Source organism: Canis lupus, chromosome 10 (assembly GCF_011100685.1).
Source record: "Canis lupus familiaris isolate Mischka breed German Shepherd chromosome 10, alternate assembly UU_Cfam_GSD_1.0, whole genome shotgun sequence".
NCBI lineage: Eukaryota > Metazoa > Chordata > Mammalia > Carnivora > Canidae > Canis > Canis lupus.
Window position 1 is genome coordinate 48,370,500 of NC_049231.1, and position 69,530 is coordinate 48,440,029.

Genomic DNA, 69,530 nt, shown 5'->3' on the forward strand with positions numbered 1-69,530 from the left:
TCGGCAAACAGCAAAATTAAAACCACAAAGATATCAGATGTTTAAATGATCAAATATAAATATAAAGTATTATGTTTAATACATTTAAATAAATAAAGGATTAACAGTATGACTAGAAATAAGAGGTTATAAAAACACCCAAACATATTGGAAAAGAATTCCAACAGAGTTTTCATCCATCAATCAATAAAATTATTGAAATTAAAAACTCAATTGATGGCTTTAACAGAAGATTAGACACATTTTGTTACTAGACAACTAGAATATAGATCAAAGAGACAACTAGAATATAGGTTTGGAAAAAATGATCCAGAATGCTGCTCAGAAAGACAAAACTAATGTCAAAGAAAATGTAGAGTCATGTAGAATTGAATGAATATGTTTTACACATGGCTCAAGAAAATTATAGAGGGTAGGAACGCCTGGGTGGCTCAGGCCTGCCTTTGGCCCAGGGCGTGATCCTGGAGTCCTGGAATCGAGTCCCACATCAGGCTCCCTGAGGTGAGCCTGCTTCTCAGTCTGCTATGTCTCTGCCTCTCTCTCTCTGTGTCTTTCATAAATAAATAAATAAAATCTTAAAAAAAAAAAAAAGAAAATTATAGAGGGGAGGAGAAGAATAGGGCAGAGATAATATCAAAGAGATAAGAATTTTCCATAGATTCTGAACCCCCAAAATGCCAGGGAAGATGAACAATAAAACTATATGGCAATGAGGGCCCAATATCTAGTATGATTTGCAGAAGGTCCCTGATTTTTCTAGTTTCATGTCACAGGTTTAAGACCAAGCTGGGAGGGATTAGTAAGATTTACATTCATATACCAGTGTACTGTATTATACTGTACTGAACTTTGTGATCATACTCTATATTATATAACACCAAGATTGCAAGTGAGACTGAGCTTGGAAAGGAAAATATTTTTGCAGAGAGTCTGATGCAATGCTCACTCACTTAGAAATTGCCATTATAATAAGGTAATCTTATGAAAACTGGGGTCCAGAAGTTAATCTATCTCTCTCTGCTCTGTATTCTCACTTTACTGACTTCTACCTGTATTTTTTTTAGATAAGCAGACATCATCTGAATTATCCCAGTCTGTGTCTGATTAATTTTTTCAATCTCAACCTACTACTGATATTTATCAGTGCAGACCAATTCAGTGGTCATGCATGTCCTATCATACTACACCCATGCATATTATACTGCAATTACAGAACACAAAAGACAAAGAGAAAATCTTAGCAGCAGCCAGAGAGAAAAAACATTATTTTCAAATGAATGATCATTGGAGTAGCAACTGGCTTCCCAATATCAGCAGTGGAAGCCAAGAAGATAGTGGGGGGATACATCTTCATTGTATTGAAAGAAAATACTTAGCAACCTAAAAGTCTATACTTAGAAAAAAAACACATTTCAAAGCATTTGCAGACAAATGAATTTTTCTTCTGACAGACCCTTACTAGGAAAATTAGCAAATACTGTAGGATCAAATAGTACCTTTCAAAATATGTGAAAATCAGCTAAAGTTGTTCTTAGAAAGAAATGTTTAACTTTCAATGATGAGGTTAGAGATGAGGAAATAAAGACTAAGAATTAATGTGCTGAACATCTGACTTAGGAAGGTAGGCAGAGCCAGGGATCTAACCTCAACCTGCTGCCTTTCCACAATCTGAATTGTGAAAGTCAGTTGTATCTAAGAGAAATCCAAACCTAAGTCTTGATGAAATTATTGAATGCCACACAGTCAGACATGATAGTATCTTTTCATAGTCTCTGAGGTTTTCGTTTTGGGAACTGGCGTGGCAAGGACAGAGCCTGGAGTTGGAAAATAGGACAGGAGCAGAACGATCCCTTCCTGCCCATTCCTTCAGGGTAAGGATTTCCTAGATTTCCTTTGTGTTCCAGCCTCTTTGAGCCCAAGTGTCCCACTCTGCTGGAGGCATCAGAGGCCCAGGAGCACAGAAGCAGGATTCAGAAAAGCACTTATCAAATACAGGAGACAAAAATAAATGAGGCACAGCCCGTGAAGGGTTATATTCTCTTTTGGAGGGAACTAAACATCTCTCTCTCCACTCACTCAAGAGAGCTTATATCTTGGCACCTGGGTGGCTCAGTGTTTGAGCATCTGCCTTTGGCTCAGGTCGTGATGCCGGGTCCCGGGATGGAGTCCCTCATCGGGCTCCCTGCATGGAGCCTGCTTCTCCCTCTGCCCATGTCTCTGCTTCTCTCTCTGGGTCTCTCATGAGTAAATAAATAAAATCTTAAAAAAAAAAAAAGAAAGAAAGAAAGAAAGAAAGAAAGAAAGCTTATATCTCTGCTCCTCTCTAAATAAGTATGTAACTTCGCTGTCTGCCTTTGGATGGAATCCAATAATGAATGAAAATCATGTGACATGATTCACAAAGTCTGGTGGCCAGAGTTGCAGGGACCCTATTTGTCTAACACCCAACCCTAGGCATCTCGGTCTTGCGTCTGTCACTGATTAGCTGTCTAAGTTCCCTGGGACTTCGGTCTTAATCTGGCTGATGATGTGACCAAAACTGAGCAGGAAATGTGCTCTGGTGAGAAAGTGTTATAAAATACAAGATGTTGGTTGTCACCAAAGTCTATCTTCCTTTAGGAGTCTGGTAGAAAGCCCCAATTGTCTATAGGCATCCTGCAAACAATCCTTCCCATCGGAGCCAATGATCTGATGCAACAATTTGCATAAGAAGTAAACCTAGGAAAACTTAATTCTGTGTGATTTTAGATAATCCACACCTCTCAGTTGTTACTGTTTTATTTGTGTGGTTTTTAAAATTTTTTTATTGCATGTCTGATGGTCTCTGTTTTTCTCCACCGAATAAAGGATTTGGACTCGAGGAATGATTCTTAAACTTGACTTCATTTAGAATCACCGGGGGAGGCATTAAAATACACGGATGCTTTGGTCCATCCCAGGCTGGTTGAATTAGAATCTCTGTGAGTCGGGCTTTGACTCCAGCACTTTTATAAACTCCCCAAAAGATTCTGAGGCACAGGGAGGGTTTTGAACCCCCATACTGGACTTTGTCTGCAGTCCTTTCCAGTTCTCTGATTCTGTGATCCCGGCATGTAGAAGGCTGCAGGCTGTGGCCCTTTGGGACGCAGCACAGATAAGTTGTCTGAGTCACACCACAATACTCTGAATACAATCCTTGACCTTGGTCCATACTGAGGGTCATTACCTCATCCAATATCTACAAAACTGCCCACTAGTGCCCCACATCTGACTCCAAAGGCTGGCTTGTAGGGCCATTCTGGTATGTGAAGCCAGAAGAAAGCCAGACCTACACTTACTAATAACAGAACCACTAAGGGCCAGGCGCATACATACATAATTGCCAATTCTCACAACTACTTTTTCAGTAACAGGCTACATTACTTCCATTTGATTTTTTTTTTTTTTAAGATTTCATTTATTCATGAGAGACACAGAGAGAGAGGCAGAGACATAGGTGGAGAGAGAAGCAGGCTCCCTGCTAGGAGCCTGATGTGGGACTCGATTCCAGGACCCCAGGATCACGACCTGAGCCAAAGGCAGATACTCAACCGCTGAGCCACCCAGGCGTCCCTGCATTACTTCCATTTTAAACAGGAAACAAGAGACTCTGAGAAGTTAAGCAGCTTGTCTAAAGCAATAGCTGGTTGAGAGATTCAAGCTCGGGTTCATCTAGATTCAAATCCCCCATCCTTTCCATTATACCGATTTGGTCAAAGATGAGGCCATGCATTGGGCCAGGAGAGGATGTTGTTACTTAAGTCAGAACCACCAGGGTTCGGCTGGGTCACAGTCTATTGGGGTCCTAAGAGAAGACCCTCAATCAGCTGGGAGCCGAGTCCAATGGTCTGCTTAGCACCAGGCCTCCCTGGGAGGGAGGACAGTGTTCTTGACTAACACACATCAGGCTGCCAGCCTCAGTTTGTATTTTTACAGTCTACTAATTAGGCCATTTTAACTAATTTGTTTGCATTTTGTATGAGCAAGTTGGGCTTTTGGATTGACTAATGTAATTGCAGCTGGTTTCTGCCAAATACAAATTACTCAGTCTAGTGTGGGCTAGAGAGAAAAGCAAATATTTAATAGACATCAATACCCTTGTAGCTTTTTAGTGGAGCCTTTTTTTCCCCTATGGAAAGTTGAAATAATTTCTTCAGCATCTGATTGAACTTTCATGTAAGGGAATTACTTTTTAATCATTTTTTAAAAAAATAATGAGGCTAAGGCTTTAGTGGCTCTGTTAAGGTTTATCTCTGATCCATTTACCCCTAAGCTCAGGAAACTTATGGGACTTTGCCATTTCCAGGCTAGCTTTCCACAATCCCTTTCTGCTTGGGCTATTCCAGTGACCACCAACCAATCCACATCACAGACTGTCACAGCTAGAAGGGGACTGAGAGCTCATCTAATCCAGTGGTTCTCCAAGTGTGTCCCTGGACCAGCAGTGTCGGTATCATATGGGAATGTGCTAGAAAGACAAATTCTCAAGCCTGCGGAATTAGGAATTCTGGCGTATGGCCAAGCAAACTGTGTTTTAACAAGCCCTCCAGGTGATTTGGATGTAGGCTGAACTTTGAGAACAGTTGAAGAAACTGAGGCCTGGGATGAGCCCATGTTTCTGGTCATGGAACGAACTGTGTCTGCTTCCCTCACTGCACATTCTCTGAGTTTAGCCCAGTGTGATAAGCACTTAGTGAATATTTGCTGAATGAATGAATGAATGAATGAATGAATGATGGAATGAATGATGGAACAAATGATCTAGAACAAGAAACAAAGACTCTTGATTCTATTACTCCACCTGTGCTTCTCTTGCTCTGAGGAAGGATGGGAACCAGGGCAGGAACTCCTTCCTGCTTCTTCCTTTATGAGAAGGGCAATAAATGGAGCTTGAAACATTATATCCTGTGGCCTGGCCCTTAGAGGGATGGCAACCTTGCTCCTAAGCCAGGGACAACCTGGCTCACCTGTCCCTGGCCCAGTAGATAACAGAGCCAAAACCCCATGAGGAATTGTTTCTCTCCCTTCCAAAGACCCTAATGTTGTCTGAGGCAGAACCAGATCTCCTGTCTGAGTGTTTGATTCTCTGACCAATAATCTCAGCTCAGCTAGCAAGTGGGGAAAATAAAGTTGAGACTGGATTTATGAAAAAGGATATTTCTGGGGCAGCCCTGGTGGCTCAGCGGTTTAGCGCCACCTTTGGCCCGGGGTGTGATCCTGGAGACCCGGGATCGAGTCCCACGTCGGGCTCCCTGCATGGAGCCTGCTTCTCCCTCTGCCTGTATCTCTGCCTCTCTCTCAATCTCTCTCTCTCTCTCTCTCTGTCTCATGAATAAATAAATAAAATCTTAAAAAGAAAAAGAAAAAGGATATTTCTAAGAAGAGGATGTTACAAAGGGGAGTACTTCAGATTAAATTACTGGCTCCTGTGAAGCCAAAAAAAAAAAAGTCCTCGTCCTCAAAACTTCTGATTGTGGACCTGTCTCCACAGGTCTGTTTCCTAGACCTGAATAAAGTACACTCCACTCTGTTGATTCCCCAGGCCTGGCCTGCTGACCCTCTAGGAAATGAGAAGAAGAGAAAGGCAAATAGTGCCCATAAGTTTTCAAACAGACAAACAAGGGAATCTCCCAGGGCCATGAGGAGTGGGCTTCTAGAGAGGATGCCTGTGTCCTTAATCCTGTTAAATTCTTCTATGAACTATATAAGCAACTAAAAGTACCAAGCCATGTGGATTTAGTCACTCAAGGAGCTTATGTTCTTCTAACCTCAAGTTCAAATGGCTCTCGTGACACAGCTTCCCAAATCCCTTGCCTCTGCTTGTCTACATGCCTCACAGAGCCCTTGGAAGGATAGTGCAATCTTTTCAACAACTCACAAGGTCCTCCCTACCATCCCTTCAGTGCTTGATGTCTTCTTAATTATTTCCAAGTTTCCCTGAGACCTCAGGAAAGAACATGATAAATTCACTCACTTACAGGTGATAGCAACTAATAAGAGTTAACACCTCCACCCCACAGAAGATTTAAGCTAAAGATCCCATACCCCAGTGTGAGCTCTTAGATCTTAATTTATTATAGACAATCTAATCCACGACATTCTCTTCTGAGAACAAGTCCCCACCCACATAAGGACTCAGTCCTCTCAATGGTCTTCCAACCCAACAGACGACACAAACTCTCTCTCTAGGGAGTCTGGCGTTGGCCAATGGAAAACTGAGTTGGGGGATCTCCTGATTACCTTAAGTGAAAATATATAAGTTCTAGAAAGGAAGAGGCCCTGGTCCTCCATACACACAAAGAAGCAGAGAATGGCTATCAGTAGAGAGGCATGAACTAAGCAGAGGCAAGAGTGAGTGAGGCTGAGAGTGGCCACTTCTCTTCTGATGCCTTCTTTACTTCTGGTCCCAGACCTTTCTGAAACAAGTACTCCTGCTGCTATTTACCTCTGAGTGTCCGGCCTTGTGAGAAACTCAAAGAGTGTCCTTAACTGAAAATCCTTCATCATTTTAGTGATGCTACTTTGACACTAAAATGTCAAAGTAGCATCTCTCTTACTTCTCTTACCTACCAGGACATTCTTTGAGTTTCTCACAAGGCTGGACACTGCAGGGGTGCTCTGTGATTCTTTGTGCAACAAATGAGTGATATCAATTCACACAAATGTAGAAATGGAGACATTTACAGATTTTAGATTGTTAGGTAATTAGATTGTTGAGCCTCCATGTGGGCCAAGACCTATACTTGTTGGAAGGGTCCCTGAGGTCTAGGAGACAGTTATGATAGCTACTCAACCCAGGAGACAGGAGGCCAAGTTTAAGGAGAAGAAAAGCCAAGGATGATGTTAGGGGGGAAAAAAAAAACCAGGAGAGCCTTGGAGATGCCCAATTTGGGTAATCTAGAAGCAGATATCAAGGTTAGAGCTTGGGTGGGGCTTTAAAGAATAGGAGTAAATCCCAAACATCCCAGTCTTTAGCATCTGGCCAAAGATGACCTTGGCGGGCACAGTGTTGGGTGGTAGCATTCCTTCTCTTTGGCTTCAGTCACCCCTTTCTCAATTCCTTTGACCTTCAAACATGGATTGTAAAATCAGTGTGAACTGATGACAATGTTCTCATTGGAACACATTTCAAACAGGCAAATCAACAAACTCTCCCCTGACTACAGTGGGCAAGGGCTGATTCCTCCTTGGAGCATGCTCCAGGGACTAGGAAAAGGTGGAACCCGAGTGAGCAAGCCATATTCAAGGATGAGTGATTGCCTATAGACTGCTCCCCTGAGAGTGGCATGGTGGTGGTAGTGGACAGGGATGCACACAGGGGACAATGAGAGGCTTTTTAGATGGTAATCTGAAGGATGACCATACACTCTGAAGAGGAATGGCTAGGGAGACAGGAGAAAGGACTCTTCCAGCCAGATATCTCAGACACCTCTGAACCACCCCATTGTAGCCAATATTTAGAAGCCAGGATTTATGATTCAGAATCAGGTAGGGGTTTTGTTTTATTTTGGGGGTGAATTGGTTGGGGAGGTGGGGAGAAGCCCTAGTGATTTTAAGTGTTGGAGAAGAGTAAAAGCTATTATGGAGAAGGCTGAGTGTACAACTGGATTATAAACCTGCATGGGGTGGGGTTGGGGGACGGATTAGGGGGACTGTCCCCCACTTAATTAGAGTAACAAATTGCTCAAACCTGGCATATTCTCTGAGTAGGAAAGGAAGTAGCAAAAATGGAAGAAGAATAAGAATAAAAAAGAATTAGCTGATATCAGATGTTTTCTCCTCGGTTTCTGCTTGCCCAGGTCTGACTGGGGTAGCTTATAATTAGTCTCCGCTTGCAGATGTGTGGTTCCAAAGACTTGTGGATTAAGGAGAAACTCTAGAATTTCTCAGTACCTGACAAGTTGTAACGTGAAGAGCTACACTTAGTCCATTAAAGATTTTTCACAGTGACATTTGAGTGCAGCTTGAGAAATATGCCACCTTGCCATTTATCATTTTCAGGGCACGGGTGTCGGAAAGGAGGTTGCTATGAAGAACAAAACAAAATGGATTGCATGTGTAGAGGTGAGCTGGCGAATACTGATAAATGTACTTCACTGAATGTCAGCAAATGTCACTTGAGAAGCCATTTGCAGCTACCATAACAGCCTCCCAAACCCAACAAAGAGTAGCAAAAACAGGCAAAATGAACTGGGCGTCTTGCTTCCGCATGAATAAGCAATCATCCCTCTCAGAAGTTACACCAGAAAGTTGTTAAACTTGATAGAAGACGCTTTTCCACCCACACTGACGCATGCTGGAGATTGCTACCGAGGGTTGGAGACCTGGTAAGGACATTGGCACGGTGGCCCTCAGGGGAGGACCCAGTAACCCCTTCTGTCCCAGGTGGGTGCCTTCCTTTGGTGTGTGGAGACACTGGCTTGTCTCCTAGGCCCACTGGGTGGGTTTTTCCTGTCCCTTCCTCTCGCTGCTTCTGCCGATTCCATGGATCCCTCCCCTGCTCCTGGTCTACCCTCCCTTGACTACGACCTGGGAGTTGTTGAAGATGTGATCAGTGGACCAGGACTTGAGGGTGCAGCCCGCACATGCCGTGTCATGAGAAGACCCAACGTCCTGCCCTTGAGCCAGATCTTCCATCTCTTACTCAAGAAAAAGGCTTTTCAGTGTGTTCTCTGGTTAGTCTGAAAATGTGAGTAACAGATTCAGCTTCTGTTTCATTCTTGGTGACAGGGCCAAGACTTTGCCTGTGTGTAATTTAGAATTTCTGGGAGCTAAGGCCAAGTGTTCTTCAGAATTCAGCTGGGATGGAGATGGTTTCCTCCTCCTCCTCAGCTTGGTGAGTCTCCATAGTTGACTGCAGGGAGGCAAATGGGAAAGAAGATCATATTCTCAGAAAAGCTCTCCAGGGAAATGTGAGACTAATTAAAATAAAATTCCAGCCCCTGTTCAGTTTTTAATCTCTGGGGGTTCCTCCCCCTCAACACATACACACAGGGTCATCCAATACTTTTTTCCTCCTTTTTTTTTTTTTTCTTTTTTTTTTTTTTTACCAGGAGTCCTACAGAGTAGCTGGAATTTGGCCTTGTAAATACACAACACACGCGCACAAGCACATTGCCACACCAACTGAGGTCAGTTCAGCTTTTCCTGGAGCGATCCTGTGGTATAGGGCCCCATACAAGAAGCCTTTTATTGAACGTGCATGCCAGTCTGTGCCCCTCAATGTGCCAAAGGACACACTTCCCTCTTCACACTGTTCGGCCATATGTTTAGCCTGTGTATGGTGGAGCTGAATACATTTTACAACCCAGACAAAAATGAGCTCTTGGGAAAGCAAGCTTCCCTCTGATGAGTTTGGAGAGATGGCACATGGAGGAGAGGTGGAAGGCTGACTCCTCTTCAGCCACACGCATTGCAGAATGCTCCATAATCCTTAGTGCTTCCTCCTTTTGAATTGGGTGCCTCCTGTGGAATGGCCTTTACTTAGGTCTTGGGAACTCAAAAAAACATCTGTTTATTAAGACTGAATTGCCCTCAACTCGTTGACTTTCATGCTTAATTTAGGAAGAAACAGTGGCTTGTTTAGAAAAAAAGGAAAAGAAGCTGCAGAAGAAAGCCAGATTTCTGGAGAAGTGGAGGTGAGAAGAAAGTAGAGGGGAATGGAGATGTGGTATGTCTTGCTCGCTGGGGGTGGGAGCCTGACACTGCTTTACTCAGCTAAGGCATTTTCTGAAGAAACTCTCTGCTATGCCCTAACGTGAATCGCATTTCCAGACCCAAAGACCTAATAAAGCTTAAAAACACATTCTGAAGAAAAGATAGTATGGATGGAGATTTCCTCCCTTGCCAGGATTGGTTTTGTTTTGCTTTGTTTTTCCGGTCGTGGTAGTTTAAAATTGGTATCTTCAAGCTCCAACTAGTAAGCATCTGTTTCCAGAAGAGGGGGTGGAAAACTGTTCATAATTGATTAATATCACCCAAATCCTGCTGGAGGTCAGAGCTATATAAAGATACAACAACAGGAAGGTGGGTTTCCAAAGAACAAAACCAAAAGTCATATAGATGAGGGTAGCCAGTATTGTCTCCTTCTCTCAGATGAGAAAAAGTGAAGCTAGGTTGGGTGAGCCACTTTACCCACGCACTAATTAGTGGCACTACCAGGCTTCCTTGTTTCTAATCCATAGGCCATTTTCAGTGGACTCTGCTCCGCTCTGTGTATAAAAACCTAACGAGCCCCCTTTCACCATTTTGCTTTCCAAGATGTTTGGAACAAAACATTAGATTGGAACCATCAGAGAAGGGTTTGTTAAAAATAGGAAACCTCTTAGAATTTCAGTAATCCCCTCATTCTTGCAAAGACCACGAAGGAGACTTTAGTAGAGGGAACATTTGCTGTAGAGAAGTGTCCTCTGAGTAAGCACCCTCCCTCCCTGGAATCAACAGGAGTCATTTTGTCAGCCCTAGACACCATCATAGCTTCAGAATGAACTCCCTCAACCTAACTGAAGAAAAGATATACCATTAATGATGGAGAGAAATAAGAGAGGTCCAGGTTAAAGTAGTAGGCAGACGATTCTAAAAAGAAATGTTTAGAAGAATTTATTATCAGGCTTCTAAATAATTTCATTGATTTAAGTAAGCACTTTTAAATGCCTACGTTATGGGAGACCTGTCACTGTATCTTAACTGCATACCAGTTTTGCTTATGTGTCATTCTCCTCACCATCTCGAATCATCCTCAACTTTCAAGGCTCAGCTCAAGCCCCACCACTTCCAGGAAGCCTTCTGAGACTTCTCCCATGCTTCCTTCCAATGTGCTCCCAGCCAGGACACCCACAGGACAGCATTGTTCTGTGCTATTGACCTAGGTATGTTCCACACCCCCGTATAAGTATCAGCTCCCTGAGAGAAGGGCCTCTATGTTACTTATCTCTGAGATGGTCTTCCCTAATATGCTCCTGAGAAGGGGATTTAAGGCAACTGAAAGCAGGTTTATCTTTCACCCACTTGAGATTAAGCCACCTTGGTTTAAATATATGAGAAACAGCCTTCTCCTCCTTGGCTATTAGTCGTAGTCAGCATTCAATGACAGAAAAGATGTAGATGAGGGAGAGGCAAGAGGGTGTCCCATCTAGATAATATGGGCCCTCTCACCCGTGGAGGAGGCAAAAATCAGACTGGTTAATTTACAGTCAAAGATGATAATTGTGTGAATCTGGTCTTTGCTGGCAGGTGTCATCGTTTTTGACACACTTAGGTATTTAAAACAGTTTTCCCCACTTCTGTGTCAAATATGTTTTAGAAACTTGGGGGTTGACTCCTTATCCAGATATTGCAGGCTAGAAATGAGGAGAGTTCACATTTTCTTTTCTAGAACTATCAACATTGGGGCACCCAAGCTTCTTAGTACATTGATTTTCGTTATTTCCCCGAAGGAAAAGTTTGCCACATAGGAGTCCTCACACTATCCTTCCTTTATCTGCGCTCAAGTAATCACCAGGGAGAGAATACCCACTGCTTCCCTCAACACAGCACAGAGAATTTTCCTGTTGAAAACGAAGATTTTGTGTGAGGGTTGCAAATGTTAATAACTCTTGATGGAGAGATTTTCTTTTTTGAATCAGGAATTCAGAGATGCCCTTCCTGCCTTTTAACACCTGTTGTTTTCATCCAGGCCTTTCAGGGAAGCACCTTTCTTAAAATTTTTCAGTCTTGTTAATGCAAAAAAAGTCCCCCAAAGCGAGCAGAATGTATCATGTCGGAGTCGAAAGTCAGGACAGGAAAAGCTGGGCTGCCAGTCCCTTGGTAAGCGCGCAGAGTCTAACAATCTGGTGTAGGTATTATTTTTTTCCTGTTGGGCCCTAAAGAAAAAAAAAAAAACCACACACACACACACACAAACACACAAAAAAAAACCTCACCTAGCATAATTTGAAATAACCTTTCTTATCACGCCAAATGTTTCATTTCAGTTCCTGTAATATTTACTTTGTTTCCCTATTCAGATGGGGGGGGGGGCGGGAAATCTGCCTCGATTTTAAGAAGAAAAGGATCTTTAAAGTTTCTAAATGTAAGAATGTTTCAGAAGTTCTTTCCCTCTTGAATCAGCATTCAGAAAAATATATTTACATAGTCCCTTCCATCTGATGTGAGAGCAGAACCGTGACTTTTGCTCAAAGGAAAAAGTTTTGAAATGACACAAATCTCTATGTGCGTATTTTTAGAATTAAGATGCTTGTATTCACTGTCGTGGTGGGATTTCCTTCCAGGGGAATACGCATTGGGGGATGTACCCCGTCTAGGGAGCATTTAAAGAAATTTTAATATCCAAACAAAAGCAGTATTACGGTTGCCATCCACTCCCACGCCCAGAGGAAAAACAATTAATAATTTGCATATGCTCCTGACACAAATTAAATACAAAGGGCCCCTCGCAGACTGTGGTTACTACGCAGCTCTGCTGCATAGCCCCAGCCCAGCACTGTTCTTCCAAATGAATAGCATTAAGCTGGATAACTAAAAATAGTGGTTCTGGGCCCTCTGGCCTAAGTCCCACGGTAGAATCTTGTGTCCCCAATCAGAAACATCTCCCAATCCCTCCATCAGCTTCTAGGCAAAAAGAACATATAGTTCCAAGGGGAAAAAATACGTATATACTTTGCCCTTTTTATTTTAATGGCCAAACATTGTAATGCTAGCTAAATAGAAATTCTTGTCTGTTAATAGGTTCCTTTAGTTTGTAATAAATAGGAATGCTAATGACTAAAATTTGGTATTTGGTATGCATTAGCTTTTGTGAGCTTTTCTTTACAGTCCTCATTGACATGCAATATGGCAAGCTTCCTTTGAAACATATTTATAAAATAACTACAGTATAATTAAACCAACAAAGCCATCTTTTAAGTAAGCTTAATAGCTTGGGTTTTTTTTTTTTCACCTCAGTAAAAATTTATTTTAAAAAGAAAAATAGTTATGCCTCAATCCCACTGTATATTTTATTCTGTGCATCTAATATTTCCTTTGCATCTACAATCTATGCATATCTAATTCTTTCTGACAACTATGATTACTAATAAAGTTCTCATGAAAGATATGCTTCATAGCTTCTTCAACAAGAATAATGTTTTTTTTGTTAATGGAAATTGTAACATATCTTGACAGATACAATATAGAAGATGGGCTTTTTTCCCCTTAATTGTTAATATTGCTGTGCTGAGCACACAAGGAGCAGATCAACAGATACGGCAGGTAATAATCACAGAGTGGATGCTATTTTGAACAAAGTGACTAAAAATATTTTAATGATGTAAAAGCAACAGATAAATAAAAGCAATTATGTTTCATTTTGCTTTAGGTGTGCGCACAGTTTTCGGTTGCTGCTGCCGCTGCTGCGGCGGGCGTGTTTAACAGAGGAGGCAGCTCGGGAGCGGAGGGATCGGCACAGCAGCGGCTCTGCCTTCTTGCAGCCGAGGGTCCTGCAAGCCTCGCTTCCTCCGCTCGCCGCGCCTCGGCCTCCCAGGGGCGCAGGGCCGGGCCGCACGCGAATTCACAAGGAGCAGGGGCTCGAGTTCACCAAGTTTTCCTCAATTTTGCAAACCGTGGCTCGGTCTCCAAGCCTCGCGGTTTAAGACCACAGGATTTCCAGAAAGGAAAAACTCCAAAGCCCGCAAGGCGCAGGACCCGAGCAAGCGGAGCGGGCTCTGGCCGCCTGGCCTCCGGGACCCCGGCCCGCTCGGCTCTGCCCCACGCGCCTCGCTCCCTTCTTTCCCTCCGAAATCCGTCCTCTCCGCCGAGGGGCTGCCGGGCCCCCGACCCACCCCCCGCGCCGAGGATAAACACAGTCGACATCACTGTTATAATCTTTATTTAAAACTGTTTCCAAGGTGACAAATTACCGTGCCTCGTATGCAACAGGTTCCTCCGAAGCGGTATCATTACAGATTAACTGTAATGTGCAGGATTAGAATAAAAGCATAAGGGATTAGGTAAAAGGGGGGACGCTCCAGGAAGGACGCCGGAGCGCATCTCGACGAGCGGGCGGTGGGAACCGCGGGGACGCTGGGCGTCCGGGCGCCGGGGCTCGCAGAGCTGGGGCGGCTCGGAGCGGTCCCGGGCGGCGGCGCGGGCAGGGCCGGCACGGCCGGGGGCTGCGGGGCGGGCGACGCTCCCGGGGCGCCGGGCTCCAGGGACGGGGCCCCCGGGCTCGGGCAGGCCCGGGGCCCGGAGGCCGCAGAGGCGGAGGCGCGGGCAGGCCTGCGGGCCGGCGGGGGCCGCGGGGAGAGGCGCGCGCGGCCCCGGTTCCAGCCCCGTGCGCAGCGGCCGGGCTGCGGCGGGCTGACCCGCGTGGCTGACCCCGCCTTCAAGGTCCAGGCCCGCGGGGGCCCCTCCCCGCTCGGCGTCTCGCCCCCCTCGGCCGCCGCGCTCCCGCCGACCCGGGGCGAGGCCCAGGGCGCGCCGGCCGCTGCGGAGCCCAAGACCGGGCCTCGGCCGCCAAGCGAGGTGGTGCGCCCGGGGAGGCCCGGTCCCCGCCGGGGCTCCAGGAGGCCGCAGAGCTCCTTCGCCCCCTCGCTCTGCTTCCTGGGGGGCCGGCCCGGCGAGCTCCGGACCCGGGGGCAGCAGCGGACGCAGCCCCGAAGGCTGCCGGCGCGTCCGGGCGGAGGGCGCGGGGCTGCAGGAGCAAGCAGGGCGCGCGCCCAGGCTGGGGCGGCGGGCTGGGGGCTGGACGGAAGTGGCGGTGCGGCAGGAGAGCCGAACAAAGCCCTCGCGGGAGCCCCGTCACCCCGCGGTGACCCCGGCCCGCCCCGCTGAGCCGCGAGCCCCCGGCCCTAGCCTCGGAGCAGGCCGCCCGCTCGGCCGCCGCACGCCGGGCCTCGGGGCCTCCGGGCCTCCACCGCCGCCCGCGCCGGGCCCTCCTGGAGTCTCGCCCGCCGAGCCCGCGGGCCCCCGAAGGCTCCGAGGACCGCTCGGCCGGCCGGTAGTTGAGCCTCACCCCCGCCCCAAAGCCAAAAGAGCGAGGCTGGGGGCTGAGTCCAGGCCTCGGGCCTCGGGCAGGACGCGGGGGACTCCGGGGCCGCTGGAGCCGCAGCTCGCAGGCAGCCCCGGAGGGCCTGAGCGCGCTCCCAGGTGGGCCACCACATTCGCCGAGGTCCCTGCTTCCAGGAGAAGGGCCCCGGCTGAGGAGGCGGCGGGAGGGGACTGTCGCAAACAGCTGTTCCTCATACATATTTCATTACACAATCAGATAATGCGTCCCACCACCTTCTCAATTATTCACAGATAAACATTTTCAAGACGTTTTGACATCTGTCTTAGTGCCTGCTATTAATTTAGTAATCACTGTAGTTAAAAATGTATGGGATTTTTGCCGTCGGAGCACCTCCTCTCGGGCGCGCGGGCCCAGTGTTGGGCTTCGCCTGGAAGCCTGGGCCCTCCGGGGGTGAAGACGCCTTTGGAGGTGAGACGGCCTCTCTAGCGCATTGACACTGTTAATAGAAGGGATTAAGGGGGTATCTGGTTATTTTATTATTTTATTGTCCAAGGTGATGGTTGCCCCCTCCCCAACCCGCAGACACTGCCCACCCCCCCCCCTTTCCCGCCCCAGCCTGGGACCGGACAACGACATTCAGCCCTTTGCCCCGGGCAGCGGAAATGGTTAGCTTCTATCTAGGCAGGCCGTTTCTGCTGAGGAAGAGGCAGGCAACTCCACTGGGCTCCTTTAGAGCAAGAGACAGACAGACAGACAGGGACTGGGCGGGGGCAGGGGGGAGACAGAGAGAAACTCACACCATTACTAAAAATTGCTTACAACAAAAAACACCCCTAAAAACACAGTGCTCTCCTCTCAAGAGGTCACAAACCTCGGAGGTTTGGCCCTGAGTCCTGTGGCTGCGGCAGAGGTGACCAGGGCATTTAGGAAACATAGAGAAAAAGGAATTCGCTCCAGCCACTGTACATGGGGGGCATTTAGGGCTATGAGAAAGCCGAGCTGCTTTTCTGCTTGAGTGATGACTGTTGCAAGGACTTTAGCTACCTACACCCGGTTTTATAAATCACACAAGCAGACTTTGAAGAATCTTGTACAATTAATTGGTAAGCAAGAGCAAACATCTTTAACTCTAAAATGCTGTTGGTTATGTATTATTAGAAAGGCTCTAAAGAAATTACCCAAAGAGGGGAGAAATGCCCCCAAGGTAAAGGAGTCTGCTTCTTTGTGACACAAATCTCAGCTATAGGGAATGGCAGTCACTCGGGGTTTGGGAATGATGGTCTCCTCCTTACTCATTTCTCTCTCTTTTGGCCAGAGTCTCCTCCCGAGATGTGGACTCTTACTAGGGGAATAAGGAAAAACAAACCTGGAAAAAGAAAAAAACATCTTGGGAGAAACTGCCCTTCCAAGGAAGATTGAGTCTAAAATGATTTTCACTCTTTATTGTTTAGAACATCTATAAAGAACAAACTCTTACTACAATTTCCAGGAATTAAGTGTATATTCGGGAGGAAATTAAAAGGACACAGTCTTCTCCAAAGGAAAGAAATTCTTCCCTACTCATGGTCTCAAACCCCTCCATTTCTAGGGCAACCACATTTGTTTAAAAGTGTCCTCCTGCCGTGGTTTCCAGATGGTTCGTCTCTTCTTCAGAAGACAGACCTTCCTCTGCTCCTTGGAGGGCGGTCATCCGACTTGCTGGCCCAGAACGTCCTCTTTTTCTCCTATTTTTTTGTCTAAAAGAATCTTCCCAAACTTACCCTCTGCTTTCAGAGAGAGAGAGAGAGAGTCAGGAAGGGAGGTGAAGTAGAAGGGAGGGCACCATGGCGTCCAGCGTGCCTGCCTCTTCTGCAGGGAAACCATGGTGGCTCCTGTCTGGAAGGTTCGCCCAGACTAGGCAGGCAAACGGAGCTGAAACCAAAAACAAGTATGTGCGCTTGTTTGGGCCTTTCTAGGAGAGAGCTACTCTGGGAATCACTCCCTCTTCTTCAATCCCCACCCTCACTGGGCCCCGACAGGGACTTCGGCTTGGGACCCGGGGAGGAGGGGGTGAGAACTTCCCAATATTTCACAAAGAAAAGTAGTTTAATAAACCAAATAGTTGGATGTTCTTTGGAGTGTTCTCTTGCATACTTATTTAATACAAAGGGGACTGGGCTGGAAGTGAAGGCAGGACGGTGTGGAGCTGAGCCACCATTCTTTTTAAAGACTAAATTTAGCATTAGAAGGGGTTAGGGGCAAAATCAGGGCCCTCCCGCTACTTAAGAGAACCTGATTAGCTCCCAAGGTCTCCATTAGGTATTAGGAATCTCGGGGCACTGAGTGAGCGCACCTATGCTGTCCACCCCATCCTCCTTCAGAATGCAATCTCCTAAACCAATAACAATAATAACAAATAAATCATCCCGGTCCAAATGAACCTTTCCTGAATTGCCCTCTTCTGTGTGTCTCCAGCCGGACTAGGAGGAAGGGAAAAGCGTCAGCTTTGGGGTGGAGGACGTGCTCTTTGTAGTCTCCTGGACTTGACCTGAAACCTTTCACCCAGTCGGCTCAACAAAGTTTTTCCCTCGGGAGCCAGCGTCCCTCTAGCAGGAAGCCCTCAGCTTCGCAGCCTGCATTCTCAATCGACCACTCTCCCGGTGTGTGGCTTCCTGTACATATGCCCCATGCCCCGTGTGGCCGGGGTCACTCTGTGCCGGCACTGTGGCTTTTGTCAGCATCTGGACAACTGGGCCGGGTGCTGGAATGATCCTGTCTGTGGACCCTTCTTTCTTCCTCAAATTGCCCCTAATTCTACCGTGTGTATTCCGGGACAACTGCATGTACTTTCCAGGGTCCGTCAGGTGACTCAACTTCAGCCTGAGTGTGCGACCTGCCGGATCTGCTTAGGGAGGAGGAGGTGTGCAAGTGCAAACTCGGGTTTTGGGTAGGATGCGAAGTCAATACGGCTTCCTAGCCCCGGGGCCCTCTAGGCCTCTCCTACCCGTTCATCTGCCCAACTTCATAACATTCCAGGAGGACGCAGACCCTCCGACGATTCTGCGCCTCTCTCCCTTCTGGAAGGATCCAAACGGCCTCCGGGACGTGTCTTGGTGGATTTTGTCGGGGCCGAGCCCAGTGAGGGGGAGGGCCGGAGGCGGGGTCGCTAGGTCCCCTCGAGGCTAGCGGTCACACCCCACCTCCAGGCCACCCGACGGCCAAAGGAGTTTGGGGATCTTGGGGAAGGTGCAGGACCCAAGAGTGGAAGTCACGACGCCTTGGGGCGAGCGATCCGCATGTTTGGGGGCGAAGCTCTCCACCGAGGCCTCCGAGAGCAGCCGTATTTGTAACTGGGAACTTGCCTGGGCCCGCCCCCTCGGCCCCTCCTCCCGCCCCCACTTGGGCGCTCGGAGCTCAGCCCGCCGCCCCGCCGCAGCGCGGAGCCCCGCCACCCCCCCGCCAAGCACCCTGGGACCCCGCCACCTCTTAGAGCCCTTGGAGTGCCCTAGAGGCCTGGAGCGGGGAGAAGGGTGGCCAAGGTCGTCCTGCGTCAGTCCACAGACATATACCTCTGTCGGGAGCCGCCTTGAGGGCCGGCTCGCCTTCCAGTCTGGGGGCGCGAGAAGCTTGGGCCTGGGGTGTGCGGGGGTGGGGACGGGGGTGTGTGCGTGCTCGCCTGCCGCTGCAAGCGATTCTCAGAGGGATCCTGCGGGGACTTGCGCCTTCCTGGAATCCCGTTGATGTGTTTTCTCATGAGCGTGAGGGAGAAAGATGCGGACTTGAATCTAACTTCAGGTCAGTTTGTTCCTAAAAGGCCATGGTAAATCCGTCAGTCGGTGGGTCTGTGTCTCCTTCACAATCGCATAAAGTGAGGCCACCTCTCCCCCACCTTTCATGGAACCTCCCAGGCCCGGCCAAAGGTCTAAGGCCTGGGGACTCTGAGGCCTGGCGAGGTGAGGTCCTGAATGTGTGCCTCGTGTTTTGATCCTAAGGCCCAGGAATGCCCAGGTGCCTACTCAGGGTGAAGCTATAAAACCTACGTGGGAAAGGGGGACTCAGAAAGCTACCCCCACACACCCAGTGCAGGTTGAAGTTCCAATCCCGCGCGCGGAACCTGCAGACCTGGCATCTCACTGCCGACCCAGTCCCCAGCCGGGGATCCAGACTGGTGGTGGCGAGCGAAGGAGGGATGGAGGAGTTAGGTTGATCCAGATGGAGGTGGAGATGGCAGGAGGGGAAAAAAGACGGAAAGACTGGGTGGGTGTGTGGGGTGGGGATGTGGGGTGGGGATGGAGTTGGGGCAGACTCAGATAGCGCCGGCTTTTCGCCCTGCTCTGGGGAGGTGCGTCGGTCTGCGCCGTTACCACCCCCCCAACCCTGGAAAATAAAGCTAATGATGTAGTAATTTAGGAGGGGTGAGGGGCTGGGCGAAAGGAGGGAGGGAGGATGGGGAACGCGCGCCCCAAGAGCGAAGGCAAACAGCTGTGGAGGCGCTGCCCAGGGCTCAGGCTTCCCAACAGGTTAGCTAGACGGGGATCCACCCGGCATTTCGCAGGAAAGGGGGGGGGAGACTGAGCGACAGGGGGAGAGAGCCTCAGAAGAGGACAGAGGGAGGGAGGGAGAGAGAGAGAGGAGCGAGAGCGCGCGCCGCGCGGTTTAAAAGGAGACACTTACACTTCCTAATGAATATTTATCCGCCGCTGCTTCCTGCTCCCGGCTTCCCTTACCTTTCCGCAGGTAAGATCCTCCCTGAGCCCCATTCCTGGGGGCCCTCCCAGCTCCCCCAGTCATTCCCGGGGCACCGGTGGCCGGGCGGAAGGGCTCTTGACAGCCGGGGAGTGGGGGGGCGGGGGGAGTAGGAGGGCGGCTCCGCTCGCGGCTCGGCTCGGGAGCTGAGGCTCGCGACCCCGTACTTGCAAGGACCGCGTGCGTGGGCAACCTGTGTGGAGTGGGTGTGAGTGCGTGTGTAAGAGTGGGTGACACAGGAGGATGTGCGCCCGCGAGAGCGCGCGCCTGTTTCCCGCGCGCTCCGAGGACGTTTTCGACTTTTCACTCGGACGCCCGGGATTTCTTGCCTTTGCCTTTCTCGGCTTCCCCCTCCTCCCTCTGCTCGCCCCCTCCAACTCCCCCGCCCGGGGCTGCCCCGAAGCTCTTCTTCGGGCTATTGTACAACTGGCGCGGGCTCCCCCGGGCCGGGCAGGATCCAGGTCTCCCATAAAAGAGGGTGTATAGTTGGGTTTCTGCAGTAACCCCACACACAAAGGCCGCCGGGCCACGGGGTCCCCCGCCCCCTTCCTGTTGGCTCTGCTCTTGAGATGCTGCGGCGCGTCCTCCCCTACCCAGACTCCCCCATCCCCCCGCCCCCTGCCACACACACGCACACCTTGGGGTATCGCGGCCCACAAAGGACCTAAGGGTGGTTGGGACCTAGGGGTACTGGGTGGAGCTTCACGGGCCGCCAGTCAGCTGTCCTGGGCTGGAACTGGGAGCCTGAGGACCCCCAGGGGGAGGGCGCCTCTCACCACCACCACCACCACCATCATCACCACCACCACCTTCCTCACCTTCACCTGAGTAAGGAGCACAAGGGAATTCGGGGAGGCCACGGGGGAACCTTGTAGGGCAAAAGGAAGGAAGCCGGGGAGGAGCTGATGCTATAACCAGAATTTTTAAATGGACTTACCCGGCCACCTGTTGGGAATTCATTTGGGGTCAGTCGGCTCCAGAGCTGCTCCAAGTGGACACACAAAATCAAAAGCCGAAGTTGGAAAAAGGAAATTCTTTCTCTGGCAGTCCCCTGGCGCGGCCAGTCTGGCTAGCAGCTCTACGCTCCGGTCGGCCAGGCGGCTGTAGAGCCAAAAGCAGCTTTGCCAGGTCTCCCGCCACCCCAGCTCCCCCTCATCCCACGGCTCCGAGGCCGGGGCTCTGAGCCCGCGGACTCGGCGCTCAGGGCCCAGCGAAGGCAGTTCGGCTTAAGCCGGGACAAGCTTTCTAAGCCCTGCTCAGAAGTCAAGAGCAGCAGCGCCGCCGCCTTGGCGCGGCCTTTCATGACGCGGTCGCTCCTTATTCTTGTGCCTCGGCCTCTCTGGTCGCCCCCGGACAAAGCCACCGGAGCCCGACCGCTCCCTTCCCGCTAAATCCGCTTCGGGGTCAATGCGCTACCAGCACCGGGCCGCGCGCTTCTCCTGCCAGCCGTGTGGCTCTTAAAGAGCCGCACCCCCCCCCCTCCGTCCTGCGCGCTCCCCCGACCCCCGCCTCCCCGCCCCTCTGCTCTGGATCTAGCCTTAGGTCCCTGCTGCCCCGACCGATGCCTGCGGACTCCTAGCCCCCTCCCTTCACCTCCTCCCCTGAGCAGTTGGTGGGCCTGGCCTTAGGGCCATAGGGCTGAGTTTTACCCCCCGCTTCAGGTCCCTTTTCTCTCCAGCATCGTTCCTTCCTCGCTTGTCGGCTCCTACCTTTGCCCTTTGGATGGATCAAGGCCCAGGCACCGTCTTGCCGGGGTAGAGATGATCCCTAAAGATCCTCAGTTTGGGCTTGAATTAGGGGGTCCTGGGATGGGAAATGGGGTGGGGCAAGCCGATTGAGCTGGGGGAAAGGGAAGAGGAGCAGACCAGAGGGACTTTGAAGGCTCTGCTATCCCAGGGCCTTGCTGGCTTTTTGGCAGAGGGTGAGGGCTGGCTGGGTGCCACTCATTCCTAGAGGTGGCCACCCTGGAATGGGGTCCTGAGGCTAGGCACCTGGCCAGCCTGCTGTATATCTGAGGGACTGTGGGGGGTACCTCCAGAAGGCCCAGAGCATGGATCTGAGAGAAGCTTGTTTCCTAAACACAGTGCATTAATCTCTCCCCCCCCCAAAAGTGATGCTTAAAAACCCAAAAACTGGGTGTGCAAGGAGGGACCTTGAGTGACAACTGTCCAAGGGAAATGAGCATTGGAGGAGAGATGGAGCAGAGAGAGTCTACTCCTTTTCCAGAGAACTGAAACACAACTTTTAATAGGGCTCCTTAGATTTGCTGGCCAACCGTGTCACTTGCCCCACTGAGAAAAGGAGAAGTAGATGGTGGCTTTGGTGCCCCTACCTTAAAGAGTTCTCCCTCTCTCCCTCGCCCTCAGGTCTGTTTTAGTACCATCTTGCCCTAGCAGCCAGTTGGTCCTGAAAAGGGTGGCCCTGCCTAAAATGCTTTCTATAAGCTTCCCAAGGACTGGAAGCAGGATTAAAGAGAGACCACAGAAGGCTTGGTGTTCTGGGGCAGGGGAAGTGGGACAAGGTAGGCTGTTGTGCCATTGCCTTTCCTAGTAGTGCCAACTGCATTTGACTGTTTGGGATCCGGGTTGGAGGGACAACAATGTCTGAGGAGTTGAGTGTACCCACTCCTTCTCAAATTCAAGCCCTAGCATACCAGTTCTGGCTCTCCCAAGGGGATCTCTGCAAAGGATTTGATGGTCTCCTAGGCAGTGGAGCCCAAAGAAACTTGGGAAGGGAGGGAGATTGAAAATTGACCTTCCCCCAGACATCTGCCCTCTGCCACCCCAGCATTGGTCCGAATGCACCTGGAGTAAACGATTGGAAATTGGCCCTCTTGAGAGGTTGCCAGTGCACTCCCTGGACTAGACCTGAGGCCACAGCCCTCCTCCCCAGCCCCTATCACTCACAACCCCCAAGCCTCCCACCTCTCACTCTTGGGGCTGGGTCACCACAGCCAGCTGGGAACGGTTTGTGCCCACTCTCCTGGGCCTGGCAGTGGGAGGTATGGTGGGCCAAGACAGAGCCAACTTCTCTTGTTTGAGGATGTGGGGGGTGGAGGGGCCTTGCGCGGGTGGTGGGGCTCATTAGGCAGAGTGGGGTGCCGAGAGGTGCGCAGCGCCGGCCCCGGAGGCCGCCTTTGAGCCGTCGGGGCAGCTTCATTAAGCGGCGCTAACAAGGCATACAAATGCCTTGCCCAGCAGCTTTCTTGCAATGCCGGGGCCTTAGCAGGGCGCCAAGCTAATGAGGGTCACTCAAAGGGGCTGATCAAATATTCAAATTTCCCCGCACGCCAGGAACTTTTATGTGCGGAGAAAGTTGAGGCAACTGAGCTGTGTTTACTGTCCGGGGCGACAATTGCTCGGAGCGCGGGTCCCCGGAGGCTAAGGCGGGGGGCGGGGGCGCAGGGAGGGAGCAGTTGTTGTTGTTGTTGTTGTTTTTCATTCAAAGGAAAGTAATCGGGGTCCTTGAAGGGCTTCGCGGCCTCCCCGCCTACGTGCTGCACTCCCCTGCGCCCTCCTCGGCCGCCCGCGCCAAGCGCCTCGGATTGTAGCTTGCGGGGAGGCCCAAACCGCGGGCTGCCGGGCCAGCCCCCGCCCCCCGAAGTCCTGGGGGCCCCCCAGGACAAACTGGCCTCACGGAGCCGAGCAAGGCCGAGTGGGTGCAGCTGCTCCAACCGGGAGGCTTGCGGACCTCTTGGCTTTCCGGGTAACGGCAAGCAAGGACTGAGTCTCTCAGGCACCTCTCCGGGTGGAGTTGAGACTGCTGGGGTTGGGGCTGATTTTGTAAATCAACGCCCAGTAGGTCCTCGTAGGAGAAACACACTCTCCAGCTCAAGCGCCCTTTCTCCCCGCACCACCTGTACGCAGTCTTGCCAGTTAGTTGCCTGGCCCAGGATTAAAGCAGACGCGGTGGTGGCAATTTTGTGACCTCGGACTGTACGGGCTCCAAACCCCAGATCCGGAAGTCGGAGCGGCCAGGGGGGCCCCGCGGGCTGACCCGTTCCTCCCAAACTCCTCCACTCTCTGAGAGATCCAGGGTGCTGGCGCCCCCCCGCGCGCCACCCCTCCAGACGTCCCCCAGCTCAGCTCAGCCCTCTTCCCTCGCGCTACCCAGTGCTTCGGGCCCCCAGAGCGGCGGGCAAGGCGCCTGGGCCCCGGAGCCCGAGGTCCTTCTGCTCCGACGCCCCTCCCCAGCGCCCAGCGCCTGGGAATTGGGGAGAGGAAGCTCTGGGGCTCCGGAGCCCCCTCCCCCACTCGGCCCGCGCTCCTTGACCGGGACCCACGGAGCCTGCGCTCCCGGCTCCACCCGGAGCCAGTCCGGCCATCCGCACCCACCGAAGGCCGGCCGCCCCGCCTCCCCCTCCCGGCTCTCGGGACGCTCCACTTACGCGCTCCCGGCGGCGGGCGTCGTGCTTCGGGCCCGGAGCGGAGCGGAGAGGCGCCGGCGGCCGCGGGGCAGCGCGGCGGGCTCCGTGGGCGGCGCGGGGCTCGGTTGCGCGGGGCGTCTCTGACAGCCCGGGGCTGGCCGCCCGCCCCGCCGCTCCCGGCCCCGTCCCAGCGCACAACGCTGCGCGCCCCGCAGCCGCCCTCGGCCCGGCTTTGCACGCCCGAGTCGCCGGCGGGGTGCGGCGGGGTGCGGCGCGTCGGCAGGCGCCCCGGCCGGGGCTGGGGCCGGGGGTGTCGCCGAGCGGAGGCTCAGCCCCACCGGCCTCACTTCTCCCCGCGCGGCGACGGTTTTCAATTTCAGCACTTTCGGCGGAGCCCGCGGCACCTGCCCAGCCTCCCTCCGGGGTTGGCCCGGCGGCGAGCGGCGGGGAGAGGCCGGGTCGCCCCCACCCGGAGGCGGGGGTTGTGGGGACGGGGAGGGGACTGGCTGGGTTCACCCGCCCGCCCGGCGCCTGGGTCCTCGGCTCCAGGGGATGCAGTTTCGGGGGTCACGAGCTGCTTTCAAAAAGTTGAACACAATATTCGGAAACCCACCCGTAGGAATTCTACCCCCATACGCGGCACAATACCCACTCCCTCCCCTTTTTCATTCCTTCCTCCCCCGCTTCCTCCTCCTGCCCCTTCCCCCTCCCACCCCTCAGCCTATAATCCTTCCCCTGCGAGAGAAAGGGATCGGGAAGAAAAGATGAAGCGTCTGTTTTTGTGTCCCAACCTTAGGGCTCTTTCTGGGCCGGCTGTGCACGACCGCCCAGAGCTTCGAAGCTGAACGGAAAAGGACTCACGGTTGGGAGCAAGATACTTGGAGGGGAGAGATCACCCGAAGTGGGCCTTGGCGGGTCTTCCCTTTGAGCGAATATTTCCCTGCCTCCGTCACTGGGTTTAGGACCGGGGACCCTCGGCTTCCAGGGGTGACGCTGGGATGGGGGGCCCATGAGGCCCCCTGGCCCAGCCCAGAGCCTCTCTGCCAGAGTGGAGCATCCATCACAGCTTGCACTTCTCTGCCCAGGAGGCCTGGCTCTGCGGGAGTCAAGGCCTAAGCAGGGCCCGAGCTCGGGGTTTAGGGGTGGGACACTCACAGCCCCAGTCACGTTAGGTTTCCCATTTAAATTCTCTCAATCTCTTTCTCTCCTCCCTCATTGAGATCTCCAAAGTGGTGTGGACTCGGTGCCTCGCCCCCAGATCTGCATCGGAATGTAGAAAAGATCTTTTTTTTTTTTTTTTAAAAAGAGTTTTGAATTCCTCAATGATTTTTCTTCTGGAAAGGCAGCTTAGGATAATTATTTCAGCTTTATTGAGGGCAGATTAGTTGAAGTCTGGACGCTGCGTTTCAATACGCGTTGTACACGGGCCGACAATGTGGGCATTGTTGGCTACTGTGTGTGAACTCATTCAAAATATACACTTTTTAACACCAAACCGAGTCCTGTCTAAATATACACAGTGCTCAGGGGAAAGACGTCTCTGACCCCGACAAATCTGCGTAAATCACACTTCCATAGTTACAGAAGCCTCACAAAGGGAGGCCCCGCTAAAGATGCTGATTACATCTTCTTAAAAGCAACATACCTTAGAATAAATACCCATACCGGCCCTGGGTGGGGGGAGAGTAAGGGGGGGGGAGGGTTGCAGTGGCCAGAGGGAGGGAGGGAGGACTCTCTCTCTATTCTACGGGCCTTTGGCGGTCTGTTTTAGGCTTGTCACATTACTTTGCCTAGATAAATTAGTTTTATTATTTTTTTCTTTACAATATGAGCAAACACGTAATGTTCAGGCCTATCTGCTTCTTTGGAGAAGCCTCCATAAGTTTGAGTGTCCTTCTGGGGCTGGTAGGCAGATCCAGAGCTCTTTGGAGGAGTAGAAGTAGCGAACATGTCAGGGGGCTCCAAAGGGTTCCAGACTTGTCAGCTCCCAGGGGACACAGCTGAAGCCTAGGGGGGAAATAAAGAGGTGGCTTGCTTTTCAAGGTGAAAACAAGAAGTGTACTGTTATTTTAAAATACAGGGCAATAGTAGAAATCAAGACTTCTTGACCGGGGCAGAGTAAAGAGAAGCGGGTAGAAGCCAGTGCAGATGAAAGTGGGATAAATGTGGACAACGATTGAGGCCGAGAGAGACCAGAGCGGCTTCTGACACCCTGGGTCCTGGCCTCTCGCTCTCAGGCGTTAGCTACCCCTCGAAATTCGGGATCCCGGGAGCAGCAGACAGGGTCAGTGTGTGGTGGGCCCCATGATCTCATCTCTTCTTTCTTCCTCGCCACTATTAGTGCTCACATAGGCAGAAAGAGGCGGCCCGACGTGCACACCATGTGCAAACGGTGCCTGCTTGGCCGGCCCTCGGCCCTCGGCGTCTTCTTGAGGGCTGGCCTTCGGCCTTCATGCGGCGTGGGGAGCCTCTTACATCCCAACAAAATCCCCCCTTTAATTGCTCATCCCATTCAACAACTCTAGGTCCATGGCCTTTTGAATTTCTGGATCAACTTCTTTGGGGAAGAGGGAAAAAGGGAGCTCAGAGACATGGGGAGGGGAGAGAGAGAGAGAGCGAGAGCGAGAGAACGAGCGAGGGAGAGAGAGAGAGATAGATAAAGAGGGGGAAGTGGCGAGATTAAGAGTTGCAAAGATTAAAAAAAAAATCTCTTTCTCCCCCTTCTCCCTCTTTCCCTCCTCTCCCCCTCCCCCCTACTCTGGCTAAGTGGTAAAACCGTCCTTACGTTCTCGGTATTGATTGGCAGGGCTGACAGTGATTGGCAGCGGTTGCCGTGGCAACGCCACAACGACACGCCGCAGACCAATAGAAAAGCGAAACAAAATGTTTCAATGCTGCACTCACTGTGGATTTAGGGGAGATATTATGAGGCTGTTGTCATTAGGGCGATTGCTGTGGAATCGCTGAATCTTGACTCGGCGGTGGTTGGCTCTCGCTCTCCTCTTTCTCTCCCTCTCCCTCTCCCTCTCCCTCTCTCTGTCTCGGGTTCTCTCTCTGCGCGCGCGCACCGGGCCGCTCTCCTTCCTCCCTCTCTATGTGGCTGCGCGGGTGTGTGTGTGTGTGGATGTGTGTGGGGTGTGGGTGTCCCTTACGCCCTTCCTCCTCCCCCTCCTCCTCCTCCCGCTCCCCCCTCCTTTCCTTCTCCTCCTCCCCCCTCTCCTCTCCCTCCTCCTGGTCCTCATCGCCCCTCTCCTCCTCTTCCTCCCCTCTCTCTTCCTCTCCCTGAATTTTCTCCTCTCCTCTCAGGTCAGTCCATGGTATTCCGCTCCCCCCTAGACCTCTATTCCTCCCACTTCTTGTTGCCAAACTTCGCCGATCCTCATCACCGCTCCCTACTTCTGGCGAGTAGCGGCGGCGGGAACGGTGCGGGCGGCGGCGGCGGCGGCGGCGCGGGCGGCGGCGGCGGCGGCGGGAACTGTGCGGGAGGCGGCGGTGCTGGCGGAGCAGGCGGCGGCGGCGGCGGCGGCGGCGGCTCCAGGGCCCCCCCGGAAGAGTTGTCCATGTTCCAGCTGCCCACCCTCAACTTCTCGCCGGAGCAGGTGGCCAGCGTCTGCGAGACGCTGGAGGAGACGGGCGACATCGAGCGGCTGGGCCGCTTCCTCTGGTCGCTGCCCGTGGCCCCCGGGGCGTGCGAGGCCATCAACAAGCACGAGTCGATCCTGCGCGCGCGCGCCGTGGTCGCCTTCCACACGGGCAACTTCCGCGACCTCTACCACATTCTGGAGAACCACAAGTTCACCAAGGAGTCCCACGGCAAGCTGCAGGCCATGTGGCTCGAGGCGCACTACCAGGAGGCCGAGAAGCTGCGCGGCCGCCCGCTCGGCCCGGTGGACAAGTACCGCGTGCGCAAGAAGTTCCCGCTGCCGCGCACCATCTGGGACGGCGAGCAGAAGACGCATTGCTTCAAGGAGCGGACTCGGAGCCTGCTGCGGGAGTGGTACCTGCAGGACCCCTACCCCAACCCCAGCAAGAAACGCGAACTGGCGCAGGCCACCGGCCTCACCCCCACACAAGTAGGCAACTGGTTTAAGAACCGGAGGCAGCGCGACCGCGCCGCGGCGGCCAAGAACAGGTCAGTGGCGGGCCCGCGGCCTGGCTACCGTCTCCGGGGGGCCGCGGAGCGGGGGGAGCGGGGCTGAAACCGGGGCGGAGGGGGCGGAGGGGGCGGGGGGCCGGGGGCCGCCGGGCGCGCGAGCAGCCGCGACCCCCTGGCCAGTTGGAGAAAGTTTCCGCTGGCCCAGACGCGCAGAAGAGGGCCGGGCGGCGGGCTTATGGACTTCTTTGTCGGAGAGGGGCTTTCGGCAGGGTGGAGAGTGTGGGGGTGTGAGGTCCCGAGCGCCCGTCCACAGGCCCCCCCGGTCCCAGCCCCGGGAGCCTTGGCCCCGCGCTGCACCCGTGCCACCTCCGCAGCCCGTGCCCGGCTCCGCACTCCCCTGCAGCCTGCAGACAGGGAAGGGAGGAAAGCCGTCCTTGCCAACCGGTTCTTATTATTATGCATTGCAAAAACCCGGAGAGGAATCCACGAAGTCACGGAAAGGAAACTGAACAGTGGGGTCTCTGCCACAAAGGGAAAAAAAGAAAGGTCGCTGGCCACTGTGGAGCAGGCCTCTTTCCCTCAGTTTTGCCAATTGCCTGAGTGGGAGCAGGAAAACCAGGCGGGGAAGTAGAGAGGCCTTGTGTGTGTGTGTGTGTGTGTGTGTGTGTGTGTACACGAGCACACAGGTGCTAGCCCTCCTGCCCCAGTCAAGGAGCATCCCCTTGGTCCACTAACTTGGGAAGCCAGGAGGAGCAGGAGCAAACCCACTGCCAGCAAGTTGGCCACAAAATCATAAAGTTGTCTGGGCTTCACCAGTCAGCGCACTTGGGCCTGGGGGAAGGTAAGGAGAAAAAGAACTAAGAGGGAAAGAGGAGGAGGAAGGGGCGAAGAATGGGAGGGAAGGGGGAAGGAAGTGGGGTAGAAGCCCTGGTGAGAAGCCCGCGCCCCTACCTAGCCTGCGCAGGCGCTGGGCCTGGTGTACGGCAGGGAGCAGGGCCCCAGCTGCTGACAGCTGCCAGGGGCTGGAGGCCAGGGCTGAGTTCCTGGAGTGAGTGAGTGTGTTTGCGTTCAGGTGGCCCAGGCCTGAGCCCTAGGCCCTCTCACCCGTGCCCGCCGAGCCAGTTTTTCGTCTGAGAGGGGGAGTGCCCAGGACCAGGGCAAGGCCTCCTTGTGGGAACTCAGAGACTAGGCTCCGGCAGCAGCTGCCTGGTGCGGGGAAAGGGGAAGACGGAGACTGCTCTGCACACCCCCCTCCTGCCGCCTTCTCTCTCCTTTCTCTCTTGCACCTCTTCCCCACTTTTTCCGCTTCCGGCTTCTCCGTTCTCTCTAGCCCTGCTCCTGCGCTCAGCACAGGGAGCCAGAGAGCAAAGCCAGCGGGTCCTACTGGGGAGAGGCTGCGGGTGAGCAACCCACAGCTCTGGGTGTGTTGGGGGAGCTGGGGCGGGAGCCACTGTGGCCACCCGCCGCTGGGCCACCCGGTTCAGTCTGAAGAGTCCCCGGGGCGGGAGAGCAAGAAGCACCCTGTCCCTCTCGGACTTGGGCATCTTGGGGCTCCGAGTCCTGCGCTGTGCTCCCGGGGCCTCCCCAGGAGGCCGGCCTCGGGTCCTACCTCTCCTCGGAGGCCGGCTGCGAACTGGGAAGCCTTGGGGAGCCCCGAAGAGCCCCGGGAAGGAGAGAAGAGAGCCCAGACCCGCGCTGGGGGGGGGGCTTTGCGGCGTTCAACGAGTGGTGGGGTGCTTGGAGGCAGGGGAAGGGGGCGAGAAATGAGCGCAGGGAGCCGAGTCGGGGTGGTGGCGGAGGGCGCGCGGCTGGGGAGGCTGGGAGGCTGGGGAGCCCGGCGGCCGCGGGCGCGGGGAGGCGGCTTGACGAGCCCGGTGGCGGAGCCGCCGTGTCAGGGCTGGTGCGGCTCTCTGTCTCCCGCAGGCTCCAACACCAGGCCATCGGACCGAGCGGCATGCGTTCGCTGGCCGAGCCCGGCTGCCCCACGCACGGCTCGGCAGAGTCGCCGTCCACGGCGGCCAGCCCCACCACCAGCGTGTCCAGCCTGACGGAGCGCGCGGACACCGGCACCTCCATCCTCTCGGTAACCTCCAGCGACTCGGAATGTGATGTATGATAGCCAAGGCCGCCCTCCTCCCCCTCCCCCTCCTTCCCCTCCTCCTCCTCCTCCTCCTCCTCCTCCTCCTCCTCCTCCTCGCCCTCCTCCTCTTCCTCTTCTTCCTCCTCCATACCCAGAACAAACCGAAATCAGGATACACAATCATACACACACACACACACACACAAGTACACACACACACACACTTCCACCCCAGCCAAAAATATATAAAAAACCAAGAAAAATAACAAATTAAACGCAAACTATCAACAACCCCAACCACCATCTACCACCACGGCCACCCCAAAGGACCGCGACGCCAACAGACAGTTACAAACGCTGATGTTGCGGGCAGAAAACATAAAAGAGGTGACAATTGTATACTTTCTAGGACAAGCACGGCTTCTCCTTTCGGTTCCCACGGACCCGGCACCCCACCTGCATGACGATTTATTTGTATCTGGGAAAATATTCTCTCTAGTTTAAAACGATTTAAAAAAGAGTCGACTATACAAAAACCGACCACCACCACGACGACAAGACGACAAAAGCAAAACAGACAAAAAGAGAAAAAAAAAATAAAACCGCCATCTCCGTTCAGAATTTGTTAAAAAAAAAAAAAAAAAGAACTCCTCGAGAGGGAAATAGCAAATGTTTCTCGCCTTTTGTTGCTCGCTCTCTCTTTTTTCCTCTCTCGCTCTCTTTCTTTCTCTGTTTTTAAGTCCAAGTATTGGTCAAACAAGATGCAATCTTCTGTTTTTTGTTCAGCAGACAATCATTTTCTTCGTAAGCACCTTTTTCTCTCCACTCTGTCACTGCCTGTGTGGGTACTGGTTATAAATGTGGAAAAAGAATAGTTATGACTGTAACAGATTTTTATTTTTATTTCAAAATTTTATATGAATTATGTATATCTTAATGATCGGTCATTTTCCCAGTTTGTAATATATGTGTAGAAATTGCCTGTATATGATATTGCTTTTTCTCCTCTTCCTTTTTCATTCTCTTCCCCCCCACCCCCTGCCTCCCTCCCCGCTCACCTGTCTCTTTCCTTTTTGGGGTTCCCCTCCCACTCGGTGTTCCTGGCGTCGACTTGGCAGTCAAGGCGTGGCGTGGCGGGCTGGGTTAGGACGAGGGACCCCGTCGCTAGCGGAAGCGGAGAGTGAGTCCGTAGTATTCTTATGCAAAAGCTATTTCAAGTATTTCTTAGCTGCTTTGGAGATATCTCTCACTCCCCGTAGGGCGCTTTTACTGTTATCTTAACTGCGTGTTTATCTATATGTAAAAACTTTCTAAAGCAAATACAGTATTCTCCATTTTCTTATCACTCCCCGAGACTGGTATTTTTGTTCGAGCAGCGCCCGGCCTTCACTTCCACTCCGACTCCCTGCGCCACTCGAGCTGGGGCAGCATTTTAAGGCTGGGTAGGAGCTTTTCCTTGGAGATGGTGGGGGTGTGGGTGGCGGGGGAGAGATGGGAACAGGCCCTCCGGAGGAGAACCGGAGCCAAATCTGGAACGAAAGGCTCCGAGGGCGCAGAGGGGAGGGGGGCTCCCGCCGGTTTCTTCAGAAGGAGATGCCAGGCCGAGATCCGCATGAATTCTAGCCTGCTGCGGCCCTGTGGGTCTTTGGGGGGGTGTGTTTGGCATCTTCTGGTTGTTGTTGTTGGATTTTGTGTGTGTGTGTTTTTAAGGGTAAACACACAAGGTCATCAAACCAACAATCCACCTATCCAGAGCAGAGTTGACAGGTTTTGTCTTCTTTTTGCCCAAGTGGAGTTGGGGGCAACCATAGTGGCCAGGGTAGGGAGGGTAGAGAGAGCGAAGAAAGAGGTAGTGCAAGGAGTTTAGGGCCTACAGCTGGGGCGGGCTTTCTCCTCACCACTCCTGCTTTGGGTCTGTGTGACTGTATTACTTGCCTTACGGATCTTGATCCTTGAGGATCAAAAATCCTTGAAATTTCTTCCCGTCTTTTGGGGATCAACTGGAGTCTCTTCCAGCTCCTAAGACATTTTCAGGGCTGATTTACACTTTAAAATGAAAACCAAAAAAAAAAAAAAAAAAAAAAAACACCACAGCCTTTGGCTAACCAGGTTCCCACTAGCCCCAGGCCTCCCTGCCCTGCCGGCGGGGCCCCCACATTTCCCCCTGATGGAGTGGCTGACCGCGCCCCTGCCGCTCTGGGCCAGGCCAGCCTGAGCCGGAGGAGCCAAAGAGGTAATTTCAGAAAACTTGCCTTCACTTGAAAAGTCCAATTTCCAAAGGGAGGAGGATTAGGGAGAAACGTGCATGGAATTTCGCGCTGGTTCCAAACTAATTTTGACTTCCGATTTCCTTTTGTCCCCATCTCCAGTCTCTCCGTGAGGTTTACACAGGGCCTGGCCAGGCAGAAATGCCGCCAGGCCCAGAGGTGCCCTGTGCATTCAAGTGGGGCCTGGTGTACCCAGGGTGAGCTTGCCTGGAGGGGAAGGTTTCTGTGTGCGTCCTTACTTAGATCCAGGGCATTCAGATGACCTGAGAGCTTCCAAGTTCTGAGGCCTGGCACACTGCGTCAGAATCTCTGCATGCATTCTCTGCCTTGGAAAACATTCCTGGTGATGCCACGTTTCAGGCAACATTGACCCAGGTGGCAGGAATTTGGGAAGGGGCTGCTGGCTTCTCCCCAGATCGAGCCAATGTTCTGGTGCATAGAATGCCTTGGATGCCAGGCTCTGTCCTCTTACCTGCACTTTAAAATGTATGGTTCATACTTGCCCCAGAACTTGGGCCTGCAATCCAAAGGGGCCCAAGGGGCTGGAGGGGCTGCCTCAGACAGTGTAAAGATTCTGGATGGACCCTACCCAACCGGCTACCTAGAATTGATGGGTGGAAGGACAGGGGTGGCACTGCTGGAGAGTGACTGTTGGGAGGTCTTTGATTGGTAAACTAGGGAGCAGATACCTTTCTGTCCTGGGACAGAGGACAAATTTGTGAAGTTGAAATGCCTCCTTGTCTCAACATACCAGAGAAAGAAAGCAAGTTTGTAGTATCCAGTACCCTTTCCTCTCGCTCCACTTCAGAAAACAGGCTATCAGACACCACAGCAACCTTCAGCGTTGGGGGGCCTAGGTTCAGTTGGGTGGCCACCAGCCTGCTACCTGTCTGTCTTGCTATCTATCATCCATCACTCTCCCTCATCCCCTATGTTTCTACTCAGGTCTGTGCAAATACCAATACTCTATACTCTGCACTTTCTGACCTTCCCTACAGATTCCCTGCAGGAGAAGTATGAGTGCTTGTGGTGAGTGGTGTAGATGTTTGCAATTCCAAATGCTGGGCTTCCACATGTGATCAAGGTCTACATATAAAGGTGTGTGTGTGTGTGTGTGCATGTGCGTGTGATGTTTGTTATACATGTGTGTATAGTGCATCGATGTGTGTCCAGTATGTGTTTTCTTTTATATTGCCTGTAAGGCAATTATTTGCATGTAGCTTGGGCAGTTTATATTTACCTAGTTCGTCAAGAGGCGGCTCTGGTACTATAGGGTGCTGTGTGTACAGGGCCTTTCTGTGCAGTGGACACATGTTTTGTGGATGTCCATTTGGGTGGATTCCCTTGTTCTACTCAACCCAACGATATGACTCCCAGGCTACCCAGCCATCACTGACCTTCCTCTTTCTGCCTTTAAGGAATGGGGGCAAGGGGATCACAATCTGTATTCTTTGACCAGAGGGCAGACTGGAGTTGGGCTCTTTGGCTTCTCCAGTCTGCCTTTTACCCTGATCAATACGGATATTACATTGGATTTGGCCCCCCGCCCCTTCAAACATGGGAGTGAGAGAAAAGAGGCCCCTTTCTAGCCAGATCTCTCTTTTCATGGGCTGTCTGCCCATTCTCTTTCTGGGTCCCTCAAAGCTATGGCCAAGACAGTCAACATCCCAGGGTCAGCCAGGGCGGAGCTCAAGGGTGAGGCTTGACTGAAGCCCCTGCTGGCAGAAAAGCCAGCTCAGCCACTGTGCACAGCCCCCCACAGCCTGGGAATGCTGTGGACCGTGTCTGGAGGGGGAGAGGGTGTATACCGGTATGTGCGTCCTCATAAGCCTTGTCAGGCTGGGTAAACAGGCCTCAACATTGACCATCCATCTTCTCTGTTCAGGCCCAGGGATCAGCTCCCCTCCTTCTGGTGTGCTTCAGCTCTGGCACAAGCCACCCCGTGTGTGCCCCTGCCCTGTGCACAGCATGTTTCTGCCTGGTGCCCCAGCAGGAGCGCCTGAAGTCTCCCTGTGTGCGGAGGCCTGAGTGTCCCTGGGCTGCCTACTGTTGGGATAAGGGGCTTGAAGATTAGCAGCCGATTTGGGGATATTCTCTTCATTCCTGCCTCCCTCAGTGAAAAACAATGGCAATCCTGGATTTGCATGGGAAACCTGAAGCCACAGAATGGGAAGCAAAGCTGGAAAAATCTATCCCAAAGTCACTGGCCCCTAGAAGCTCCCTGCCTGAGGTGAGAAAGGCCAATCTACCACTTCCGGCCTGCTCACCTTTTCTTCCTTGCACCTCCCCGCCTCCCCAGCGCCCGGAGCTCTGGCCCTGAGACCCCATTCAGCCCCTCTTCCTGCCCTCTTCAAATCCTGCAGCATCGACTGCCCAGCACCAACACAGTTAATTATCCCAAGTGAGACATACAGCTGATTAAAATGAAATGACCTGGAAGCTGCCACGGCATGGGGTGAGGATGCTGATCAATAGTGGAATTGAAGGCGTAGGAGCCTGGCTGGTTCGGGCTGGGATTCAGGCTGAAGGTGGTGGCACCAGCCAGGGATGGCTGGACTTTGGATGCGGGGAGGGCTCCAGTGAGGTAATGGGAGGGCAAGGCCCAGGCCTAGGTGGGCCAAGTTGGGGTGGAATGCGAACCCTACTGTGGCCCGTGGCGCAGAGTGACTCTCTCAGCTTCTTTAGAAAAGAGAACTGACCAGCCTGGCACGCTCTGGATCTAGCCCATCGCGAGGGTCACTGGAGCCCGAAGCCTAGGCTCAGACCTGAGGCACATTGGGTCTACTTGGCCTCCCCCAGCAGGGGATGACCCAGTCTCTTCTCCCTCTCCTTGTCCTTGTGTGCCTCTGTGGCCATCTAGGTCCCTACCGATGTCTTTGTGTGGCTATCACCTGGAGCACTGGGCTGCTGCTTTGGGGTCTTTCCCGGAGCCCTCACCAATCCCCTGCGTGCCCAAGCACAGGGGGTGAGAAGCCCAGCCCTCTGGGATGTGAGCCCCCAGGTCCTGGAGCTCAGGCCCACCCAACTCCCCACCACCCTGGGCCCATCTAACCCCAGCTGAGTTGAGCCTCCTCAGTCCCCATGCGTAGGCAGGTGGGCAGCCCCAAGGAAGGGCAGGAGGGAGCCTGGGAGGGGGGAGCAGTGCTAGCCGGCTCCGATTTCTCCGGTCAGCTGAGCACAACTTTCCATTCGAGTGTATTCATGCAGCGGCTGATTGAGCTCTGCAGTGTAGGGCGGGGCTCCCCAGGAGCAGGCAGGAACAGCCAGGCTGACAGAGCCTACGACACACACGCACATGCATGCTCAGTTATTGACACAGATATACCCCTCAACTCACATTTTATGCACACACCTCACCCTTGGTCCATTTCATTGTAAACCCTATATAGGCCTTTCCCTTATATACCCGCCTGCCCCCAGAGCAGGTTCCCAGCACCCATGGACCTCCTTCCCTACACCATTTAAGGCCCCTCTCTGATTCCTCTTTACAGATTCTACATTGATCCTCAGACACAAACACAAGAACTCACCAACCTCCCTCTCCTGCAGGCACACCCTCTAGGGCACATACACTCCGAATTGCACAGATGCACGTGCAAACATGCCCCATCTCACAACTGCACCCTCTACAGAACTATCCACTCTGTGAAAGAAATACGCGGCTGCATAAAATGGCATTAGCACCAAAAAATATTTAGTGTGCCGCCTGCTATATATTATGGCCGGGGCTTGCCAAAAGTTTGCATACCAGAAAAGGAGCAGATAAGTAATAAATATAGTCGGGGAACACAGCTGGTACCCATCCACCAAAACAAAAACACAGAGGATATGCAGAGGAAGCCTTCAGACACTGGACAGGCATGAGACAACCCAAAGACATAATGGAAAATGTCCCCCAGAGGCACTTCAACCCCCAAACCACATTGCCTGACTCTAGATATTGGAGGCCACTGTTTAGCCCAACCTCACCCATTCCCAGAACACACACACACACACACACACACACACACACACACACACCCCACACCCCGGGGAGGCTGGGACCGCAACGAATATAGGCAGAGAATAAGATAAGCACCTCCAGAGAAACATGGATGATGTTGGGAATAGTCAGGAAATGGGGGGTCTCCATGTTATAATCCACCCCCAAATGCTCAAGGGCATGTGTTTTGCTGAGCAAGAAGGTAAGGGAGAAAATAGAAGAGGGGGAGAAATTATAGAGGAGGAAGAAAAGCAAAAGGAGAAGAAAGAGAGAAAGGAGAGCAGGGGTGAGACCCAAAGTGGAGAAGGATAGGAACGTGAAGGGCCAGGGAAAGTGCCGAGCAGCTCCTTCCCGGGCTCAGGCAGCAAGAGGGCCAGGCCTGGGTGAGGAGAGGGTGCTGGCTGTAAGCGCACGAACAAATCGGGTTTCCAGGGAGGTGTCCCTGCGAGCACAGTGACCGATGCCAGGTGGGACCTGGGAAGGGAACTGAGCGCTGCGGCTGTGCGACAGGAGGGCACAGTGCCCCCTCCCCTGCGGGCCGGGAGCACAGGCTGCTTCCTGTGCCCAGAAGAGGCCAACCCTGAACACACCCCGTCTGCATTCAGCAACGGCCCCCCCCACCCGCACTGCGCTCTCGGAGACCCTCGCCTGCGACTCCACTCACATGACACACGGCCCCCTCCACACGGGCACACACCGCCTCCCACGGTAGACCCCGGCGCGCATCCGAGCGCAGAACAGAGGCGAGCCTGCACTCCTAGCCAGTTCTCTCCACTTTTTACAAATAAGCCCAGACTCTCGACCGATTTCTACACACACTCTTGTTGGAAAAGGAAAGGGCCTTAAGCTGCAGGAGTGCAACCCTTCGGGCACTGAGGACTTTACAGACTGTGCTGGCAAGAAAGGACGGCACTGGGAAAGCCACGTCGGCCCGTCCGTCTGTCCTCGGGCGGGGAGAGCCTCTCCGCGGGAGGATGGAAATGGCAGTGGGGCTGGGGTCGCTCTCGATCAGGAGGTCCCCGCGGCTCTCCTCCCCTTGGAAGAGGTGAGGCTGGGGCGGGGGCGGAGTGCCGGGCCCCCTGGAGGTGCAGGCCGGAGGGTGTGCGCGCTCCGGGAACCTAACCACGTCCGAAGGGCGGCGCGAGGCCGGGAGGTGGGCGTGGGAGGCAGGCCCGCGGGGCGGGGGTCTGGGCGAGGCCGCGCGGCTCGGTGGGTGTGCGCGCCCCGAGCCCCCGCTCCGCCCCCGGCCTCCGCGGCGCTCGGGCGCGGGGCCTTTGTCCCGGCTTGCCTAGCTCGGACTCCGTCTTTCTTCTCTCCGGCCGCTGGGAGGCGCTGTGGCCGAAGTCTCCCCCGGCCCCCGCCCCCGCCCCCGGGCGCGATTCCCCGCTGCTCCAGCCGCGCCGCCCTGCCCCACCCGGGTCCTGTGCCCGGGGGGCGGCCTGGAGCCCTTCCAGGACGGCGCTGGCTTTCGTTTGTTGGATTTTGAGATGACTGTTTACCATTATAACTAATTTGCGACCATTATTAAACAGAAATTCTTAGCAGGGCCTCTGAACGACGGATCGCCCTGCTGGTTACGGGCGTGCGCGCCCCTGGCTCTGCGGCCTGGTCACACCCGTGTGAAGGGAGGAAGGGGTCCGCCTCGAGGTCCGCCGCCGCCGCCTGCCCCCTGCCCCCACCTCGTCCGGGACGCGCCGGCGCCGCAGGGCCAGGCCCGGCTGGGAGAAGGACGGACCCACGGATGCAAGTGCACCTGTGGGCGTTTGGCGTCCAGGCCACGGCCCCCGCCGACGTGTCGGGGCCGGACGCGGCTCTGATGGCGCGCGAAGGGGAGAGCGAGGCCCAGAGAGGGCCCGGGCTCGGCGGCGGCCGCACAGCCAGCCCCTACCTTCGCACGCTCCGCCGAACCTGTGCGTCCGGTGCCCCCCTCCGACCTCTCTTGCCGCAGCGCTCCCCGTGGCCGAGGACGAGGACATCCTTTCCTAGGATCCTGCTTTTGAGCGCGCAAGATGAGGCCAATGCGAGAGAAGGGAGTGGGAAAGGGTGGGGAGCGGCCGCCTTAGGCCCTGCCTGTCTGGGCGCACACTCCCGCTCGCTCCTCCACTTGGGCTTTGCTGGTATGTAGCCCCAGCCAGAACTCACCTCCTACAGGAACTGGACCTGAGAGACGCCCTGGGCGACGGGCCACACTGCACGCTGGCATTGCTCCGGAGCTCAGAGGATGAGCAGAGATTTCAGCCGGCTCCTCTCCCAGATTGGACTGAGCTCCACTTGCACCACCAACTCTCCCCAGTGCATGGGACTCCATGGTGTGTTTATGTGAACTTTGTTGAGTGTGCAGTGAGACTGTTGTACCGATTGCCATGAGATGCAGCAGAAATATTGGTTTCATGACCTGGGGGCACATCTACTTGCACACGTGCCTGAGGGGGGAGGAGACAGTGTCCAGACTCCATGTATGCTTGTGGGTATGAATACATCCAACCTTGTCCAAAAAGAAGAACCGAGGGGGTAGGGACAAGCACAGTTACACCTTGCCCTCAAGTTACTTATAGTCCAGTGGATGGTCAAAGCCATCACTGGAAAACAAACAAGCCCACTGTAGTTGCAGACAGAGGTGTCTCAGAGAGTGGGAACTTCAAGACTAATTACAGCTTTGGGAGTTGGAACAGGAAGGGCTTCTCAGAAGAGGTGGCTTTGGCCAGGAAGATGAATTGGATTGCTTGGAGGAGATTCCAGGCTGGAACAGAGGGAGCAAAGGCATGGAGAAGGTTTGGATTCCAGAACAGAGCAGTGTGGCTGGTGCCTGGTGCCTAGGTAGGCTGGTAACAGTCTGAGAGATGGGTGAGTGGGGGTCAGCTACAAGGTCAGGCAAGTTGTGTGGCCTTGATCCCCTGGGCACTGGGAAGCCAGATGTGGCTTTATGGAGAGCTAAAGTGGTTACACCCAGAGCTCTGCTAAAAAACTTTGGCTGGAGGGAGCAAGGCTGCAGACAGGAAGGTGGGTAAGGAAGCTATTCCCAACCAGCAGGCAAGAAGTGAGGGAGGATTGAGCTAAGGCTGCAGAGCCAGTTAGAGACATTCCCAAGGAGGAGTGGGGAAGGACCTGACCAGTTGGAGACCTATGGGCCCCCTCGTGATGTGATTTCAGTGTTTGCCCCCTCTTCATGGATCTGTGCTTTGCTCCCAGATCTCATCCTCTGACCCACAGTCCCTCCAGAAGCATCATGTCCTTCAGCCTCTCATAAAGTTCACCTGTGTTCCTTGGAGGGGTCTGTCGGGGGATCCCAAGAGCCAATCAGACTAGTGCACCTGGTTGGGAAACCCATCCCCTACCCAGGACGGAGATGGGGATGGACAGGTCTCCTCCCATACCCACCACTTTCTGCTGTAGTTCTCTGGCTGCCCAATAACACCGTTTCAAAGTGGGCGCTAGAGGAAGGGGGAAAGCTGGAGTCTCAGGTCCCAGGCCTGAAGGGTCCTCGAGGAGTGACAGAGGAGACCAGCACCCTAGGGGAATGGGAGTGTGACCCCGGGCGAGGGGTCCCCAAGGGTCAGAGAGGAAGCAGGGGACCCAGGGCCCGCGCGCCTCTCTGCGCGCCTGGAGAGCCTGCGTCTTAGCGCAACGGGCTCTGCGCAACTTCCACGCACGCAGCCTCCTGCAAACTGCTTCGGCGCGTCCTCCTCGGCTCGGGCTCCCGGGAGGGGAGGCAGCCCAGCGCCGGGCGCTTCCGTTTGAGCCTTTGGGACGTGAAGGAAAGTCTTTCCAGGCTGCGGCGGCGCTTGGGCGCAGAGGAGGCATCGGCTCCGGAGCATCCAGGCAGCTTAGCCCTCTCGGTATCGGACGCGAGCTCCGCGGAGAGACCCGGAGGAACCGGAGTGAGACCAAGTCCAACTCCAGGGTCTCCGCGCCAGGCTCGAGAGCCTCCCATTGCCCCTTGCAGCCTCTCACGGCTGTTCCTCGTGACTGGGGCGAGTGTGTGCGATTGAGTGTGTGCGCCCACACGTGTCTATGAGGGTGCGTGGCTGGGTGTGACAGGTGTCGGGGAGCAAGACCGGGAAGCCTCAGCTTCCAGACTCACTCTCACGTCCTCGCCTGAACTGTGAGCGTGAAGCCTCTGTTCCTGGGCTTGACCCCGTCTGCAGAGCCAGCAGGGATGGAGGAGGGAGAATTGGATCCATTCCCCTCTCCCCGGGGTGGGGGTGGGGGTGGGGGTGGCGGGCTGGGGGGAACGCGGAAGAGGGGAGTGGGTCAGGGAATCTAGCCTCCAAGAGTTCCCTCGAGAAGTTTCCAGACACCAGGTTAGAGGCTTTTATGAGCAAGACACCGGAGGAAAGTTCGTCTTGCGCCTGCGGGAGAGCCCGGCCGGGGAGCCCAGCCCCCCGCCCCGTCTGAAGGGTTACCCCTTCTGCTCTCCAGGTGCGTGCCCAGGCAAAAAAGGAAAACCGGGTCCCCGGCGGGAGGCCGCGCGCTGCGGGCCATTGGCGGGTTTTTGCTGCCACCTCGCGGCGGCGGCGCGCAGCGGCCCAGTCCTCTGCGCCGCGGGCTCTGGATGTGCAGGTGGGGGCGGGGGGGGCTCACCCTGAGGTCCTTTCCCGCCCGCTTCGTTCTCCCCAGCACCTCTTACCCCAGAGTAGCCTCTTCCTACACTTAAAGGGGTCTTCCATGGACCAAACGTTTGCGTCTTGCGTCTGAAGGACTCTCTCCCTTGACCTGTGGGGGTTTGGGTTTACCTGTCTAGCTCCCACCTCTCTCTTAACGATTTGATCCCGGAGCTGTCCACCTGGATTTGCCATCCGTGTCTCCTGGTAAGGCTTGCTTTCTCTTTCAGATGCTTCTGGGTCTCTTACAGGGGAAATGTGGGGCTCTGCTTCCAATGCGGTTGTCTCTCTGGCGGGAAGCCATACCCACCTGGCACCCTCTCCTCCCCTCTACTCAGGTAGGAGGGAGCACTGGATGCTGAGCCGCTTTCCTGGGCTCTTCCTGTTGGCAGCTCAGCGAAACCTGGGCTAAACTGATGAGAAGGCACTGCCTCTCTCTGAGCAGTCTGGCCAGCTCGGGCTAATGTATTGAGTAGGATGGCAAAATCAGATGTGAAAGGAACCTTTGGAATCATTTCCTTTCCCATTTAAAGAGATCAGGAAACTAAGACTGAGAATGGCCCAGTTTCTGGCCTTAAGCACACAGCCAGCTAGGTGGCCCATAACTCTACAGAGTCCCAAACTACTTAAAGGAGGTGGGGCTCCAATGCCAGGAGATCTCAGAAAGGCGGGTGGTAGGGAGTGGGCAGGAGGAGCTTTTACCTTTTATTTTCTCTCTTTATTTTTAATTTATTTTTTAATTTTTTAGAGATTTTATTTATTTATTCATGAGAGACACAGAGAGAGAGACACACAGGCAGAGTTAGAAGCAGGCTCCATGCAAGGAGCCTGATGTGGGACTTGATCCCCGGGACTCCAGGACCATGCCCTGGGCCAAAGACAGGCGCTAAACCACTGAGCTACCCAGGGATCCCCTATTTTCTCTTTTTAAAAGATTTTATTTATTTATTCATGAGAGACACAGAGAGAGAGAGAGAGAGAGAGGCAGAGACACAGGCAGAGGGAGAAGCAGGCTCCACGCAGGGAGCCCGATGCAGGACTCGATTCCGGGACTCCAGGATCATGCCCTGAGCTGAAGGCAGACGCTTAACTGCTGAGCCACCCAGGCGTCCCTCCTTTTATTCTCTTAAGGATAGTTTGTTTGCCTTATTCTCCCTTATGCAGCATAAATACCGATCCCCCGTCTCTTCTCTACAAATCCAGAATTCTGAAAGCTTTGTTTCGGCTTGTTTGTTTGTTATATTTGCTGCCAAAACTATTTGGCAGCGAAACCTGAGCTAAACTGATGTGAATCTATTTATAGCCGTCACTTATCCCACTTGGCACAGATATCAGATGTTTCACTGGGGAAATATTAATGTGCTTGATTACAGGTACTGCTCTGTCCCCTCTAGGGTGGTGTTGCATAACACGTACAGTAGGTACCATTGTATGTGCCTTCCTGAGACCTCCAGAATTCTGAATTCCCAAACACATCATTTTGGGAAAATGAATGGGGTCCATGGGGTTGACTGTGTATATTCTAAGGATAAATAAGTTCATAGTGGGAGAGGAAGTTGGAAGAATTGGAATGTGAATCATGGAGGTGGATAAACCACAAAGGGTCAAGTCCACAGGAAGGCTGCAGACCAGAATCACAGGGCCAGCGCAGCAGAGCTGGTGACATCCTGGATGGCCCCAAGGGCCTGGAGTCTTGATTTCTACATGAGCTGGAGAAGGCAGATAAATCTTGGCTCCTGGCATTAGGGGTGAGAGGAGGCCACAGGGGCATCTGGGAAAATCTCTTCCTGCCATCCAGCTGGAGGACTGCCAGGGCCCAGGCCCCTGTCTCCAAACACCCTCCTTTCCCCTGGCACATCCAAGCCCTGTGTGGGTTTCTACTGGACATGTCATGGTTGTTTGGGCTGGCTGCCTCCCAAGGCAAGTTTGGCCCATCACAGACTGAGTGTGGTGTCTCATGACCCCTTGGCTGGGGCCAGCTCTCATCATTATCTTTTTTAAGGATTTATTTATTTATTTGAGGGGGGAGGGGCAGAGAGTGGGACAAGCAGACTCCCTGCTGAGCACGGAGCCTGACCTGGGGCTCTGTCCCACAACCCTCAGATCATGACCTGAGCCAAAATCAAGAGTTGGATGCTTACCTGACTGAGCCATCAGGCATCCCTCATCATCAGCATTATTATTTTTATATTTTATTTTTTCCCTCATCATTATTTTTTATTGAGGTATAACTGACAACATTATATTAGTTTCAGGTGTACAACATAATGATTCAATACTTACATATGTTGCGAAATGATCACAGTACCTCTAGTGAACATCCATCCCCATGCCTAGTTACAAATTGTTTTTTCTTGCCATGAGGACTTTCAGCTCTCATTTTTTAAACTTTTTTTTAAATTAATTAATTTATTTATTCATGATAGACATAAAGAGAGAGGCAGAGACACAGGAGGAGGGAGAAGCAGGCCCCATGCCGGGAGCCCGACGCAGGACTCGATCCCGGGACTCCAGAATCACGCCCTGGGCCAAAGGCAGGCGCTAAACCTCTGAGCCAACCAGGGATCCCCTCAGCTCTCAGTTTTACTTGTCATTCCCTCCCAGAGTGGGACTCTGCCCTTAGTGCCAGCCATCACCCTTTCTCCAAACCCAGGGAAACACTGGACTCCAGCCCCTGGGTCAATCTCATCCCTGGGTGTCCCGGGACACAGTTCATTTCTACCATAAAACCACAGGTACATGCCTCAAGCTTTAACTCTTTACGTGAGACACGGCGCCAAGAGAGGAAGAAAAGGAACCTGAGTTGACTGTTTATGAGGCAGCAGGCTGTGTCCTGGGTTCTTTCACTGTCTTATTTCCTTTAAGGGTCCCAGCATCCTGGCCATCAGCATTTTACAGTTGAAGATGTTGAGAGGCTGAGAGAACTGTTTGTAGAGCACTGGCTGGTCTTCTCCACTGTCTGAAGTCACTTTGCAGGGGGTGAGGAGTTCCATCACAGACACCCCTCTTGTCCTTCTTCAGAGCCTGATGGTGGTGGTGAGGGTGGCATCCCTGGTGAGGAAGTGTCTGGGGGGCCCTGAGTTCTAGGGGCAAAGGGGTTGCTCCCTGAAGGCCTAGCTGAAGGATAATCCTGTGGAGCTCCTTTCCCAGGAAAGAGACAAATAGAATGATGACACATCCCCGTGTCCCCAGGTAAGGCTGTTCCCTCTCTAACAGCCCGTATCTCCTCCTGTAGGTGTTCAGCATCTCTGCCTGGGGCCGAACTTGCCTCTCGGCCCTGGCACTCCGTGAGAACTCGGGCTGGGTTGTTTGCGATGTTTGCTTAAGATATAATACTAAAACTTGGGTGATGAGAGTCTGGAGCTGCCCTGTCCTGGAACATCTGGGTGCCTGAGTCACAGGAGAACAGCTCAGAGCCAGGGCGGGGTGGTAACCTGAGCCCTGCGTCATCCTGGTGGGTCCAGAAGCAGAGGTCACAGGCACTCAGCAGGTGACCCAAAGGGAGCGGGGTGGGGGGGTGGGTGGGGGTGGGGTGGGGGGGTGTTTAAATAGCAGCAGGGGGGACTCACTCAGTCTGTGGAGTTACACCTGGTGCAGAAAGTACTAGACAAACACAATGTCCTCACTGAGCTACCTTGGCCACCAAGGAGCCACCGTCACATTCTCCCTGGCCTTAGAGGGATTTGGGTATGTGGCTTAGTTCCCTAATTAGACTGGGGGCAGGGGTGTATCAAATGCCCCTTTGGATTACCCATGGCACCTAACACAAAGCCTGGCATGCATTTGTTGAACTGATGAGTGAGTGAGTGAGTGAATGAGTGAGTAATAAGCACCAGCTCAGGGTCATGGACTGAGAACCCAGGCATTACCTGTGGGCCACAGAATTTGCCTAGAGAAACCAATAGGTGTCCCAGGTAGGCCATGCTGAACCTGGAGATAGCCCCCAAAAGAGTGGGGGTGAGGATTGCCCAGGCAAGGCAAGATAACCTGGAACCAATAGGAGGATTCTGTGGGGCCCGCAACCAGGCAGCTTCCAGGAGGAAGTGCTGACAGACCAGGCAGGACAAGAGAGAGCCAGGCGGGCGCCCCTGGACAAGCAGTGAAACAAGACTGCGGCAGGGGGAGCAGGGAAGGAGAGTGGTCTGGAGGTGATTTGCACCCAAGTACTCCGCCCACGTGTGTTCTTCTATACCCAGCACAACAATGGTTTTCTCTCCTTTCCCTTTCTTTTTTTTTTTTTTTTTCCTTTCCCTTTCTGCTGTTTCTCTTCTCCAACCATCTCTCTCCTCCTTACAATACGGACACGGCCTCGTCCCTGGCTGCTTCTCCAGCACCCCTTCCCCTGGTGCCTCCCCCCATTTTGTCTGCCACGTGCCCCAGGCTCTGTCTACAGGCTCTGTCTACGTGTTCTCCTATTACAGATGATAAAGCAGAGGCAGAGATGGGAAGGAGCTTGCCTAAGACTGAAGCCCAAGGCAAAGTCAACGTCAAGGCAGGCATTCCCCTGCTAAGGAAAGGGCGCCCGGTAAACATGGGAGCCCAGGGAAGAAGGCCCTGCCTCTGGTACCAGAGCCTCCCAGCTGTGGCTGCATCTTTCCCACACCTCTGGGGCAGCTTTCCCAAACTGTCCTGACCATTAGGAGCACCTGAGGCTCTTGTCAAACAGTCACAAATCTGAGTCCTTACTGCATCAGGATCTCCCGGCATTCCGGGTGATTCTTACAAACAAGCAAGATGGGAAAACCCAGCTCCAGGACCTAGGCGCTCAGAGTGCGTGTGTGTGTGTGTGTGTGTGTGTGTGTGGTCTGCATAGCACTGATGTCACCTGGGGACTTCTGAGGAATGCGGTCCTAGATTCAAACCCAACACACATTTAATGAGACCCTCAGGTGATTTCCACCCAAGGCGGCATCCCTGGGTTTGCAGTTACTCAAGGAGGTGACATTGTGCAGGTGGAAAATTCGGGCCTTGTGATCTTAGTCATGTGTCTGCACCATAAGCTCTTGCCTTCCTCCTCTGTATAGGGGTGGTGACAGTATCTGCCAGAGGTTGTGCTGATCCTGTAGGATGCTGAGTTGGAAGCGCCTCAAGGTTTAGAGTTGTTGTCTGGCCCGAGCCCTCCTGTTGCTCCTTTCACTCTGGCCGCTCTAGGACTCCCCATGCCGTCAGCCCTCTGGCAGGTGCTGGCCTCCCACCCTGCCCCAGTGCCCAGGCCCACCGCGCTAAGGGGAGGAGGTGGGTGGCATCATGTGGGTCGTCACCTGGGCCACTCTCACGCCCCCCCACCCCGCCGCCACGGAAACTGGATGCTCCCACCACCTCCTGGACACGCACACCGCAGCAGGATGGGGAAAACAATCACAGACAGAGCCCTGTTCCCAGAGGGACAGACCCACTGCCAAGGCCGAAGCCCAGAGCAACGGGGCTAGCCCCAGAAACCACCCCCATGGAAGCTGGTTTGCGAATCGGGCAGGACTTCAGATGTGCTTAGGGCTCCAGGAGGCCTGGACCGGACCAGCTACTGAAGCATCACAGGGTGAGCCCACGTGTGTGTTGTGCCACCAGCCGAGGTGTTCCCCCATCAGTGGGACTGCCTTCTGGAAGGAGAACGAGGCTGCTGTAGATCACCCCAGATCCCACGGCATTTCTTGGCTCCAGACAGTTTCTCCTCTACTAGGATTTGTCCCATAGAACTGCGGGGGGAAGGGGGGTGGGTCTCTGGAGCCCCTTGGTGGGCCCCAGTCCGGCTATTCATGATAACTGTGTGGCCTACATTTTCCTTTCCCACACCTTCAGTTTTATCATCTGTTATTTGTTCCCATAAATGTCCCCCTGTGTGTCCAGTCACATGTTCCAGTTATTTTTTTTTTAATCTCAGAAGACAGGATCGTCATATTTACAGGACATCGTTGAGGTTTATTTTATTGAAGGCAGAAGTTGAGCATAGTTATCAGACCCTGCTTTCCTTTTTTTTTTTTTTAGATTTTATTTATTTATTCGTGAGAGACCCAGAGAGAGAGGCAAAGACATAGGAAGAGGGAGAAGCAGGCTCCCCGAAGGGAGCCCTATAAGGAACTCGATCCCAGGATTCCTGAGCCCAAGGCAGGCGTGCAACCGCTGAGCCATCCAGGTGTCTCCCTGCACCTGTCTTTCTTGAGAGACCTGCCCAGTGCCCCTCATCCTGGGGCCTGAGCTCCGGGTGACAGGCCCCTGCAGGCGGGAGAGCCAGCACCCCGGGTCCCCCTGTCCCGTCTGCCTCCCCAGCGCATCTGCCCCCCTCCTGGCTCTGTGGCATCTGCGGGCACCTCCTGCTTTGTTTCCCATCCTGAAGACGAGCAGCTGCCGCACTAAAATGCCACCAGCAGGGGGTGGGGGCCGGGCTCACACTCCTCCTGTCGTGTAGCTTAGGAGTCTGGGGGGGGGGGGGGGGGGTTTACAGGAGCCAAATGAGCTAAGCCAGTGTTGAGCATTATTCCAGGAATTTTAAACACTCGTTAAAGGCTTTGCCGTGTCTCACTTCAGTACACATCATGCTCCAGTTACTGCTCGTGACTGCGGGGCATCAGCCTGGGCAGCACTTATCAATATTTTAGCACGAGAGAGGCAAATGATGTTGAAACATTGAACTATATTTCCATCTGTTCAAACTGAAATGGGACAAGCACAGCTCAGGAAATGGAATACCTCCTCCCCAGCTGCCTCAGAAGCAGCGATACTCACTGGCCTGGCCTCTGCCCCTGCCTCAGTTTCACTTTTACCTCTCTTATTATTCGGTCCCCAATATTCATACCTCGTGGGCAAACTCTAAGGAGCTTGGTATTGACTAAGTGTTGGGATCGTTGGTAGAGCAAGGGTGGCGTCACTTCAAAGGATCCAAGAGGGATACCCGTCTTGTTAAAATGTGCTTTGCCCATTGATGGACAGAGCAAACAAGGTCAAATGTAAGCTGTCTCTTTTGGTGTCAGAGGACATCATCTCCATCCCCTGCACTGATGTGGCTCTGTACCTGCACTGTCCCTCCTGCAGCAAGACTCAGGGTGGTGGTTAGACACGAAGGGAATGCAGGTGTATAACTGCTGCATAAATACTTTTATTGTGCTCCCACTGCCCCTGGAATAAAACAGAATTTATTGGCAGGGGAAAACCTTGAGAACTATTAGTGTTTTATCAAATACTAAAGGATTCCCAAAGGATCTGATAAGTTACTAGGGTGTGGAAAGCAGAACTGGTTGTCATGGGCCTTGAGACCGGTCGTCTCAGATTTAGTGGCTCCCATGAGAGCCCGTGGGGAATCTCGACCAGCTGGGCCCCAAGAGGTCTGAGATAGACAGGATTCAGGAAGTATGGAACCTTTGACCTTTTCGTCCCCAGCCCCAAGTAGATGAGAGTTTACTTCCTCCCCATTTCCCCTCACACTGTGTTTTTGCAACTTCATTTGAGACTGTTCTGTTTAATTTGATTTGTCTACAGAGAACAAGGGTTGGGGTTAGGAAGAGCATGGAGTGAGAATAGAACCCCACACCCCCAGGACTCACTCTGTTGAGGTGAGTTGTGTGAGCTGGTCTCAAACCTCAGGGCACCTACCAAAGAATAACTTCAGATCTTCTTCATGCTGTCAGCCAGGGCCATCGGTGAAGGGAAAGTATCTAATCTGAGCCAAATATCCAAGTGCTAAATGGCATCACAAAGTCATCTCAGCAATCTGATATCCAATGAATCACAGGCCAAGGCCATTGCTGACACTCTTGGAGAAGAAAGTTTTTTGAAGGTATTTGTGCCTGTGTGAGGCCTGGGGGGAGACAGCAGAGTAAAGTGCCTGGCCTTGCAGGAATCTTGGAGGCTGCCCGAGTGATATAAAAACTGGGCCCTATGTCTATTTGTAAATAGAAAGACGTAATGCGTTTACTTCTATCAAAGAAGAGTGATTTTTAACTTCACTATCTGTAAGACTCAGAATTAATGTCAAATGTGGGAAAGACACAGCCTCTTACCTCTCCCTCCCTTGACCATAGAAGATGGGGCTAGTATGGAGGAGAGAAAAGAGGGAATTTTTATTTTTATTTTTATTTATTTATTTTTTTAAGAGGGAATTTTAAAAAAATTTTATTTATTCATGAGACACACACGCACACACACACACACAGAGGCAGAGACACAGGCAGAAGGAGAAACAGGCCTCATGCAGGGAGCCCAATGTGGGACTCGATCCCGGGACTCCAGGATCACACCCTGAGCTGAAGGCAGATGCTTAACCACTGAGCCACCCAGGCATCCCCAAAGAGGGCATTTTTGAAGATTTGTGAAGCAAGCAGAGTCATAGTGAACCTTGGTCCTGGAGGGGCCCACTCCAGCATCCTCATATGCATGGTCCTACTGAGGATCTAGGCAAGACTCGAAGAAGGACTGATGAAAGACAGAAGACAGAAGGAATTAGTGCACTGGCTGTGGATGACAATGTGAGCCTGAGACTCAAGACTAAAGCCAAAACCACATCCTTTAAAAAAAGCACTTGCAGATATTAGGCAGAGGGCAGAAAGGCAAGGCCAGGGGAAGACCCCTCTTGAGGGAGCACTTACTTTGCACTCGGCACTGTCCAAGGTACTTTTTATCAATGATTTCTCTCCAAGACTCTGAGATAAATATATTTTTAAAAGATTTTATTTATTTATTTATTTTATATATATAGAGAGACAGAGACAGAGATAGCAAGAATGAGCCTGAGCAGGGAGGAGAGGGAGAAGTAGGTTCTCCGCTGAGCAGGGAACCCAGTGTGGGCCTTGATCCCAGAACCCTGGGACCATGACTTGAGGTGAAGGCAGACCCTTGACCAACTGAGCCACCCAGGCATCCCTAAGATAAATATTATTAAACTTATCCAACTAATGAAAAAAAAAATGAAGGTTAGAGAGGCTAAGTGACATACCAGATGACACATGCAAGGTCCCTGAGATTGTAAGAGCCACATTCAAAATCGGAACCTGGATTTGTATGCTTCCAAAGCTCATGTTCCTTTTATAGCACATGTTGCATATAGCTTCAAAGTCAAGAGCTAGGGATAGAGAAGATAGAAGGCAGGACGGGGCTTCCTGGAAGCCAGAAGGAAGGGAGCATCATGGTGAAGGAAAATTGTGCCTGCAACGTTACTGAGATGTGGCTGGTCGACAGCCCTGTGAACCTGGAATTGCAGAAGAAATGGGAAGAAACCAGGAGGATTCCAAAGAAGGTGAGGACAGCTGCAGAGTGAGTACAGGTTAGCCAGAAATTAGAGCTGCAAGCTCAGAGGCCAAACCAAAAGACCACCGCAGAGAACCCAGATGGGTGACTGGTGGGCTGCCAGCATGCCTGGGGCTCAGCCTGAGTCTGTGTGGGCAGCACTGACGGGATGAGAACACACGGTAAGGGTTGCAGGAAGCAACTTCCTCACTTCATGAGACAGGCTAATGCTGTTAGGATGCCAAGCTCTTTAGAATCGGGAGAGTGAACAAACACGAAGGTTCTTTTTTTTTTTTTTTAATAAAGATTTTATTTTTTTTTAAAGTAATCTCTACAAGCAACATGGGGCTTGAACTCACACCCCCGAGATCAAGAGTTACATGTTCTACTGACTGAGCCAGTCAGGTGCCCTCCACACAAAGATTCTTTAAACTGTGACTGTGCAGAGCCTTGTGCTGGTACAGGCTCTGCACAGAGCACATTTTGCATGTTGTGCCCATTGTGTGCATATCCCACACCTAAAGGGATCCCAGGTCAGAAGGTAATGAGGGATACCAGGGTCCCTCCAGCAACCCAATCTGCAGAAAGGACAGAGAAAGTGAAAACAGGAGTTTGGAGACAGGGTTGGTGGGTTCTTTTGACTCAGAGTAGAGAGTCATGTGCTCTTACCAGAAACCAGTACTCCCAGTGCAGATGCTTGTGGAAATGAACTTGAAAAGGGTCTTTTTTTTTTTTTAAGATTTTATTTATTTATTCATGAGAGACACAAAGAGAGAGGCAGAGACACAGGCAGAGGGAGAAGCAGGCTCCACGCAGGGAGCCCGTTGCGGGACTAGATCCTGGATCCCAGGATCATGACCTGAGCCAAAGGCAGACACTCAACTGCTGAGCCACCCAGGCGTCCCTGAAAAGGGTCTTGACTGTGAGTCTGGGCCTCTGGGAACCCGAGGAGAGCTGCCTGGAGAGCCTCACAGACACTGAAGAGTGAGCTATTCAGATATCAGAAGGTTGCTCAGGATTGAAGGCATCAGGAGAATCAAGGACACATGGCCGTCCTTTAGCAGGTAGGACTGGCCCACTCTTCAGTTCTATTACTAACATCATCAGGCTGTTTGCTCTGCAGGTACAGTGTCACGTGGCCTAGGACTTGTGACAGTATTTCAGATCTCAGAAATACACCCTGGCTCCAAATGTGAAAGGAAGACTGCAAAATCACAACAAATTCGTATTTTATTACGATCCCCAAAGTCCATTAACATTCATAAAAGATTTGAGACTGAACTTTAAACTGGAATCTCACACTTCCCAAGGTTTTCCAAGTATGCCCAGTGATGGAGACATCCAAACTAATCATAAATGAAATGTGTAAACATTCTGTAGACAAAATATTTTTAAGCAGGAGATGATGTGAGATTGGTAACAATATGGGTGCATTATCATTATGTTTGCTATGCAGCTTCAAATCAGCCTGGAGGAGATTCAGCTTATGTCAATGAATCTACAGTGTTTATTGAGCATCTACTATGCAGCAGGCACTGTTCTGGGAACTTGGGCTGTATCAGTCCAGGATTGGTGTCCTCATGTGAAGGGAGATGACCCCCTAAAATAAATATATTAATTAATAAACATACAGTGTGTTTGAAGGTACCAGGGCTATAGGAACAATAAAAGGTAGAACAAGGGAAGAGAACCAGGAAGAATGTGGTAGGGGCAAAGACATGGCAAAAAGTAGGGTTGTCAGCTTAGTCGAGAGAGAGAGAGAGAGAGAGAGAGAAAGAGAGAGAGAGAGAGAGAGTGAGATGTGGGCTGACTCATAGGAGGTGAGTCAAGTAAGTATCTGGAAGCAATGTGTGCTATGAAGAGAGAAGAGCTAAGATTGAGGCCCAGGGGCATGTCTGCTGTGTCTGAGGGACAGCAAGGAGGCCAGTGTGATTTGAGTGGGGAGCATTTGGAGACTTGGTCACAGAAGTGATGCTGGGTGTGGTACTGGTCCTGCCAGGCCATACAGCTGTTGTAGAGAACTGGCTTGTCCGTGAGGGCTTATCCTTAGGAAGGTTCCGAGAAATGGAAGGTGGGAGGTGCCATTCACTGAAACTGGGAAGGCTAAAGGCAAAGGCGAGGCATGTTTGGGGAAGGGATGGGGGTGATCAGCAGTTCAGTTTAGACGTGTTGAGTCCAAGTGTCTATGAACCTTCCAGGTAAAGAGGTTGAGTGGGCAGTAGGATATACAAGTAGGCATTCAAGACTGGTCTGGGTGGGTTGGAGTTGACATATTCTATATAAATGTTTAAGGCCATGGAGTGGGATGATGACCTCACCAAGGGAGAGAGTAGATGGAGAAAAGGAAAGGAACAAGAAGCCCTGCCCTAAGCACTCCAGTTATTACGGGTCGGCGAAGAGGAAGAACCAGCCAAAGGGGCCAAGAAGGAGCGAACAGGGAGACAGGAAGAAAACCAACAGGGGGCTGTCTTGGAAATCAAAGAAGCGTAGCCAGGAAGGAGGCTGACGGGGTGAATGTCAGGTAACACGCGTGCAGCTTCCGCAGAGGTTGGCACATGGTAAGAACTCAGCAAATGATAGATGACTGATTACTGTATGAGCAGCAGTTGGTGAGCACTGACGATTAGGACGTGAAAGGCCAGCTAGAGAAATGAGCCCTTGGTTAATCGGATCATCATTGAGAAGAACCTACAGTCCATGAGACTCTGATGGAGAGGAATCCTTGATAAATCCCTGCCAGGTCAAAGCAATTCTGAGCAAAGGGCCCCGGGTTTAGGGACGAGTCCCTTTCATGAGCTCCAGCCCCCTGCCGCTCCCCACCGTGGGGAAGAGGACACAATCCTGCTCATGCGTGGGCTTTTAAAAAAGATTTTATTTATTTATTCATGAGAGAGAGAGAGAGAGAGACACAGGCAGAGGGAGAAGCAGGCTCCATGCAGGGAGCCCGATGAGGGACTCGATCCTGGGGCTCCAGGATTACGCCCCGGGGCTAAGGCAGGCACTAAACCACTGAGTCACCCAGGCGTCCCACAAAATGACTCTTTGGACTCCTTTTGAGCTTCACCTCTGACCTGGGGATCGGGTGCCCTGGCAAGCCCGCCACAGAGATGCGAACAAGACAGACCTGCGCATCCTCGGATGTGACATCTCGCAAGCTGCCTGCTCCTGGTGGCCTGTCCCTGGGAGGACACAGCCCCTGCTGGCTTCTCTAAACACTCATCAGCTGGGGCAGTGACTCATGTCTGGGGCAGTGACTCAGCCACAGACAGGACGGGCAGCCCGGTGTGGACATGGAGGGGCTGGAGGAGGAATTCAGGGCTAAGGTTCTGGGAGGGGGGGCGGGTGGAGAGAGTCGCTGCAGACTCACTGACTCCCCACGGAGGCCCTCCTGGGAGCTGGGCTGCTGGGTGGTTGCACACTGGGCTCGGGGGTCGGGGCTCCCGGGGCCACTTGGGGGACCCAGATAATTGGATACATCCTCAGTTTGCTGACTGTTCCGTGAAGCTGCGGACTGTCCGGTCCCCAACTCCTCGGCTGCGTGGGAGGCCCATGAACCTGGCCTGGGAAGCCTCTCACTGCCCCCCCGCCCCCGCCCCGTGCCCCCCAGCCATTCTCCACCTGGTAGCGCAGGAGCCCAGCAGGGGCAGCGATTTGCCTTCGCCTCTCCTCCCTGAGGTGACCCGTTTGCTTCGGAGCCCTGTGTTTTTACCAGAGACAATCCGCGGAGGCATCTTGGCAGGTAGGCCGCAGTATTTTTGACATGCCTTGGAGGCGATTCTGAGGTGTGGTTTCCTTTGGGACCCTCAGGTATACACACACCTTCCTGCCCACGACTGCTGACTGGTGCTTGGTCTGCAGGCCAGATGGCCCCAGGAGGCAGCGGAGGGCTGGTGGAGAAGAGCGCCAGGAGGGCCCCGTGCCCAGAAAGCCTCCCTTGCCAATCCCGCCTCAGACCTCACCGTGGAGCGTCATCCAAGTCTTTGGCTACGCATCGTCCTCTCAGAAAATTCCTAAAAATGTGGCACTCAAGAGTGTTCATCTCGGGGATCCCCGGGTGGCTCAGCGGTTTAGCCCCTGCCTTCAGCCTAGGGCATGGCCCTGGAGACCCGGGATCGAGTCCCACGTAGGGCTCCCTGCAGGGAGCCTGCTTCTCCCTCTGCCTGTGTCTCTGCCTCTCTCTCTCTCTCTGTGTGTGTCTTTCATGAATAAATAAATAAAATCTTTAAAAATATAAAATCTTAAGAGTGTTCATCTCTCTTTCCAAAGGTTGGAGGCTGCCGAGAGCCAGCATTGTCGTCTCCTGCAGCCCAGGACCGTCCGTCTGTGTCACGGGCTGCGCCCCTGTACCTGCTGTATCCGGGGATCCGTGTCCTCTCCTTCCACCCGCAGCTCTGAAGCAGGCCTTAAGAGAGCGAGGGTGACATTTCCTCCTCCTCTGTGCCATCCTCCTGCCGTCTCCCCTCCCCACTCCGGAATTAAGGCCAAAGGCACAGGGAGCCAGACTGTCTGCCCCTGGCCCACACTGTTGCCAGGAAGTGTTGAAACGGCCCTGCTGCCCTGCCCCTCGCGCCAGGCACCAGGATGAAAGTAAACCCCAGAATGGCAGTTTGGGATTATCTAGTGCCCTGGGCCAGATAGGCTCCCCGCGAGGATTAGTGGCTTCCTGGGACAAAGCCGCAGACACTCCTTCAGACAAAACCTCCTCTTCTGGGAATCGCCTGCCTCCTTTCTTCACCAAGGTCACTGCACGGAGGGCTACGACTCTGCAGAGGACAGCTTATCTTGGAACACCCCTGGTGATGGGGAACTCACCACCTTTCAAGGTTCTAGATACTTCTTCCTTGTACTGATTCAGAAGAGCCTCCCTGTGGGGCACCTGGGTGGCTCAGGGTGGCTTAGTCGGTTACGCAACCAACTCTAGGTTTCTGTGCAGGTCATGATCTGGGGGTTGTGAGATCGAGCCTCATATGGGGCTCTGTGCTTGGTGAGGAGTCGGCTTGAGATTCTCTGCCTCTCCTTCTGTCCCTCCACTCGCTTGCACTTTCTCTGTCTCTATTTCTGTTTTTCTTTTTCTAAATAAATAGATAAATAGAAAGAAGAGCCTCCCTGCTCTTCCCTGGGTTATGTTGCAAAGCCTGCTGCTCCTACTACCGAGGAACCGGAAGCCCCACCGTCATAGGAAATCTGCACCTCCCCCAGTCCACAAGATATGTCTTTGGACACTGGAGACTTTTTCCTAATGGGAGGGTACTTTGGGGTTGGTGTCCCTTCTGCAGCTTGCCTCCACTGCCCCTCAGGCACCTGTCAACAACATGTTCCAGGAGCAATCACTGCAGCCAGGTTGATATTGGCCCAGGTCCGTAGGGCTCAGTACTGAGTGGGGCTGCTGGCTATTTCCTCGCAGCCCCTGGCACACCAAGTGCTTGTCCTGAAACCCTTGCTGGGTTCCCCTAAGCCCCACTAGTATCTCTTTTCCCATCAGCACAAGGCCTGGATCCCAGCCACCATGCTAGCCACTGGGGTGTGGTGGACAGACAGGTGTTCATGGCAAAGGGTTAGTAGGCTGTGTCTTTGGAAACAGAATGTACAGCCCATTCACTAAGGCTTTCCGAACCCTAATCTTCCAGTGCGGGTGTGTGTTTAATATTGCCGTAAAATATACATAAGATTTACCATTTTGATCATTTTTTAAAGATGTATTTATTTATTTGAGAGAGAGAGAGAGAGAGAGTGTGTGTGTGTGTGTGTGTGTGTGTGCAAGCAGGGGGAAGGGCAGAGGGAGAGGGAAAGAGAATCCTCAAGCAGACTCCCTGCAAAGCCCCATGTTGGGGTTCGATCTCAGGACCCTGGGATCATGATCTGAGCTGAAATCAAGGGTCTGCTGCTTAACTGACCAAGCCACCAGGTGCCCCCTGCCCCCTGCCATTTTAATCATTTTTAGGAGTACAGTTCAGTAACATTAAGTACATTTGCAGTGTTGGGCAACCATCACCACCATCCATCTCCAGAACTTCCTCATGCCCCCCAAGTGAATCTCTGTGAATCCAATCAACAATAACTCCCCATTCCTCCCTCCCTCAATCCCCTGGCAACCACCATCCTACTCTGTGGCTCTGTGAGTTTGAGGACTGTAGGTATCCCATGTACGTGGAATCACACCGTATTTGTTCTTTGAGTCTGTCTTATTTCACTGAACATAATGTGTTCACGTTGTAACATGTATCAGAATTTCATTCCTTTTTAAGGCTGAATTATATTCCATTATATGCATATACCACATTTTGTTTATCCACTCATTCATCGATGAACACTTGGGTCATTTCCACCTTTTGGCTCTTGTGGACAATGCTGCTATGAGCAGGCGTATTCAGCATCTGTTCAAGTCCAGAGTGTGTATTTACATGTTGCCCCAAGAACTTCTCCCTCCAACCCCATAACACACACTGTGCTCCTGTCAAATGGAGAATTGCCCCAAGCAGGGTGAGAACCTGGGTCTCCGATGATACAATAACTTGTACTGTTGTTTATTATGTCAACGCTTTCTAGGGAGTTAAAACACCATATTGTGTTTTTAGAGAATATCAAGTATAAGCCCAGTGCGGGACTGGATATGCACATCGTATGTTTTCATACAAAGCACTTTCAAGTATTGTTTTGGGTTATTGTTCTAGATTAGATTGTTAAACACTGTGTTTGAGGCTGGGCTGTCATTGTTGTAACTGCCTTGGTGTTTTATTGCCATTCCTTATTACATTTATAGAGCAATAAGAAGATATATTTGATGTGCCTTGTTGTTTTTTTTTTTAAATATTTTATTTATTTACTCATGAGAGAGGCAGAGACATAGACAGAGGGAGAAGCAGAATGCCTGCGGGGAGCCTGATGCAGAACTCGATCCCAGGACCTGGGGATCACGCCCTGGGCCGAAGGCAGATGCTCAACAGCTGAGCCACCCAGGGGTCCCTAATGTGCCTTGTTTTTAATCGAGTAAGAACTGAAAGCATGAATCAACACAATTGATTAAAATGGGAAAGAAAACGTGGGATGTGCATATCCATTCCCACAATGGGCTTATGCTTGACATTCCTTAAAAGCACAGGAGGGCTTTTTTACTCCTTAAAAAGGGTCGACATAGGACAAATGTGCCCCATCCTCACCTTCCTACCTCCATGATCAGAACCTTCACCAGGGCCCTGATGAATCACTGTGACACCAACTAGGGAGTCTGGCATTTTGTAAGGGACAGTACCTTAGCTCCAAGTGATGAATCTGCAGTGCAGGAATTGCAGGCATCAGCAATGGACGCAGAGAGATTTGGGGTGAAAAGTTCCTCTTGTATCTTGCCCCTTAGCAGTCACCTGTTTGAACAGACTCAGAAACTCCAGATTAGGGGCATTCGGGTGGCTCAGTGGTGGAGTGTCTCTGCCTTTGGCTCAAGTCGTGATCCCGGGGTCCTGGGATTGAGTCCCACGTAGGGCTCCCTGCAGGGAGCCTGCTTCTCCCCCTGCCTATGTCTCTGCCTCTCTCTGTGTGTCTCTCATGAGTAAATAAAATCTTAAAAAAAAAAAAAAAAAGAAGCTCCAGATTAGGGGAAGTATAAGGTCATTTATTCCATTCCCTCTTCCACCCCCAAACCCTCCTGACCTCACCAGCCTCTGTGTGAACACCTGGTGGACTGACAACACACCACCATGGAAGCCAACCAAGTCAACTGCTTCTCCAGATCGTACCCTCTAAGGGGTCCACTAGCTACCTCTTGGGGCTCCTAAGGACGAGGCAACTCTGTTTAAATATTGGAGGCCAGTATCCAGTCACCCTGAGGGTGAACATCCTGGCTTTTGAAACTCTTTGTCTAGAAGTCCCTGTACCCAGACCTGACCATCGCCCCCCAGCCCAGCAGCAGTTTGCTGGGGCAAGTGCAGTGCTGGGGGCGGCTGTGCGAGGTGGCCACTGAGCGCCACCTACGGCTGAGCCAGGCTCCGTCTATGCGGGGCTCTTTACTGGTATGAAGGGTATTAACTGGGTTTGACCTTAGTCCCTCTTGACAGATGGGGAAACTGAGGCTGGGAGAAATTAAGGGGTTAGAACTGATGGAAGTCTGGAATGAGCAAGAACTGCTGCAATCTCACTTCTTGAATAGCGGTGGTAATAAGAGCAGCAGCAGTTCCTTGATTCCCCCCCAAACCCAGGGCGGTGGGGGGCAAGGAGGAGACAGAAGGTGGTCCCAGGCTCTCAGAGTTGCCCAAGGGCTTTCTGAGCTGGGGTGCGGGAGGAGGAGTTGCAGCGCTTCAGAGAGAAGCTGCTGGCCGTGGGGGCCGTGGCTGGTGTGGGGGTCAGCAGCCCTCAGCCCTGGCCTAGCCCACCTCCCAGGCCCTTGGGGTCCCCCCAGGACCCTGAGCCAGCTGCCCTGTTGATGCCTGTCATTCAGCTCCATTCTTGGGCATGTCTGGGGCTTGTCTCTGTGACCTGGTGTGGGGCCAGGGGAGCTCAGACAAAGTGAGAGGTGAGTTTTGCACACCCACTGAAGGGGTCCTGCCTGGAGGTGGGTGGATGTTCTGTCTCAGGCTTGGCTACCCAACCTCCAAGTCAGTTGTCGAAAGGCAGAAAGAGGGGATGTTGAGACTTCTCCCCGCTCCCTTCCCTCCACCTCCTTCCCAGCCCCCTCACTGATGAATCCCATCCCAGCAAGGACATGTAATTCCCCAGCTGAGTAAGAAGAGGGTCTGAGTTGAGCTGAGTTGAGGTCTGAGTTGCCAGGAAGGCTCCAGGGGCTGGAGACCTCCTCCGGGTCTCTCTGGCCGCCTCCCTTCCTTCCTGCCCTGCTTGTCGGCAGCTCCCACCAGCCTGGGCAGCTGAGGTGGGTGTGGGCCTGGAGCCTGGGGCCGCCTGCCGGGCTGTCCACCTTGGTTCCCAGGCTGAGACTCTCTTATAGCTGCTTTTACTCTTTCTTACTGGATGGTCTTTTTCTCATTGATGGAGCCACTAGAGCTCAAAGCCAGTTTGGGAGGGGACAGCAAAGGGGCCATTCAGCCCAGGTGGTTGCTGGCCCTGTGGCCAGTAGCTGGAGTTAAAAGAATCTTCTAGGGGGGTCCCACAGGTTCTCACCAGACACCACATAAGGGCTTGGGCATGTGGTGGAGGTGATCAGAGGCTCGGTGTTTCCTGGGGCTTCAGTTTCCTCTCTGTAAAAGGAGAGCAATGATACCCACCTTGTGGGTTTGTGATGAAGGCTAAATAAAGAGCAAAACACTGAGCAAGCTCTTAGCACTCAGTAGGCGCTCAACAAATAACAGTCGTGATTGCTGTCTTGTCTCTCATCTTCTGGCACATTTTTCCCTCAGGAGGGCTTGGCAGGCCCTGTGGGCTGTGGCTTTCAAGCTTTGGTTTCTGATTTCCAAAACCCGGCATGCCTAAATGCAAATGCATTTTTGTTTATTTAATTTTTATTTTACGTCATTTTCCCTCTCATCCTTTGTTGCAAACCTTCTTTTCCTAAACGCCCCAGTTTGGTGAGTGGAACGTCATCTACCAATATGTCACCACCACCCCCTATCTTCCTTTCATTCAGCCCACCACATGCAGCCAGGGTGCAACCCATTCCCATTCCCACCCCCATTCCCATTCCCATTCCAGGAAGAATTGGTCACTTGCTCATCCACACCTGGGGTGGTTTTACAGACGTCCTGGACAGCACTTACCCCAGCGTGCTGTCATTTTTGTGTGTAAGTCTTTTTCTCCCATACTGAAGGCCTAGGGGTCATGTTCTCTGTTTCTCTTTCTTTCTTTCTTTCTTTCTTTCTTTCTTTCTTTCTTTCTTTCTTTCTTTCTTTCTTTCTTTCTTTCTTTCTTTCTTTCTTTCTTTCTTTTCTTTCTCTTTCTTTCTTTCTTTCTTTCTCTTTCTTTCTTTCTTTCTTTCTTTCTTTCTTTTCTTTCTTTCTTTCTTTTCTTTCTTTCTCTTTCTTTCTTTTCTTTCTCTTTCTTTCTTTCTTTCTTTCTTTCTTTCTTTCTTTCTCTTTCTTTCTTTCTTTCTTTCTTTCTTTCTTTCTTTCTTTCTTTCTTTCTTTTTTTTTTAAGATCTTATTTATTTATTCATGAGAGACAGAGAGAGAGGCAGAGACACAGACAGAGGGAGAAGCAGGCTCCATACATGAAGCCCGATGTGGGACTTGATCCTGAGTCTCCAGGATCACGCCCTGGGCTGAAGGCAGGCGCCAAACTGCTGAGCCACGCGGGCTGCCCTCTGTTTCTTTTTAAGGTAGGCATCAAGGCTGAATGGATGGATGGGAAAGAGGCTGTGGAAGAGCTCTGTGAATCTTGGGTGTAGCAACAGCCATCTGCTCTCAAACTTTAAAAGAATCCCTCATCCTCCCCTCCTAGAACACTTGGGAAAATGGAGCAGCTGTCTCTCCTGACTACCAGATGTGTTGCTCCCAGGCCCAGAAAGGATAAGCGACTTCCCTAAGGACACAGAGCAAATAAAAGGATTAAAGTGTCTGAATGCAGGACCTTGAGATATTAATGATACCAGTTCCTTCCAGTTCTTAGACAAAGCTTCAGTGTGTTTCTCTGGAGCCAGAAAGAGTGGGTGGCTTGAGAAGGGGGATGATGCAGACGTATGGAGGCTGTACTCAAAGCCACACGTTTGGGAGATTTGTCTGAACACACGAGAGGGGAAGAAAAAAATCAAAGCACACTCTAGACAACTTCTGGCTATGAAACATATTGGAAAAATTTGAATTCTAGGGAAGATTTACTACATGAAGTTCGCCTTTCCAGCTAACAACCTGCTTATCCATGCTGTCGCCTGTAGGCCACCTCCCTGACCACCCACCTCCTTGCCCATACAAACACCAACATCACTTCTTTCAAACTTATTCCTTGAAGGAAGCTCAAGCTTTGAATTCTCCTTGAGGACTAATTTCACACCGTAAGAACAAGACTTTTACTCTTTGTGCTATAGGCCCCGCCTCCCTTCCTGCTCCTCCCTGGACAGCCTGAGTAACATTTTCAGATGCATAAAAGGAAGTACAGAGGACCACAAAGGAAACCAATCATTTTGAAATACAGTTATCAAAATATTTTTAAAAGTAGTGATATAGTAATATATGTGCTTCTCCAATAATTACATAATAAAATCTACTGGATGGATAACCATTGGCGTTTTGAAGCAGTGATGCACACAGATGGTATTTGCAGATACCCGCTAAGGCGGTAGTAGGATTGGAGCTTATCTGTTATCACCACGAATATGATTGTGGTTGATTGCCTCCGTTCACAATTTAAGAAAAAGCTAAGTTTCAGGCAGAAGTTAGTGAAAATAGAGACATCATTTTTCCCTCCCAAAGCCAAGTAGCGCTTTGAATCCTACCCATTAACCTCTTGGCAGGGAGGGAGTCAGAGAGGGTATTTATGGACTCCAAGTTAGAAATGTGTGTTCCAGAGCAGTGTTTTCACCAGAAATATAAATTTTCACCCCCTTCCCCAGATTTGGTGAGTCAGAAGCTCCAGGGTGGGGCCCAGCAATCGGTGTTCCAGCAAGCCTCCAGATGGTTCGGATAGGTGCTCCAGTCTGAGAACCACTGTCTGAGAGCTACATGAGACTCAACTTCTGAAGCAGAATGCACAGCCAAGATGGTCCCTTACCCCAAAGTCCTAGAGAAGGAGAGATTGCCTCTATCCTCTCCCTCTGCTTCTTTCAGACTAGCCCTTTATTGAGGTGGACTGGTGCTATGGAGTTTAAAAACCCAAGATTCTTGTCAATGCATGATGAAGTGCTGCAGAGCGGCTTCCGTGACAAGTGCAGAACAAAACCCAGCTGTAGAGCTATTGCAGCTAGGGTCTCACTCCTTTATGTACATAAAAAATAATTGCCTTCTAATTATCTCCATAAAAGTGAGAAAACTTGCCTGGCTTATTAGCACCCTTATTAGCACTAGGAAATAACTAGACACCTTAATAGCTTTCTAATGATCCCTAAAGGAGGGAGCCACTTTTAAGGCATCCGCTGGCCATTATTGGGTTATTACAGAGCCTTTTAGAGCCAGTCCACACAGAACGGGGCCCTGGCAAATTCAGGAGTGTTGGGATGGGCTTTGGATCTCTGTGGGTTCACTCGTGTGCCAGAAAGTTATGCCATCTCCTACCTGCCCGTGCTTCCTCCCTCAGACCCAGAGCAGGGCCCTTCCAGAAAGCTCTGATAAGAGGCCCCTCACCATGGTGGGCTGGCAGGGAGGGCTGCTGGTTTGCAGGCGGGCAATCTCAGGGGACCTCATCTCTCCTCTGGCCCTAGTTCTGGAGCACGTTCATCCTATCCCAGTCGGCTTTGAAGAAAGCCTGCTAGGTTTAGCACATTCCTGTTCTCCGACACAAAAACACTGGCTTTGGAAAGCTGAAGGCATATTGATAAGCAGGATAGTGGTTTCCCATCTGGCTGGGACGGGCGGGGGTGGGGGCGGGGGGCTCTCGGCAGGTGCTGGGTCTCTGGAGCCTTGAGCTTTAGGGCTGTTAGGGACCAACAGAACCGGCGCGGGCGGGGAACCAGCCTCTGTTTCTCCAGCAGGTGGCGCCATAACTTTACCTTCGGAGCCTGAGCGCCAGGGAGGGCAGCCCTGAGTTTGCAAACCCGGGATGTGAGTCATCGCTTGGGACTCCCTTTTTCCGTATTTGGGGCTTTGCAAACTAACTCCAACTAACCTTCTTCATCCTACTCTCCTCCCAACAGCCTCAATAGTTCTAATTCTAAAAGGAGCATCATAAACACACTTGATAGAAATACTTACTGATTGGCCTTCTAGACTGGGCCCCCTGGAGGAATTTGGGCAAGTGAGAATTATGCTCTTTATCACCCTCAAATTCTGGAGCTCTCCCCAAACACCCCCAGCCTCTTCCTTTTTTTTTTTTTTTGAAAATTTATTTATTTATTTGGAGAATGAACACACGCAGGCAGAATGGCAGGCAGAAGGAGAGGGAGAAGCAGGCTTCTTGCCAAGCAGAGAGCTGACTCAGGGCTCCATCCTAGGGACCCTGGGATCACAATCTGAGCCAAAGACAGCTGCTTAAGCCACTGAGCTACCCATGCACCTCCCCCCCACACCTCTCAGCCTCCTTCTAGAGAGATTTGCCTTCCATATTTAGTGCTTCTAAAATCTTTTTTTTAATATGTTTTATTGGAGTTCAATTTGCCAACATATAGCATAACACCCGGTGCTCATCTCATCAAGTGCCCCCCTCAGTACCCGTCACCCAGTCGACCCGTACTTATATAGGGACACCTGGGTTGCTCAGCCATTGAGCATCTGCCTTTGGCTCAGGGCCTCATCCCGGATTCCTGGGATCGAGTCCCACATCAGGATCCTTGCATGGAGCCTGCTTCTCCTCCCTCTGCCTGTGTCTCTGCCTCTCTTTCTGTGTCTCTCATGAATAAATAATAAAATCTTTAAAAATAAATAAATAAAATCTACTTATATTTTCAACCTGATAAAGAGATCTCTTGCCTGTCTGACACTCCCATTACAGAGGCTGGGGAAGGAGCAAGAACACTGGACTTAACTCTGAGACGTCTTTGGAAAGGTGAAATCCTGACCTCAAAGTCATACATGAGAGCATATAGTTTTGCACCTGTATATGCCTTACTACATGAGGTAGAACTGGAGTTTCTTTCTTACAGAACCTTGGAGTTCATTCACCTAATCCAATTGCTCATCCAATGCGGGAGGCCCTCCTGTAATGTGACAGCGGAGGGAAGCAGAGGCCTTCGAAGTTTGCGGATGGTATTCACATCTATTTCAATGCCTGCTACGGTCCTGTGAGGTGCACAGTAAAGTGACTTGTCACAGGACTCACGGCTGCTTAGGGGCAGGATCTACTGGAGTCACCTGATGTCAGCACTCTCAGGACAGCACAGTCACCTCCCAACCTCCCTAGGCCAGCATTTGTCCAGCCCTTACTGCATACTGCCTACAAGCATTCCCTCCGAAGACAGTCTGTCCCACTGTTCGGTAGCTCTGATTTTTGAGCAACACTTGCCTTATTGTCTGGTTATCCTCTGCTGCATAGCAACTATCACCAAATGTAGTGATTTAGGGACGCCTGGGTGGCTCAGTGGTTGAGCGTCTGCCTCTGGCTCAGGACATGGTCCTGGAGTTCCAGGATCAAGTCCTGCATTGGATTCCTGCATGGAACCTGCTTCTCCTCCCTCTGCCTGTGTCTCTGCCTCTCTCTGTGTCTCTCATGAATAAATAAATGAATAAAAATCTTAAAAAACAAACAAATCTAGTGATTTAAAACAACCATTTTTTTGTGTTCTTGTAACTCACAAGTTTATGTGTCAGGAATTCACTTGCCTGGCTGATACTTCTGTTCTGTGTGGCGTTGACAGAGGTCATACCATAGCATTTAGTTGGCTGGTGAGCTGCTCAGGAGCTTCTCTTATATTCCTGGTTCTTTGGCAGGGATGGCTGGAAGACTGGGCTGGGCTGCACCTGTCAACCAGAGCACCTCTGCGTGCTCTAGCACATGGCCCTAGGGTGGCAGAGTTTCTTAAGTGAAGGCCCAGAGCTCCAGAAGTGAATGCTCAGTGAGCAAGGTGGAAGCTGCATGGCCTTGCATGATTAACCTCAGGAGTCACATCATGCCCTTTCTACCGTATCTGGTTGGTCAAAGTAAGTAGTCAGAGGCTTGCCTGGGGCTCTAGGGGAAGGATTTCTGCCTCTGGATGGAAGAAGTGTAAAAAATTTGCTACAGTGTTTTGAAACCAATACTTAGCTGAATTGAAATGAGTTTTCTGTATCTGCCTCTCTCTCTGTGCTTACTAAATCTAGTTTTTCTCTATTCAAAACCTCTATTCAAGTTTTCAAGTTTTTTTTTTTTTTAAGATTTTATTTGTTCATGAGAGAGAGAGGCAGAGACATAGGAAGATGGAGGAGCAGGCTCCATGCAGGGAGCCTGACGTGGGACTCGATCCAGGGTCTCCAGGACCACGTCCTGGGCTGAAGGCAGATGCTCAACGGCTGAGCCACCCAGGTGTCCCTTTTTTTTTTTTAAGATTTTATTTATTAATTCTTGAGAGACACAGAGAGAGAGGCAGAGACACGGGCAGAGGGAGAAGCAGGCTCCCCGCAGTGAGCCTGCTGCAGAACTCCACCCCAGGACCTGGGATGGCTGTCGAAGCAGATGCTTAACCACTGAGCCACCCAGCTGTCACTCTATTCAAGTTTCAAGACAGCCTCCCTAAATACACTTTAGATCTAGGACTCAATCCACAAAATGACCCTTTGGGATAAGACAAGAAAATAACTTTGATAGTTTTGTCTATAAAATTTAAAATGAAAAAAAATTAAAAAAAAAATAAAATTTACTAGGTATTTCACATACAGATTGAGGCTGGTACTCATATTCAGGTCCAGTTCCAGGTGGAAATATATTAACTGCTATATATAAGAAACTCCAAGAGAATATTGGATGTTCTCCCAAAAAGAATAAAAGGATCTCAATCATTTGTATTCCTTGTGTAACAGAAGTGCTTGAGTGACAGGGTGATCATATCTGGTTTAAAAAACATTATCCAGGGGCCCTTGGGTGGATCGGTCAGGTAAGCATCTGACTTTTGGTTTTGGTTCATGATCTCAGAGTCATGAGATTGAGCTCTGCATTGGACTCTGTGCTTAGTGGGGAGTCTGCTTGAGGATTTGCTCCCTCTGCCCCTCCCCTCTCACATGCCCTTCCCCCCTTCAAAGAAATAAATGAATCTTAAAAAATAAAAATAAATAATATTACCCATCGCCAGATGGCTAAGAAGTGCTTAAAAGGATTTTGCAAATAATCTTTAAGTTGAAAAACTAAACACATAATACAAGCAGAACAATGTGTCAGAAAGCAGGAAAGGAAAATAGTTCAAGATCCCTTCCTGGTGACACTTGGAACTAGACCCCCCACCCCATGGAGGCAGGGTGGACGTCTTGCATGTATTTGCAAACTAGCTCTGAGTATGATGCCTGGCACATCACAGACTCTTGATTGACAGTGGGCAACTGAGTTGCTTTGAACTTCTTGACTACACCAGCGCATTGGTTAATTGATGATAAACCCTGTGCCTTTACCTTCAGCTCCCCAGCCCAAGAATTTGGGTTATTTACCCTCAGGCTGCTAGCTGCTTGCCTCAGTTTACCTGTCACTGCTCTGCCCACGCATGTGCCTTTGTGAGACCTTCCTAAACTTGTTCTCATCCTCTTAGTCCTTCACTCCTTAGGAGAGCAGAGTGTCATCTGCATATCTGGAGACTTCACCATGATTCCTCCAGAGCATTTATACAAATGAGGTAAAATAATTTGGGTACTGAGCCTACAGGCTGGGAAGGAGATAAAGTCCATTCTCTCTGGCTTCCACTGGCTCATTACCCCGCAGAGCCACTACGACACACTTCCAGGTTTTCCCCTCTGTCTCTGTCTCTGGACTCTTCCTGAGAGGGCCAGCCTGAGAAAAGCCTGACTTGTAAGTGGAAACATCTCTGGTAGCTTCCTGAGTTCAGACAAATTTATCTAAGGGATCTGAGTGGCTGAGAACTTTCTCTGCATCATTTCTTTTTAAAGATTTTATTTATTTATATGAGAGAGAGAGAGAGAGAGAGAGAGAACAAGCAGGGGGAGGAGCAGAGGCCGAGGGCAGTCTCTCTGCTGAGCAGGGAACCAGATACGGGACTTGATCCCAGGATCCCAGGACCCCAGGATCATGACTTGAGCCAAAGGCCGACGCTTAACCGACTGAGTCACCAAGCACCTCTCTCTGCATCATTTCAGTGTTAGCATATGTGCTGCTGAAGCAAGCAAAGCGATATTCTGTATTCGGGTTCCCGGTGCCTTTTCACAGTACCCTCTGGTGGGGTCGGCATGCACTTTGGGGAACTAGAAGGTAGGTCTCAGCTCAGCTGACTTCATTGCCTTAGGCAACACTGTAAATGGAAGTATGCGAGTTTACTGTACCTTTGTGAACTAGGAATGGTCAGACTTAAAATGCTACAGGTCAGAGAAATACTGAGAGAATAAATGCAAATTACATACATAAGAGGGCCATAGTGTAGGTTCCAAGCAGGAAGATTATACTCTGAATTTGGAAAGGTAGTTAAAATTAGTTAGATACAACTGCATGTGCCAGAAAACCCAAGGGCTTTAAATAAAATAGGTGTTTATTTTTCTTTTATATTAATGAAGTCAGGCATAGGAAGTCTAGGGCTGGAATAACTACTCCAAAGTTATATAAAATTCAGACTCCTTTTGCCTGGCTTTTCCACCAACTTTAGCATGCTGCCTCATGGTCCAAGGTGGCTGTGGAGGCTCCACCATCACGTCTATAGTCCTGTCAGCAAGAAGGAGGAAGGGTAGAGAAAAGAATCCCCTTCCTTTAAGAACACTTCAGAAATTTGCATACACCATTTCCACTTGGATTCAGTAGTCAGAGCTTAGTTATGTGGTACAGCTACCTGCAAAGGAGCCCAGAAAATGTAGTCTTTATTCTGGGCAGCCATGTGCTCAGCTATAAACTGCAGGTTCAATTATTACAGGAGAAGTGGAGACTGAATAAAGGGGACCAAGAGGACTGTGTGCTGAGGCGGAGTCCATTACCAGAAGGAAAATTATGCTAAGCCTGCAAACCACTAACGAGTATGAAAAATAATTCTGTCCTCATTTTTTCCCCTTGGGTCACCTCATCAGTCTATATTGGGCTCACCTTAGGGAGGCATTAGGAGGGGTGTTAGTCAGGGTTCTTCAGAGACACCAGAACCAAGGGAGGCCTTATCATCAAGAAAGAAATTTATGATGAAGAACTGCCTCATGAGAATGGAGGCCGAGAAATCCCCCAGTCTGTCATCTGTAAGTGGAGGCCCAGGCAAGTTGTTGTAGACTCAGTGGTTATTATAGTCCCAGTTCAAGTCTGAAGGCTGGAGAACCAGGAGAACCAATGGTGGAAGTTCTGGTCCAAGTCTAAGGGCTTAGAGCCAGGGGACCGATAGTAAGTTCCAGAATAAGTCCGAAGACCTGAGAGAATAGGGAACACTGATGGCATAAGTCTAGTCCAAAGATAGGAGAAGACTGACATTCCAGCTCATGCAATAGTCAGAGAGAGAGGGGCACATGGGTGGCTCAGGGGTTGAGCGTCTCTGCCTTTGGCTCAGGTTGTGATCCCAGAATCCCTGGATCGAGTCCCACATCGGGTTCCCTACAGGGAGCCTGCTTCTCCCTGCCTATGTCTCTGCCTCTCTCTGTGTCTCTCATAAATAAATAAAGGGAATTAAAAAAAAAAAGTCAGAGAGAGAGAATTCTCCCTTTATTTGTCATTCTGTTCTGTTCAGGCCCTGAACAGATTAGATGACGTCCACTTACACTGGAGAGAAAAATATGCTTTATTTGGTCTACTGATTCAAATGCTAATCACAGACACACCCAGAAATAATGTTTTTTTGTTTGTTTGTTTGTTTGTTTGTTTTTCCAGAAATAATGTTTAATGAGGTATCTGTCTACCTCCTGGTCTGGTCGAGCTGATACACAATGTCAATCATCACAAGTCCACCCCTTGTCAGCTTGTATCTCCTCAAGCCATACTTACTCCACAAACAAAGCCAGTAACAAGGTCATAATTCTAAAGGAGATACAACTACCCAGAGTACACTTGGAAATGCACTGCCGCCTTCCCCAGAAGAGGGGTGATGCCCTTGAGTCATGTGTACTCTTCTTGATTTCCTGTAACTGAAATACGATGATGTAAGATTAACAATCCTGAAATGCTATGATATAAAGTCAATACATCTTATGTTACATAATTAGGGAATAAGAGAGAAGAAAAACCCAGTTATTTGCTTAACATATATATACATATATACACACAGATGTATTCATAACAAAAGAAGGAGGAAATACTCGTTTTAAAAAGATTCTATTTATTTATTCATGAGAGAGAGAGAGAGAGAGAGAGAGGCAGAGACACAGGCAGAGGGAGAAGCAGGCTCCTGTGGGGGAGCCCAATGCAGGACTTGATCCCAGGACCCTGAGATCATGACCTGAGCCAAAGACAGATGCTCCACCACTGAGCCTGGATCCAGGTGCCCCTGGGAGGAAATACTCTTGACAATTACAATCCTCATTTCTGTAACTGATCACATGATCGTAGCTGGTATTTCTAATTACCTTCATCACCCATTCCGTGTT

At 51.8% G+C, this 69,530-nt stretch overlaps 2 protein-coding genes across 11 annotated transcripts; one reads left to right on the plus strand and one right to left on the minus strand.

Moving 5' to 3' along the window:
- Nucleotides 1-16,431: 16,431 nt before the first annotated feature.
- LOC111097726 (translation initiation factor IF-2-like) lies at nucleotides 16,432-38,623 on the minus strand. Of its 9 annotated transcripts, none has more exons than XR_005365825.1 (6): nucleotides 38,409-38,623; nucleotides 20,667-20,830; nucleotides 19,658-19,922; nucleotides 19,061-19,148; nucleotides 18,553-18,790; nucleotides 16,432-16,915 (listed from the first exon to the last, which is right to left on the minus strand). XR_005365825.1 is itself a non-coding variant. In XM_038551195.1 (3 exons), exons 1-3 carry the CDS (start codon nucleotides 20,687-20,689, stop codon nucleotides 16,794-16,796), a joined length of 357 nt encoding a protein of 118 aa, XP_038407123.1. In that variant the 5' UTR covers nucleotides 20,690-21,207; the 3' UTR covers nucleotides 16,432-16,793. The 9 variants fall into 9 exon arrangements, 1 of the variants encoding a protein (XP_038407123.1); XR_005365824.1 differs by lacking the exon at nucleotides 38,409-38,623 and adding an exon at nucleotides 24,117-24,178; XR_005365823.1 differs by lacking the exon at nucleotides 38,409-38,623 and adding an exon at nucleotides 21,439-24,077.
- Nucleotides 19,462-56,096, plus strand: SIX3 (SIX homeobox 3). Of its 2 annotated transcripts, XM_038551193.1 has the most exons (4): nucleotides 19,462-19,720; nucleotides 27,402-28,227; nucleotides 30,115-30,274; nucleotides 54,601-56,096. In XM_038551193.1, exons 1-4 carry the CDS (start codon nucleotides 19,666-19,668, stop codon nucleotides 54,727-54,729), a joined length of 1,170 nt encoding a protein of 389 aa, XP_038407121.1. In that variant the 5' UTR covers nucleotides 19,462-19,665; the 3' UTR covers nucleotides 54,730-56,096. The 2 variants fall into 2 exon arrangements, with proteins under 2 accessions (XP_038407121.1, XP_038407122.1); XM_038551194.1 differs by lacking the exon at nucleotides 54,601-56,096 and having other exon boundaries at nucleotides 19,464-19,720; nucleotides 30,115-30,326.
- The last annotated feature ends 13,434 nt before the right edge of the window (nucleotides 56,097-69,530 follow it).

What these genes read in the sequence shown, in the direction of transcription:
- SIX3 (XM_038551193.1), top strand. Translation starts at nt 19,666, where the DNA reads ATGAATATTTATCCGCCGCTGCTTCCTGCTCCCGGCTTCCCTTACCTT. An exon ending in GCCGCGGCGGCCAAGAACAG is followed by an intron (nt 28,228 to 30,114) that starts GTCAGTGGCGGG and finishes TGTCTCCCGCAG; the next exon opens with GCTCCAACACCAGGCCATCG. An exon ending in CCGGCACCTCCATCCTCTCG is followed by an intron (nt 30,275 to 54,600) that starts GTAACCTCCAGC and finishes CTCTTTCCAAAG; the next exon opens with GTTGGAGGCTGCCGAGAGCC.
- LOC111097726 (XM_038551195.1), bottom strand. Translation starts at nt 20,689, where the DNA reads ATGAATTCCCAACAGGTGGCCGG. An exon ending in AATTCCCAACAGGTGGCCGG is followed by an intron (nt 19,923 to 20,666) that starts GTAAGTCCATTT and finishes CACTCCACACAG; the next exon opens with GTTGCCCACGCACGCGGTCC. An exon ending in AGGATCTTACCTGCGGAAAG is followed by an intron (nt 16,916 to 19,710) that starts GTAAGGGAAGCC and finishes TTTTGGTTTCAG; the next exon opens with CTCCGTTTGCCTGCCTAGTC.